This window comes from Pholis gunnellus (assembly GCF_910591455.1).
Source record: "Pholis gunnellus genome assembly, chromosome: 16".
Lineage (NCBI taxonomy): Eukaryota > Metazoa > Chordata > Actinopteri > Perciformes > Pholidae > Pholis > Pholis gunnellus.
This window is the reverse complement of record NC_136543.1, coordinates 18725399-18797487: the sequence shown is the minus strand read 5'-3', so window position 1 is coordinate 18797487 and position 72089 is coordinate 18725399. Positions and strand designations below refer to the sequence as shown.

At 42.7% G+C, this 72089-nt stretch overlaps 5 protein-coding genes across 5 annotated transcripts in view; 1 reads left to right on the top strand and 4 right to left on the bottom strand.

The window, feature by feature from the left end:
• The window catches only part of lpcat1 (lysophosphatidylcholine acyltransferase 1), a 17292-nt gene extending 1894 nt beyond the window's left edge, over window positions 1–15398 (bottom strand). Inside the window, exons 1-13 of the mRNA XM_079175606.1 lie at window positions 15178–15398; window positions 7571–7710; window positions 6965–7179; window positions 5839–5951; window positions 5621–5681; window positions 3682–3740; window positions 2325–2359; window positions 2001–2055; window positions 1755–1837; window positions 1533–1658; window positions 1001–1154; window positions 128–226; window positions 1–51 (exon numbers count right to left, since the gene is read on the bottom strand). The exon at window positions 1–51 is cut by the window's left edge and continues 91 nt beyond it. Of these exons, the coding sequence (XP_079031732.1) occupies window positions 1–51; window positions 128–226; window positions 1001–1154; window positions 1533–1658; window positions 1755–1837; window positions 2001–2055; window positions 2325–2359; window positions 3682–3740; window positions 5621–5681; window positions 5839–5951; window positions 6965–7179; window positions 7571–7710; window positions 15178–15264 (1278 nt within the window). The 5' untranslated portion in view covers window positions 15265–15398. The remainder of the gene's footprint in view (window positions 52–127; window positions 227–1000; window positions 1155–1532; window positions 1659–1754; window positions 1838–2000; window positions 2056–2324; window positions 2360–3681; window positions 3741–5620; window positions 5682–5838; window positions 5952–6964; window positions 7180–7570; window positions 7711–15177) is intronic.
• A 2191-nt stretch (window positions 15399–17589) lies between these two features.
• mrpl36 (mitochondrial ribosomal protein L36) lies at window positions 17590–17967 on the bottom strand (the record flags this gene model as incomplete). The annotated part of the gene is made up of 1 exon (XM_079176316.1): window positions 17590–17967. The coding sequence occupies one exon, from the start codon at window positions 17965–17967 to the stop codon at window positions 17590–17592; it is 378 nt and encodes a 125-aa protein (XP_079032442.1).
• An 829-nt stretch (window positions 17968–18796) lies between these two features.
• On the top strand, window positions 18797–20206 carry ndufs6 (NADH:ubiquinone oxidoreductase subunit S6). Its single transcript, XM_079175543.1, has 4 exons — window positions 18797–18945; window positions 19077–19130; window positions 19555–19677; window positions 20068–20206. The coding sequence occupies exons 1-4, from the start codon at window positions 18802–18804 to the stop codon at window positions 20134–20136; spliced, it is 390 nt and encodes a 129-aa protein (XP_079031669.1). The 5' UTR covers window positions 18797–18801; the 3' UTR covers window positions 20137–20206.
• A 5678-nt stretch (window positions 20207–25884) lies between these two features.
• On the bottom strand, window positions 25885–28479 carry irx4b (iroquois homeobox 4b; the record flags this gene model as incomplete). Its single annotated transcript, XM_079175628.1, has 6 exons — window positions 25885–26462; window positions 26569–26722; window positions 26951–27107; window positions 27473–27579; window positions 27907–28095; window positions 28435–28479. The coding sequence occupies 6 exons, from the start codon at window positions 28477–28479 to the stop codon at window positions 25885–25887; spliced, it is 1230 nt and encodes a 409-aa protein (XP_079031754.1).
• Window positions 28480–45325: 16846 nt separating this feature from the next.
• Window positions 45326–48824, bottom strand: irx1b (iroquois homeobox 1b; the record flags this gene model as incomplete). Its single annotated transcript, XM_079175617.1, has 5 exons — window positions 45326–45452; window positions 46029–46089; window positions 46280–47111; window positions 47488–47730; window positions 48588–48824. 5 exons carry the CDS (start codon window positions 48822–48824, stop codon window positions 45404–45406), a joined length of 1422 nt encoding a protein of 473 aa, XP_079031743.1. The 3' UTR covers window positions 45326–45403.
• Window positions 48825–72089: the final 23265 nt, after the last annotated feature.

Here is a 72089-nt window from a genome sequence, read left to right as displayed (position 1 = left end):
GGCGGCGAGGTCCTCTTGTAGGACGTCCCCGTTCTCCTCGTTCTCATACATCTGCACAACAACATATATACTTAGTGAAATGACTTAAACTCTAGATCGAACCAGATTCAATGGTACATGTGCTCACCGTAAAGGCCAATTTGAGGGTCTCCATTGACTTCAATGGCCGATGAACGGTAGACAGAGCAATAACATAGTGTCTGACGTCTATCTGTCCATCTCCATGCTGGGAACAAAATAATCTTAGTGAGCAGAACAAGCAAAGGAATAACATGATGACAATTTGATATCATCTGGAGCTTAAAATCCTGTAAATTCAACTGGACAAAGAACTTTAAATGAAGCAAAGCTCAAATCACACATATGTAAATGTTTTGGCATTCAGCTGACTTCATATTCTCCACAAGAGGGCGCTGATCAGTCATTGACAAACCAGCACAACACATGAAACCTACAGTATGTCACCTATGAGATAGGAAAGTTATAGCAATAGTTTGATCCTTTGGGTGCTGTGAATCAGTGGATCAGACAGTCTGAAGCTCTGCTCTGTCAGAATGACCACACAAGAGACCTAAAACCGCTCCAGGATGAAAATGCAGCAAACTTCTCCGATCTAATTGGGATTTCAATAAACCTTAAATAACCACCAAACTGTTGTCGCGAGTCATTGATACCATCCACCCAAATATTTGCACAACTATGAATATCTTTTTACTTCTATATTCCCCTCATATTATAACCACGGCACTAACATGTGTTTTTCTTCTGTTTGTGCATGATGTGTTTGGCCAAGTGACTTTTCTTTTTCTATATTAGATCTGAACTTTGGAGCCTCTAGCTCCATATAAACAAACCCAAAGAAAGAAAAAGAAAATTGTAGCTGATGACTAAATATTAAGTATTTCCTATTAGAGCTCCCAAACGCCATCTTTAATCTCTAATATTATACTGTTCCATACATCTCTTTTACCCAAAGAAAATAACTTCTGCCAGTGTCTACCTGGTCAAAGAGGCCGTGGACTTGTGTGAGTGTGTCTGTAACTGGCAGGTTGAGGAACTGGGAAAAGTCGTCCAAACTCAGCCCGTCTCCCTGCAGCTTCCGGGCTCTTCTGGCCTGCTCCTCCAGCACTTTGTCGGTCTTTCCTGCTCTCAGCCTGCCAGAGAAAACACAAAGAAATCACGTCGTGCAACAATGTAATAGTCATGCTGTTAATAAAACCCAATTGCAGGAAACTTAATCTTTAGCGTTTTTTAGAAATAATCTTAAGTCTTATACTCTAAAACTTTTTTTAAGAATTCGCCACATAACTGTATAAGTCGACTCATCCAAAGTTAGCGTAGTTTTTAGGCTATTTCATTAGACGTAAATGACGTAACTTCAATAAAAAGTGAATAAAAGAACAGTGAATGTGACAGAACGTCTGTGCTGTAGAACACCAAACATTTCACATTTGATTTAAAGGATCCAAAGTCTTGGATCACAACCACCTTCCACCCAGTCCGACCAGTCAATCCAGTCTCGCTTCACCCACCTCAAGCGGCACAGCAGCTGGTGGAACTCGAGCAGGCTGCTGTAGTCCTGTATGCGCAGCGGGCCCTGCGATAGGCTAATCTCACGATCATCAAAGGACAGATCGATGAGCGGAACGTCCAGCGCCCTATCAGGACGAAAGGGAAAAAGGTTTAGGAGGACATTCACACGTGTCCGTGTGTTATGAACACCCAAAATCCAGCATTTATGCAATCACACTTACTTGGCCATGAGCTTTCGGACGTTGTTGGCAAACAGGGCAGGGTTCTCCTTCTCCTCGTTTGAAGGAGTGTAAATAGGCAGGTACTAAGGAAAGAGAGAGAATGTCAACTTAATGTCATTGTCCTGTCACAAAACTGTGTTCTGATCCGCTGTATAACATAATAAAATTACACATATTGCATTTATTATGTATTTTAAGCTAATATTTCTCTGTTTGTTCAGATTGAAGACACTATAAACCACTGACCTCTATCTCCATGGGATTATGAGGTTGGCACAGAGTGAGCCACAGGATCTTGAACCTGGAAGACAGAAGAGTTGGCTTTGTCTCTACGTGACGAGATCGTATCAGGAAGAGAAATAGAATATGATGGATGGAGACAAGGCCGGAGATAATGGAGGTTTCCCTGCAGCATCTCACCGTGTTCATTCTTAATGGAAAACGGGTCACTGGTGTTTTAACAACATACAGTACTTAGCTGAGGGCAGTATAAGCTGTGTTTGTGTGTGTGTGTTGTGGTTAGTGGTTTACGTAAGAGAGAAGGTGTGTGAGACAAAGACAAACACTTACGCTCCGGGACCTTGCCACGTCCATGAAACAGTATCCTGTGGAGAGGAAGGAGAAAGAGGAAATGGCTCAGGACAAACGCACAAACAGGCGGTCGATTTCCAACTATAACTTTATTTATTGTTTCTGGCTGAAGACCAACACAATCGTTAGTGGAAAAACCCTCGTACGATTTTGTCATCTAATCGATAAGTTGAAAAAATGAGTTTCTCCACAAAGAAGCGCACAAAAGCACCACTTTAAATCTCGTGTCTACCGGCGATGTGATCATACGTTTTTTGTGGAAATAATTCAGCATGAAAGAGGCATTCAAACAAACAACTATTGGACTAAAGAAACGTTAGTCGAATGAGACAAAAATGACCGAGAGGGCAGCACATATATTTGTACTGATAATATTTTAACATTTTGAGCCAACAACTCAAATTACACTACTGACGCTCTGGGAGTGTGGAGTTAAAAACAAGTGAGCGTAACTCTTTGATCTCTGCTTGAGGCTACATTAGTCCTTATATACATACCGAGGTTAATATACCTGAACCTCCAACCTAACTGTCAGCAGTCGAGTTGCATTGTGGGTAATGTGCACTCCAGGATTTGACAAGGAATAATAATGTGTGGAATAACAATTTTACTTCATTTTTTCGTCCATCGTGAGTCCAACAATATCATGCAAAGCTTTTGATTTGGCTCAGTAACAATCAGTATTTTGTGTGATTTGTTTGTTTAATGTGCGTGGCTGGGTGTATTGGCTGGATTGGTTACAGGTGTTTCCATTTCCAGTTGCAACGTTTCTCCACAGCTAAATGAGCAGTTGGAAACAGATGGAGCGGAAACACTTCTGGCGGTGCAGAAATACAGAGTCTTATTCAGGTTTTCTGTGCCTCACTTAACTGCCTTGTACTGCCTTGTACTGCCACGTTGTCACTGGAGTCGGCGCAGTGACTGAACTCAGCACAAAGGGGAAACGGTGACAAAAGCTTTTAGAGCTAAATGCAAAAAAAAGCAGTAAAAAAATCCAAACTAACGAGGTAATAAGAACTGCATAATTCATGAGAGATGGAGGAGTGGTGGTGAGAGAGAGACATGACACCTGGGTGTGTGTGAGAGCAAGAGAGAGAGAGAAAAAGGGCGATGAAATATCATCCTACTAGAACATGAAGTCATTCAACACAAGAGGAGCACATGCTAACGTGAGGGAGGAAACCATTACATCACAGGCGTGTCAGTATGTGTAGGTCTGTGTACATGTATGGCTGGAGTCTAAACCCTGAACTTAAACTTATGTCCAAGGAAGTTTAAGTTTAGAGCGTCTCTATAGGAGTCGGTATGGAGAAGGATTAAAACAAAGTGTGTTTACCAGTTTGTTTGGGTAGCGCAGCACCACGGGCTGCACTGGGAGTCCTGGTATGAAAGCACCTGAGAAATACAAGTAGAGGAGAGAGGTGGCGAGAAGACAAAAAAAGAGAAAAAATAGAATTTTTAAATCAAATACTACATGCATATATTAGCAAAAAGCTCCAGCCTGGCAGACGAGCTCAGGGTGAGCTTTGAATACATGATAATAGGGTAGAACAGGGCTTAATTGTCTTTTAGCCACTTGGGGGAAGCGCAACAAGCCGTGAAGTCATTATAAGTTCACGACATATAAAAATATGTCGTGAACTTATAAAGTTAATTAAAGTTAATTTAAAAATGTAATTAGAACTTAAGTAAAGTGAATTATAATTTTAACTGCAAAATAGATTTAAACACATAGCTTAAATAAGTGTTAATATGTACATAATTAATAGGCCCTCAAGGCAGCGTGAGGAGAGTCAACGCAACACCTCCGAAGGTGGCGGAGGAATACAAATAAATAAAAAACATGGAAAACTAACATTAACAGCAGATGATCAGAAAGGAACCTACAACATCAAACATGGACGACAACTTATTCTAACGTGTTGGTTTAGCTGAGAGTGTTTAGCTGAGAGTGTGAGAGAACAAACATAAGAGTGATCGCCGTCCTCAGCCTCTGAATAATAATGTGACATATGATATGACAGTAAGGGGACGGACAGGGAGAGGACGGTGAACATGAAAGTGACAAAAAAGGCCTTTTGAAAACAACAAAGGGCCTGGACATGACTGTGGAGCATGTCATGCACAGGTGGCACCAAGCACATTAAAAACACACACACACACACATTGACAATGTTGCTCTGTTGTGCTGGGAGCCAGTGAGGAGACATAACCAGAGGAGACATATCAGAGCCCCACACACACACACACACACACACACACACACACACACACACACACACACACACACACACACACACACACACACACACACACACACACACACACACACACACACACACACACACACACACACACACACACACACACACACACACACACACACACACACACACACACACACACAGCAGGGCAGAGTGAGACCAACTGGGCTTACTGGGAATGATAAAATGAAAGACTGGAAGAAAGGGGATTAGACAGAGCAGGCAGGGAACAACGGCTGACAGCAACTCACACACGGGATGTTAGCAGAAAAACAAGCCCCAGAAATACGGAAACAATCACATAACGAACGTTATGTGTCCTGCTGATGTGTCCCCAAGCAAGACACTGAACCCAAAAGCTGCCGGGCCGACATGAAATGAACTTGCTCAGGCAGCTGCACCTGGAGTTGGCAGCTATGCAGTCAACGGCAGGCACACAGAGTTAAATGACTACAAAGGGATCACACAGCATCTCCCTATTAACACAACGGCACACCCTTGGCTGGATATTACCAAGAACCACAATCCAACTTTGGATCGCTCACAATTGTTATAAAACAGGAAAATGTTAGCCTCTGGACAAAAAAGAAGATGGTTTCCTAACCGAACCATGCAAGAAGTCAAGTGCCTACTTGTGTGATGTATTACCGATAATTGCCAGAATGCCTGAGTGCCTGTTAAAACTGCAAGCGTGTAGGAGTCTACTGCAGACCGCTCTGACTGATTCACAAGAACATCCCATCTCTCACGCGATTACAAATATGTATGGAAGCAAATAAGAGGAATAAGTATATGAATTTGAGCAGCCACTGAATACTTAATATTGAAATTTAAACACCACTGAATTCATATGATTGTACATGACATAGATGTTATTTCAATGTAATAAAAGGTCAATATTTAAGTTACTGTGAGGAACTTCTGTAGTTATTCTTAATGCTTATTATTGGTGCCACCAAGTCCAAACAAAATCAGATGAAATCATGCATGAAGTAAGAACTGAACACATACCAGCCTTGAACAAGATGAGCCCCGACCTGTTGGTGCACGTCCCCTCTGGGAATATCATGATCTGGAACAATAAATACACAGTGAGGCTCAAATACACGCAAACATCTGGCTCTTACTCTTCATTTTAAATTGCTCTTGATCTGTTTGAGCTTAAGTTCAGATCAGTGTTTCTTTGTGTGTACATGTGGATGATTCATGTGCAGTTTACTGTACTTTACCTGAGGCCACTCGCCTCCGGACTGGGCTCTCCGCTTGATCTCCTCGACAGTTTTTCTTCTGGAGTCCTGATCCGACCGAAACACGAACACCGGCCTGATGTAGCTGATCAGAGCTGGGGACGACGGTGGTGTAGAAAAAGATCATGAATGAACGCCAGATCAGGAGAGAAACGGTTTAAAGATCAACCCACAGAGATGCATGTTGAGCAGTTGAAGAGAAAGGGAGGTATTAAGCGCAATTAAGGATTCCTGCTTCCAATGAGAATTTGGTTTATAGATATTCAGGTGCAAATTGGTTCACACAAAAGTTGATGTCTCCTGCTGCAGGAAGAGACAAGGACAGCTCAGATCTCGCTTACAGTGAAGAAGAAATAAATGGTAATATGTGCCACAATAATAAAAATAGAAGAAATATGCTGCAATTTTTTTTTTCTTCAAATTTGATAATATAATTAGCTTTTTCTATCGCAGATCCTTTTAAATATTGTCATATTCAACTTTTATTTAACATTTAAATCTATGACTGTATTATTTAAATGCATGCATGTTAGACAGATCATTTGATTAATAACTTTATTTATTCATATAGGACTCATTTTCTACCGTAGCTAGAGAAGCTAGCTGGTGAAAGTCCTTTAGTAATCTGCAGCACCCTCATGTTTAAATGCAGTAAAATATTAGTGAAACATGTCTGCATCCATACAAGTAATAAACACGGGGAAAGCTAATGATTTTTGTCAGTTTGTCTAATAATAATTTCTACCTAATACCTGTCTGAGAACTGAATTTTAATTTAGGAAACTAGATTTGAAACTGCTTTTCATTATTAAATTCAATACAAATCACAAAATATATGAAGCCAGGAAGTCTAACTTTTGGTCGGGCAAATCTACTGTTTACATAGATTATTGTAATCTAACATATTACAATAATTCAGAAGTTTAACATGAGCACGAAAAATATAAGTGTAGTTCAAAGATTATCTGGCTTTAAATTATTTTCATAACACAGTCTGGTGACTTCCACAGAGCGGTTGGCATTTAATGGAGAATATGTTTAATGTCATTGTGGCGCATAAATGTTTCCCTAAATCTATGAAGAGGCGACGGAAAAGTGTATTACTCACTGCCCCAGATGGGAATGCTCCTACTCTCCAGTTTGGTGACTATGGAGCACATGGTCAGGGTGACTGGGATGGCATCGAAGTAGGAGGAGTGTGGCGCCGCGGTGAGGATGGGAACTTCAGACTGCGCCGCCCGTTCACCTTTCACTTTGATCCAATGGAAACCGCCGCAAAACCACAAGGCTCGCATGATCACACGTAGACACAGGTCAATAAACCTGATAAAAGGACACACAGGCAGTTGATGCAAAGTGTGAATTCACATTACTGTAACGGAGGTTAACAATTTACGAAGTGAATTTCAGCAGGAAAACAAGGTTTTAGGCTCGTCAGTGCCTAAAGATCAACTTCTGTTTCATATCTCAAAAAGCATTAATCTAGTTGATTCAAATATGTTCATATATCTCCTCTTTTGTCCCATGTTTATTCATTAAATGAAATAAGAATACATAGTTTTCAGCAGACACCAATAAACAAGACTGTGCTCATCAAAGTCCTTGTTTGTTTGGATCTGTTTATCTTCATGTTATTTACAGGAAGTCTGTGTAATCCCATATGTTTTGGTACCACTTACACACTACACACACACACACACACACACACACACACCTCATCCACCACGACTGTGGCTCAATGACGAAATCAGATCGCCCCAGGGAGGCTGCGAAGGCGAAGGGCCACCCCAGCAGCATGAAGAAGGACACCAGCAGCAGCCGCACTGGAAACACTGTCACTGACATCAGTCCTATCTGAGGAGAGACGGAGAGATACGAGCGGTCACATTGTCATCATTCCACTGCGCTTTCACAACATATTCACCCTTCAGCCGTTTGACATTCCCATTGCTTGTCAGCCATCTGTCATTTAACATACTGCACATTCCTGCTCAGCGGAAGAATACGCCTGCACACATTCCATCTGTGTCTTCAGAAAACCAGGCTCTGATGGACCCCTGGAGCTCACAGGCTTATACGTCCAATATCTATACAGCAATACTTTCAGCGTCGCCTCTTACAGAGGAGTTTGGGCCGGAGGGGGGGTGATGCTGTACAAGGACTCAAGCGACCCCACGGGGGTCCAAGCAGGGGTCGGAGGTAAAAACCACAGGTGAGCTCTAGTTGAGAAATATCTCTGTACGACGAGAGTCATTATTCAGTCTCCTGAACAGAAACTCCAGTGCTGAGGTATCATTGAGAGGTGGCACTGCCTGTAATACTGGGATCAGACTCCAGGTGGAGAGAACAGCAGAAACACTCTCCCGGTAATGTTTAACTTGCAGGCAGCCCCAACCGTGTGAACAACCGTTCCAATTTAGTTTGTGTATTTACTTTTAAATGTCTGTTTCATGCCCACCCTTGCCATACGTATGATGCTCTTAATTTGCTGTCTTAAAATGCCATCGGAAAGTTAATTTGGTTCATTTACACTTTTAAATGCATTCATTCAATTAAATTACAGAATTACATTTATATACTTTCGCAGCCGTATACCTTAACAGTTGGTGAAATGTAAGGACAATGCATCTATACAAGCTTATCCTGCAATCAATGCAATATGCATTCAGAAATGAGGGGGTTTTGCCGACCGTTTGGCATTATCAGAAAGGGCCTTTTGCTTTTGCATAACACCAGTGAGGTTTTACTGTATAAGTAGTGAGGAAGAAAAAACAGATAAGCGACCATGCAAAACACTGCAAGTTCAAACAAAAGTCACACAGTTTTAGTCCCGTCCCCAAAATGAAGTTCACCGAAGCCTGAGTGCCACAGTGGAGATGTGCGGTGTGTGTGTGTGTGTGTGTGTGTGTGTGTGTGTGTGTGTGTATGTGTGTATGGGTGTGCAGTAACTGGGTCACATAATCACAACCGCCAGTGTAAATTCAGACTGTGTGACATTTTCAGCCCCGTCCTCCCCTCTTTGTCCGACTTCTGCTCGATCTCCCAAACCTTCAGCGCGCTCCTTCATTCCCCTCTCATCAACCTCCCGCCCTGCTTTACAGTAATCACCAGTCCCAGAGGAACTCCTCTCCTTTCATTCATCCATCCATCCATCCATCCATCCATCAGACCATCCATCCATCCATCCATCCATCCATCCATCCATCAGACCATCCATCAGACCATCCATCCATCACTCTCCATGTCTATTTGCTCAGCTTCACCTTCATTTATCATGCTGCTCCCCCTTCAAATGTTTTCCTCCTACTGGGCTTTCTGTGGCCACTCTGGGGAATCATATCTCCCCCTCTCCCTCCCTCCCTCCCTGTCTGTCTGTCTGTCTTTCCTGGTCTGCATTTCTCTCTCCGGAGGAGGAGCACAGGTGCACACTGCAGGGCTGTATTAATAAATAAACAGTATGGGAGAGATTTATGATGCTCTAACGCCTCTTCTTGCCTTCCCACCCCCACGCCTGACGCACAGCGCACTCATCATCAGAGCTTAACGAATCCATCGGGGAGGATCTGCTGACATTTTCTCAGGAGGTGGCATGAGAATGAGCTGGGGCGTGGTAGAAGGGAGCAATTGCCGGTGTTTTATGTGAGCACCGGACCCATCCTCCACTGATGATTTGAAATTTGCTGTAAAAAAAAAAAAAAAAAAAGCTTCTGCACTGTTGGGCTCTCTAACACACATCCTCACTCTCATAAAAAGATATCTTCAAAGTCTTATTCTCTGAGTGTAACCATTTGTTACTGCACTCCTTATATTATTAGCCCTCAAAGGCCTCCTTTTATGTGCAAGATTGAACATAACAGTGTGTTAAAATAACCCATTGATGACAGCTCCTGTCAGAGCCACAGAGGAAATTATAAAACTATTTTTAGAGGCTGAGTGGTACTTTCTATGACAAGTAAAATGATTTCCTATTGTCTACTCCGAACGACTATACATACCAAATAGAGGCAAATGTCTTTTGACCTGAGGGTAAAGTTCAGTGATTTGTGAGGCCATTCTGTTGGATGTTAAATATTCAGGAGACTCTGGGAAGAAACGATGGCCCCATTGTCTCCTGATGCGCACACACACACACAAAATCACACCTTCTGTATGTATGTAGGGCAACACTAAAGCTGTCATGGGCCATTAGAGCATAGAGTCACTCCAACTGTCCTACAGCTGGGCACTTCTATTTTCTAAACACCCTCTTTCTGTACGAAAGGCAACATTATTTTACATGATCTCATTATTTCTTCTACCTTCGACGGACTCTACCGAACAAACAAATGCACCACCTACAAAAATCTGCCCGTAGAACACCACATTGACTGGCAAGCAGGTTAAAAAAACACAAATAATCTCTGTACACCAAAGGCAACGAATGGTACCTTTGTACATTAAAGAGTCAGTGAAACGGAAGAGCGTTAGAGCGTCTTGAGCTGCTGCACTGTGATGTTTTCCCCAGTGAAACTGAATTATTGAGCGGCGTACAGTTACAAGAGGGATTTAAATCAAATCCTTCCGTTCAGTTGCAGATTGATTGATGGATGGATGCCAAGGTCTAATTGGTTGAAACCGGTTTGTACTGTTATGTAAGCACACGTCATATTTTTTACGACGCAATTTATTTTTTGTTATATTTTTTTGCCTATAATGTTAAATAGGTGCACGGTATTACCGGGGATGTGATCGAAGGACATTAATAATTTCATATTGACTTTAAGATACTGAGAAAACAAGACCATGCAAGTGTCTCTGTGATGCTTTAAAGCACAGCAGTGCTTTGAGCTGATATTCACAACAGCCCTCGAACATGCTCACGGTAGTAATGCGAACAAGTTTAGCACGTATATGGTTTATCTCACTATGGCTCTTTACCATGCTAACATTTGCTAATTAGCAGTTAACACAGTTCAACTGAGGTTGATGTTAATGCTACTAGTTCTGCAGGTATTTGGTCATAACACATGATAAAAAAGCCAGGGGTTAAAGGTTTTTACAGTTCATCATCTGGGGACCAAGAATCCAATCAACAAACATACAATAAATGTTGAGCTGTTAAAAAAACAAAAATGTCCATCTCATGGTGTCGCCAAAGGAAAAGTCAGGAGATTATCAAAGTCAGTAGATTAGATTGTCTAGGAAACATGAATATCTGTCCCAAATTTTGGTGCCAATCCATCAGAAAGATGTTGAGATATTTCACTGAATAAGTGAGACTGTTGGAGTTTCTATGCGAAAACCAAAGTCAGTAGGATTCATCCTCTTGGGAACTAGAATATGTGGAACAAATAGGTGTCAAGATATTTCCTTCTGAACCATAAATGTCAACCTCATGATGGTGCTTGAGTGAAGGTCAGGGGATCAGCGAAGTCGTTAGGGTTCATCCTCTGGAAGCCATGAATGCCTGTACACATTTTCATGGCAAAACCATGCAACAGTTGTCGAGATCCAGTATTTCAGTCTGGACAAAACATGGTGGAGCGAACGACAGACTGACATGATGTCATTATTCTGTGGGATGAGTACAGCAGCACTACTTTTTTTTCCCTTTTCAGACTAAAAATGTCACAAAAATACATATGCATCTAATAATATATTGTACTGATTCATGTATTGATCCAAATCAACAACTTTGATTATTACCATTTTTGTTTTTCATATTTATCTGCACTGACACTGACTGACTGACTGACATCTTACATACTTTTCCATTGCCATGATAAATAACACCCAGCTCCCCTGTGCAATGTGGCCCAGCACTCTTGTAAGTGCTCTATACCCTGCAGTGAAGGCTAATTGGCCTTGTTATTTGTTTTCAATTAGCCAAGGGAAGTGTGCTCTGATTCCACTTGGGGGCCAAGGAAGCACTCAAACCACAGTTAGTCATGTTGTTGGTGTACAGATAGTTTTTTCATTACACAAAATACCCTTGAAGGAAATATGTGCTGGTGAAATTACCCAATATCTCTATACTTTACTCTTAGCTGACGCTGAAATAACCAATACATGCATAAGTAGATTAGGTTTTCGATACTGAAATAACCAGAAATATCTGACATTTATAGAGAATTATTTCCTGAGATTTGAGATGGGCCACAATCCAGTCTGTGGACATTGCAGCTCTATTGGATGAAACAGGTATATTGTCCGCAAACTGGAGAGTTGGCATGCGAGGTTCTGTATGATGTTCACTGTTCAACAATGTGTGACTCAGCTGAAAGGAACGCTGCCATCTGTCTGTCAGAAAAACTTGCTGACCTAGTTAGTCCACAGTGCAGCTGATCATGTTTGCTGGAAGTTGGAAAAACAAAGTACCAGGGGAGGGAGGATGGGCTTTATGCATCAAGCAGCACATATTGTCTCAATATGACAGACCCACACACATGCTGTTGTATAGACCTAGAGCCTATGGCACCCATGTAGGAAGAACGTTTTCTTTTGTCCAGGTCAAGCTTGTGTTTGTTTAAACAGGGACTGCGCGTGCATGCACACAAATAAGTTCACACATGTGTGTTAAGTGGAAAAACGCACCTCTCTGCCACGTTAAAAGCAGGCAGTGGAAGGTGTGAACCAGACACATGCTCCAGCTTACAATCACTGGACTGCTGCTGTCATCTGGCACAGACACGCAACTGTTTACAATGAAGTGCAAGCTCCAATAGAAAAAGAAAGACTTTCTTCCAGCAAGAACAACACTGGGGAACCAGGTACAGCATTCAGCTGGCTGAAGTGAAGTGAAGTGGTTAGAGGGTCTTCACAAAGCCAAGCTTAAAAGCATAGCTTACTGCGGTGAAAGCATGGAAAACCAAAAAGGCAGAAGGGGTTTAGCACTTTTCTCAGCGGAGCGTAATTGTTGGGAACCAGCGGTGCCCACATAAAGGCCCGATTTCCTGAGCCTAGTGCTTTGTGTGTTTTGCTCTGAATGAAAGCAGGCATCTCTGAGCCCTGGAGCTACAGGGAAACAGATGAACCTGATGGGCGTGCACTTCCTCCTTTTGTCCGATTGTGTGACTGCAAACAAATACACTGAAACCCATATTGTTACATATTGATACGTGTTTGCAGTGGAATTTGTTTTAGTTGATTTCTCTCGAAGAATTACGAAGAAGAATGACGGCAAAGTGCCCTTCGCTAAGCCACGCCCCCGAAGCTGCTTCTCTGTCAAGCTGTCAAGAGTTACCGTGACGCCCACGCTGTCACTAACTGCACTCACTGAATAGATATGATCTCATTCATGGGAAAAAGCCACTTCAAAGGGAAGACAGTACAAGGGTCTACTATATGCGTTTGAAGGATATTTCCAGGATGTGAAACTGATTCAGCAGAGAAAACAGGTTAAAAAGTCAAAGATAGAAGCTAAAGCTAAAGACAAGTGTGAAGTGAACAACCACCTCACCTGGCAGTTGAGACAGAAGAAAATGAAATTAAGGAACGACACTATTCCTGTTAAGCCGGTTAGGTCTATGTTTAACCATGACTAGCTCCAGATCCACAAAACCAGCCTGAAAATAAGCTGAAATGCTTGTATTAGCGTCTATGAAGCACAGCTGTGTATTTGTCAGACGCCGGTCGTAGCTGGCCGATGCTACAATATGATTGGCCAGTTTGCATTTGAGGACGGGATTTAGTGAAGGATCGTCTGAAAATGCTTTAGAATGAATCTCATCTTCATAGCAAACCCAAGATGAAAGAAATTATCACTTAGGCTCCACGAGAACTCGATGAAATTACTGATTTAGTTGGACTTCATTAGCAGTCATCCCGTCAGCAAGACCTCACCAATCACCAGGCCTGAGAACCCATTGATCCATTGGTTGATTAATGAGAAGGCCCTCCTCCAGCAGTGAGAATCAATCGATTTCAATGGTTGATTTAGGACGCAGCCCCAGCTGTCGATCTGTATCAAAGCAGCAGAGTATCTCACGTTCATGTTTGGCCCGGAGCACATGCCTTCGCTTCAACAAGGTTTTTGCTGTTCTTTAAATGTGCTCCCATTGCATTTAAGTATCGGCCTTAGGATGGAGCAATCGTAACAGGACAGATCCCAACCTAGGCCACAAGTCACACTTTGCTATGCTATCCTGGAAACTGATCCACTCTAATAAGGACTATCTGAGTACACATGAAACTCAGCTGTCAGCTTGTTTAACCCTGTGCTAACAGTGCAGACACGGTGTGCACCGGGAGTCAAAAGAAACTGCAAGAAACAGAGAAGTGTAGACTGACAAAAGGAGATGTGAGAGAAAGTAAAGTAAATATTGACATGCTCTGCATATCAGTATGACAGTTGAACAGTGCAATGATGTAAAAATAAATAAATAAATGGTGCATTGTTTGCTTCCCTTTGCCTAAAGTTGTGTGGATAAAAATCAAATGCAAATGTTTGATGCAAATGTGGTCGATCAACAATAAACTGTGGCTTAGCAGATCCATCCAGGAAAATGTGGGATAGTGGCCGAACCCGTACTGACACCACACTCTCAGATGACACTTATAATGGAGAGTATGGAGCAGCATGGCAGTCACGTAATAGATGACCAGAAAAGTATACTTGTGAAAACTGTTAACTACTTGTTTCTTTTTCCATCTTATCTTTGCAGATACTGCCAACCCTACTGAGGGCTAAACGGTTATTAGTTCACAACTATAAAAGAAAAACCTTTTCCATTAAAAGGTTTCTTCTGACAATAATAAATGAAGTGAGTTTAAGATTTATCATGGATTTAGATGGTAGTTTTCAGCACAATATAAGCCTATATTAAGCCTAGAATACGAAGGTTAATCCTAATGAGCATGCATTACAGTGAGCTATCAAATGCTGCAAAACATATGACGTGATTTTTAAGAAGTGCAAAAATAAAGTGTTTAAATTATTATTATTATTATTATTATTATTATTATTATTATTATTATTATTATTATTATTATTGTTTGTTTTCATCCTTTAAGGACCACTTAAATATGGGAATTTCTCACAAATAACACTCACTACTGCCAGGGCAACATTGGGGAACTGCATGTCCTAGAGAGTCAGCAGATTGCCTCACTGCTCCTGAGTTTGAAGAACTTGTTCTTTAGGTTTTTTTGTCAACTCGCCAGCAAAACAGGAAATACTGAAAGTGTGTGAGAGCCCTAACAAGGTGGGAGAAGTTTAGGTGCAAGTTAGTAAACGTGCACAATAAGGCACTTGACAGTTGCATGCAATGACTGAAGGATGACGTCCTTTTATAAAGTTGAGTTGGATAATAAATGTATCTTTCGTCATCTTAATTGTCTTACCTTTATTGTCTCTGTCAGAGTGAATTTCGGCTCGTGCACGAAGGGGTTTCTGCCCACTCTGGAGGGGCGACTGTTTGATGACTTCATTGCTGAAGCCCTGTGACTCACACCTTTAAGAACAACAAAAAGAAGAGTCGAGTCCGAAATGTTCCGTAACGCTGGTTGAGCTCGTCGTTAAACGCCGTAAGGAGCGCGCGCCTTCTCCTGTTTAGAGTCAGCCCTCCTCAGCCCATAGGAGAGACTGGAGATGGAACGGGGGACATCAAGCTAGCGAGATTAAACGACGTGACTTCCGGTTGTAAGATTCAAAATAAAGCTCCTTTTGGCTGTGGCAGGCAGTAGGACAATGCAGCGTATTTGTAATTCTACAATGAAAACAAAATCTGCTTCGTCGTTTTGTGTGCTCGCCCAAATAGTTACCACCATGCGCTGGAATTAAAAAGGCAAAACATTTGAAAATGTGCATGCTAGTTTAACAGAGTGCCTCAACTTAACACAGTCTATAATGCTCTAAACTATTGACAAGCTGGTTTATAAAATCTAAAATGATCTAATATACATTTAACGCACAGGTACTCAGTAAGCAGCATCGTGTACAAGCTTTTATTTTGTAGGCAATGACCAAATCTGAAAACCTGTTGGCGCATGTACGCACCCACGCTCACGCGTCCATGTCACATAAAGTTCCCTTTTTAATTAAAGCAAGAGCCCAATCTTAGACAATCTTACAATACGATTAAGCATTTTAACTCAAAATACAAAAAAAATACAACTATAAACATGTAAAACGTTATGCACTGAGTGTGCCACTGTAAACTCAGAACAGTGTACCATTAACATAAAAGTCCGGGAAAATGGTGTTATGTTACTTATTGTGTGCAGAATCTGTGCCGGCTGGGTGAACAAATGGGCTCCACCTTTTATGACAACATGAACCTTTTGAATATGGGTGGACATTTGAAACATTTAAGTCACTCAGTGACAAAACACAGACACACAGAAACACACACACACACTGATAAACATAGAAGATGCGGATAACTGACTGTCTGTGGAATGTGTGTTTAGGATTTGATCAGTGAGATTCATTATGCATTTGAAGTCGCGTTTCCTTCTGCATTTGATCCGCCCATCAATGTCTTTTATTTTTAGATAACAGCAACTGCATTTAAACAGACTTTGTTGTTTCTCAAAGCTGCCAGATGGCCTACCTTCATCGTACTGTGGTGCTAACTGGTTCATTATCTCTATTGACACCTACATGCTGACACACTTCATTAGAGTGTTTCACTTGTCCTGCTGCATGCAGGGTAAACTCTCTGGAACCACACAGGAAGCTTTTGTTTGTCCATGTGCTTCAGAGAAATGCCATTGAAATGTTGGCTCAATTCCATCCTGCGGTGCTATCTGGAAATAGACTATACAAACACTCATGCAGTAACATTATGAGTTCACGCAAGCAGGAGTTTGTTGTTCCCTGCTCGTCCATCAGTAAACATTAACCTTTAGAACAACTAAGCGCGGTGTGTCAGTAGCCTCAGTGTTTGTTGCCAAACAACCTTCAGCCCAGTTAGCTTTCCATGCATGCACAGTGTGACTGTTACAACCTGTCGATACTGTTGTGTGCATTAGGCTTTCTCTGTATTTCAGTAATAACACAATGACAGGAAAGGTGGACATAGATATTGGTATAAACAGCTAGTTTCTGACGCAACCTCAAAACCGTGTGAGCCATGTTTGACACAAGAATCTGGACAGTTGTTGTGAGTCAATGTTGTAAAGACTCTTACTTGCAAAAGGTAAGAGTGGTTAGAAAAGGGGAGTCAACGTGATGAAGTGTATTACATGGCAGGATGGATCCTGTGCTCGTGCAGCATAGACTTTAGCGCCCTCATGTGGACGAACGACGGAATGGAATCTTACAGAAAATAGGAAAATGTCTGTGTGATAAAATGTTTCGTCCAAGTTAATCCAAATGCTCTGAGTTTAGATAACCAAGGCTCTAACTCACTGAAAGTCTTTGGCTATAATCAGATGACTGCTGTGTATGAAAAGTAAGATTTTAATGAGTAAAAAATATAACCATGAAATGATCCAAAGAGAAACTGAAAGCTTTGCATTGTATTTCAAGAATAACTCCTAATTATTTGCACATGCACTTGTAATTTAAAAGCAAGACTGACTAGCACCACGATGAGTTTTGATAACTTAATTAAACTTATCTTATAGTTGTGTAGAAGTGTATGATGGTTTAGAGAAATGTTATGTATTTTGGGCCGTTGCTGTCAACGAGGGGAAACCGAGGAGTGAAAAAGCTACGGACATTCTTCAACCAAACAATTTATTTTTAAATCAGAGTTCTTTTCAGTTTCCACGATCTCAATACAGTCTTCTCAATACTCCTTTGTAATTTCAGCCCTGTCTCTGCTTGTGTCTGGGATTTGTCTTGCAGAACACAAACAAACGGCCCCTCCGTCGGACAATGAAACAGTCTTTGCAGCGCCTCTTCAGGGCAGACTTGGTTTTCATCCCTGCAGAGGGCTGGATGCAGGGAAGATGCTGACACTGTCCCAACAGAGATGGTCCACGCTGAGCAGACGAGGGGGGCTGGATGGAGCCGGCTCTGGTTGGCGACAGGAGTAGCGTGTGGGGAGCTGTGCTGAGGGTGCAGAGACATCTGTAGGCGCTCGCTGCTGCTGCTGAGGAGGAGGAGGTCACATTTAACCTGCTCATCTGGGCCACTTGGCGAGTCAGGGAGGCAGCCAGGTGCTTCAAGAGGAGGGATGCCATGGTGCCAAAGGCTGCAGAGGGAGACAAAGAGAGGAAATTCATATGCAAATTACAATTTTGTGATATAGAACTTTTTTTTCTTGGGTTTGATTGTCAGGTTGTGATGCGACTTAATTGTAACAGTAAATAGATAAATGCTGTTTTTAGCCTCTAAAATATGGAGATGTCCTGCAATATCTTGCATTTTTTATTACGTTCAACTAAATATATTTGGGTCTCTGACAAAACAATACATTTAAAGAGTTCGGCTCAAAGCTCAGCTATATATAATTCACCACTGTAGGACAGCGTGAGCTATGCAACATGCCCAAGGAGACGAGCATGTCAGTTGACCTGCTAGCGCCAAAGCTAGACATAAAAAACGGCCCATATATAAGTCTACATATATATATAAAATCAAAGAACACAAACAAACCTTTCAGGAATCCCTAAAAGATTAAAAACAGGGGATACGTCCCTGAATGTTTCGTTTTAATCGCCTCAATGCGACCGTGTTACTGTTCTTGTCTGTTCTTGCTTGTGAGGATAAAACTGCTTCCGGTTTGAGATTATTCTGTGTGTTTTTAGTACCCTCGGTAGGGCCTGTCAGGAAGTTTTTTTGTCCCACTGGCTTTGGCCAAATATCGCCTCCCTCGCCCTTAGCAGAGCCAAAATACAAAGTAGCCGAAGTTTTATATGTTGTATTTTATAACACATACCGAAATACAATGATTTCTCAGGAAAGCTTATCGGAATACGTAGTGTTTTGAACCTGACAGACAAAACATAGGGAATGAAATTGCCCAATAAACGTCTTCTCTGCAAGGCATCTTGGGAAAAGAGTCTGTTGTAAACATGGCGTCCTCGGTGTGTAGAGTCTTGTCCTTCAGTAGAAATGCTAAGGTGCTTGCTTCACCTTTGAGGCTGACCGCGGTACCTGTTTATCGCTACAGCGTAGAAGTATCCAGCACCGGCGAGGCCATCACTCACACCGGCCAGGTGAGCTTAAAAGAGATTCTGTCATATTGCTTTTTTTGGATGCCCTAACGTTAGCTTAGCATTGCTAACGTCAATGTAGCTGCTCGGACCATTAACCTTACATACAGTAACGGTGGTGTTTTTCCTCTCAGGTGTTTGATAAAAGTGATCCAAGGAGAGCCCGATTCGTTGGCAGACAGAAAGAGGTAAGAAGTAACTAACAAACAAGGGCAATAAAGACCAGACAGCAGCTAATTGAAATGTAAATAGTTAACTTAGTTAACTCTGAGCACATCTAGGTTTTTTGTTGGAGGTAAAGTTACAAATATGAAACAACGACACTGCTTATGTGCCTCACTGGTGTTGTGTGCATCTTAAATATTGTCAATCGTGGACATCTTATTCACAAATCAATTTATGCTCAAACTAGAACGTATTACCTCAAATAATCAATACAAACTAATTCAGGATACATTTAAACAAACACTTAGCCATCACAATCAAAACATGCAAGCCAATTGTGCATACACCACTACACTCTCACTGTGTCTCGTGTGGCCTACCTGATTCCCCATATGAAGCTAGTTTTAGTCAGCCGACAATGACAGAAATCACGTTGTTTGTGTCAAGGTGAATAAGAACTTTGCCATCAAACTGGTGGCCGAGGAGTCAGTGACTGACGTTGCGTCAAATGTGGTGTCCTGTGATGGAGGTGGAGGAGCCCTGGGTCACCCCAAAGTCTACATCAACCTGGTAAGAGCCTGCACCTATTAATGTGATGACATACTTTGGTCCATTTTGTCCAGCTTTCATTGGTTATTCTGCATCATGGTGACTATTTATCATTTGTTTAACAGCAGCCAATACTTTGGTTAGTCCTGTGACTCACATTTCAGTGTTCATGTGGTTCATGTGTCACATGTTCCTATGGTTCACTTGTATTTATTTAATTGGGATACTTGAGATCCAGTCATCTCAGTCAGAGGAAACGTAAATCAGATTACTCTGACAGATTAAGGAAACAAGACAATCTATAATATTTTCTGTAGTTTGAGTATCCCTATAATCACCATAATCAGCACATTTTGCAAACGTCCTAAATCATAAATACTAACTGTCATTGGTGTCTCTCTTTTTTTCCAGGATAAAGACACAAAAGTGGGCACATGCGGCTATTGTGGATTACAGTTCAAGCAGAAGCATCATCACTAAACTATTTCCTCTCTCCTTGCTTCTCTGTATAAATTGCCATATTGGTTAATAAATTATATGTTGTCCGTCAGACTGTCTGAGAGTGCATTCTTCTTAATGAAGCCTGTTGAAGTCACCGTTTCAACACATCTGTGGCTACACAGCACTGTATGTACACAGTCAAGGGATTTTCTCCAAATGTTTCTCCAGTCCCCATTTCTATGGGACTGGTTGTGCAGCAGTGTGACTCTGGGATACCGGGTTAGTTATTCCGTTTGAATTGCTGGATGCAGTTCCCTCTGTGACAGGCAGAGGTCAGCAGTGTCCCGCTGAGGTGTTTGGTCTGGTCCTACACAAACAGAGACTGTTGTGCAGCGAGACATAAAAGCCAAGTTTACGACATTATCTTCTATTGTCAAACCAAAGCTATGTGATTGCGTGCAGCACAGCTATATTATCGTTGAACTATAACAAGAGCTGATGAAATGTGCAGCGCACCTTAAAAAAATCTGCTCCACTGTTATCTGCATGAGTAGGATTTTTGTATTTGCTTTCCTACTTCTTGGAACACATGAATATGACTGCATTGCTTTGAACTTTCCTTTATCGATGAGCAGGAAAGACTCATCGCTACTGTTTACTGTAAAGGAGCTCTGACAGAACCTTAGCATTCCTTGTGCATCAGTCCCACACAATCTGCGATGTAGAGTCTCGCTCTGCCAAGCCTGGAGGACATCAGGAGGGAGCCAGCCTGATAAGACACAGTAGCGCGGAACAATACATGTTTGAAGAAGATCATATATATATTTCATCGGACTTATTCTCCATAGACCTCTGCATGCCAAATTGGCCCGCGCTTGGCTCAGGCTCCAGACAGCACTAGCCTGTTCTGTCCCCAGTGATGCAGACAGTGGAACTGCATTTTCCACACCGTAGAGCTCAGGTTGGGAAGAGTAGTCAGGCTGATATAATTGGCCCTGGTGACTCCTGGAAGTGAGGCTTATGCTGTAGTTAACCTCATCTATAGTCAGACCACTTTGGATGATTGAAGGGAGAGAGGTGCATTGTTAAAATGAGGCAGGCGATCCGGGTCAGTGTCAGAGAGCTGACTGGTTGGTCTTGCGGTTGGTAAGTCTGAACGGTTCAGAGGCGGTGGTTGGCGGAGTTGGAGGCATTGCCCGGGGCGAAATCTTCAGATGAAACTGAGCATATGAATTGTGCTGAATTAAACAGCGCTGTGTTTTTGTGCTGGATTTAACCGCACTGTTTAATTATTCACTGCTCTTAAACGCATCAGCCGGCATAATAGAATATTCTTTAACATCAGAAATGTCAAATAACTCCGGATTATGAAGTTGAAATTCAGCCAATTTGCGCGCGGACTCATTCATGGGTTCAACCTTAAACTGTCAAATCACCGCAGGGGTTTTATGGCTACATCCAGTTATCCACTTTCTTTCAGCATAATATTGGATAATAATTGCAAATACAACTCTTACACATAATGTGACCTGCACTGTTGGGTCAGACCACTCAGACAAAGATAAGCTGAAATAAGACTGTAATCGTATTGAGACTCTCCTCGCTGCTGAGCCACAATAGATAATGGCGTTAAATGCCATTGAATTCCTTAACACAGCGCCCCTCCACAACAATCACTCACTCTGCGCAAAACATCCTCCTCGTCGCTGTAATTGCCCTATTAAAATATTTCCCCTTGAAGATGTGTCATAATACAGACCCTCAGGCTCATTATGGAGCTCCCTGCAGCCAATTATCTGAACCTCCGTGTCTCGAAGCCACTGCGACCAAAAGGGGCTCATGGGCAGATCTGGGAGCAGCCCGTCCTCCTCAAATCTAAACCGACTGTATGAGAGGCAAAACAGAAAGCTGACCTTTGGTCATTGTCTCGGGGCGACTCCACTCAGCTCCACTTTAGAGTCAGGTGACAGAGCTTCTGACCTTTACCATGGAAATAATGACTTGTACTTGTGCCAGGGGCTCCGAGGGTTACCGCAGGGAGCGAGACACCTCTGGCGACATGTGACAGTTTTTGGAGGAGAGAGTTTGCACTCACCACTTTGATAGCCCCGGGAAACCAAAGTGTGTGTGACAAGACGCAAGAGACTTAGAACTGTGTGTATATGCATGCCACGGTGTGTGTGTGTGTGTGTGTGTGTGTGTGTGTGTGTGTGTGTGTGTGTGTGTGTGTGTGTGTGTGTGTGTGTGTGTGTGTGTGTGTGTGTGTGTGTGTGTGTGTGTGTGTGTGTGTGTGTGTGTGTGTGTGTGTGTGTGTGTGTGTGTGTGTGTGTGTGTGTGTGTGTGCGACAGAGGGACAGACAGTGTTGAAAGGAAATAGGTGTCAGACGGAGGGTGCAGAGAGGAGTAATTTGAAGTTGTCAATACTTCCTGTGCAGACATTCCATCTTAGAAGAAGAGGTGAATCAGGAAAAAGTCCCACAGAGTATAGAATGAATAGTATGAACAATTAATGGAAGACAAACATTACTTTTCTGAGTGGGGAAAAAAAATGTTTTGTCTATCACCCCTGTGTCAATTCTCTCATAAGACGCTGAAGGCCAGATAACTGCTGGTGGCATGAGCCAGACAAGTAAACAGTGGCTCTAACATTCCCCGACCCGTACAGCAGCACACCGAGGCTTAATCACATTATATGGCCCAGGGAGCAGGCCTTCGTGTCAGACTGGCTGTTGAGTGGCTCGCTTGTGTGTCGGGAGCAGACAGACGTGAGGTGAGACGAGTGGAGGGAGGGAGGGAGGGTGGGAGAGGAGACAAGGGGGTGGGGGGGGGGATGGGAAATGAGATGTGGGGATAGGGAAGGAAACGAGGAAGAAGAGGAGATAGGTGATGGCTGGTGGGGGGGATGTGTGAAAGGGAAACATTTTAATGCCAAAAGAATCTGTCATATTCTTAAGTTTTGACAGTATTTATGCTTCATAATTATACTTTTCAAACATCGTCACTAATTTTAAAGTTCACGCCAGCGAGTTAGCGACTGCTGAACATGGAGGAGCATTATAGCAGCTGAAGAGCTGTGAGTTGCGACCAAAAACAGAGCTTAAAGGAGAGTGATTATTTATATTTTATATACATAAATTTGCCAAGTACCCCCAAAACGTGGCTCTGTCTGCTGGATGTGTACATCTAGTTTATCAAATCATAGTATCAAAGTATGTTAGCGTTGTGGTCGCAGCTTGTTTCAGCTGCCTCGGAGGGGCCAGAAATCTGTTCTAGAAGTTTAAGCAGTGAATTGTTAATGCGCAGCTTTAAAATGGAGTTCTCACTTGATTACGTGAGGAATTCTCTTGAAACAAAGGCCATTCTTTAGAAAAAACAGAAAACGTTTTCCAAATAATTCTTAGAAACTAAAATGTGGAACTTTTAAAAAAACATTTTGAATCAAAAGATTTAAGCTCTACAGTAGATTGCAGTATAATACGTGCATGCACTTTTCCCAATGCTCTGTGCCCAAGAGACAAGTCGTGTCTCAACCAATAGAGGTGAGAACAAGTATAACCTTATATCTCTTAACCCCACTCAGCACTGGGTCGCCCTCAACCTCTTATCCGACTGACACTCTACCTCCTTCATGACGCCACCGCCTCCTCCTTTTGAAGTCAAATCTACCTCAAGATTTGTGCAAGAAGTGCAATCGTATAATTTCTAGTACATTAAACTTAGGGAAAAAAATTCTGAGCAAAAACATGGAAAATATATTTGCAGCCGACCACAATGAGATCCTGTCGGACAGCGAGTGGAAGAAAGAAAACTTTACAGGAAAGAGAAGTCAGATGTCATTATTTATCATCCTAAATCTTACTTATTTATGAAGCAGAAACAGAATGAAATTCTCGGTTGAATTCATCCTGAATAATTTAATCTGAAATGGTTAATTCCATACAAAGCCCAGGAAGATCCCTCCTCTGTTCTGATAAATACTTTATCACTGTTCCTAAATCGAAAACAGGAGGAGAAAGGTGGGGGTGAAAAAGAAAAAAAAAAAAACTTCTCACTGTTTCTTGTTTTGCTTTGTTTTAGAATGTGTTGTGTAAAATGTTTTACGGTGCTCAATTTGTGAACTTTTCTTTAATAATTGAAGTTGATGGAAATCCATTTTTTATAAAACGTTTAGGCCTCGTGATGCCAGCCTTATTTCTCTGTTTATTCCGATGACGTTTCTTATTATTGGTTATATGAAATACTCACCGAAGTGGATAAAGATGTGACACTTACTTAAAATTACTTAAGAGGTTTTATGAAGCATTTTGCGCGTGGTGGATTTTCTTACAGTCCCAGGTTGACAAAGTCAAAAGCCGCCTAATGAAAAGGGACGCATCGCTGATTGCGGCTATATCTGGAGCCGAGGTGGAAGTGGCATCGATTTAACAATTTAACAGCACCCTCCTCTGTGTGTTTCCATTAGTCACGGCTGAATACCACCCACTTCCCCCCTTTCACTCCCTCAAAACACACACACAAGCACACAAACACTCTCTCACACACACACACAGACATATCCAAAGCTGCAGCGGTATATTCCACTATTCCAGAACAGGATTTACATTTTCTAAACTTGATACCGCTAGTGGTTCCAACCAAGGGCACACTCAGAGAACATTGCCATTCTACAGAATACACCTTTTATTTTTGTGACTCAGTGCATGTGCAGGCTATAGTGCAAGTGTACAATATCGTATATTTTTTTTCATGTGTGAGAACCGTACAACCTTGCTGCAGGAACGTGTGTGGTGACACTTGTTTGCTCGAAGACATCGGACCATTGATGGGGCCCAGTTGAGAGAGAGTACGGGCCTGTCAAAATGCCAGAATACGATCACATTGTTAATTGACCGTTCGCAAAACCCCTACCCCGAATGACAACTGTCCAATCTTAGCTTAGCAACTGCAACTTGGCACACCAGGTCTGTCAAACTTTGGATTTCTCCACATGTACATTGGGCCTTAGTTTAGATTTAAACAATGTTTGTCTGCTCTAAATTAAGATGCAATCATTAAAATGTCTGGCTTTACTACCTACAGTAAACAAGCATTACTTCCAAGGCCAAGAAGCACATCATTAACTCGCGTTAACATCATTATTCATGGGGTTACAGTGTTTTCGTTACACGACTAGCACGTCCATCCATTTTGGCTAACGTTAGCAACTTTCTAATGGATTGAGGGAGGTTTTCACCCCAGCCAATGTTACCTGAGATAACATTACATTTGTTCAGATGCATGTGTTCTACATGGTCTTTTAGCACAATATAGCGTATGCCGCCAACAAGTACGTATTTAAGATACAGCGGGACACATTAGAAAGTCATCCGGAGTCAGATTTCCTAATATAATCACAGAGGTAACGTTTGGGAGCTTGCTAAAGCTTACAAAATCTGTCGCCAACAGTTGTCATTTCAGACGGCAAACTCAGTGGTTGTTGGCTAGAATTGAGAAGCCTTCTTTTGTCTACCGCTGCCTTGAATCTGGGATCCACTGTTTACATTTTTTTTTTTTTTTTACAATTACAAAAAACAATTACAAACATGTTTCAGTGCCACTGTTATCAGCGTAAACTGCATACGTGCTGCGCGAGAATGGAGGATGAAAAGCTTGACAGACGTAGCAACAGTAAGGGGGGGGGGGGGGCTTAGCGAACAGCCAATCGGTCAAGTCACAACAACAAAATATTGACTTTTTGTTTCAAGTCCAGCAGTCTTTTTATATTCCGTTGACGATGTGTCGGTTGGACTACAAAGATGACGTAGACCTAACAAGTTCAAAGGGCTGTCCGGGTGTTCTGCTGTCTATTACGGCATCAGTTAGGCCTTTCCACACCTCAACTGGTTTGAGCTGTTGGAAAGGGGGACCGTGGAAAACTCCGTCCACCCATTCTCTGAGCGTGGTGACCGGTGACTCCTGTTCCCTGTCTGCCTTGGTCAGCGCCATATTTGATGGATACCCAGGGGAGGGGGACCCCGTCAACGACAGCATGCAGGGAGGGTATTCTGGCTGCAAGCTGCCGTCCAAAGAAGCAGCAGTGTGAGCGATGGACCAAATTTTGGGCTTGGTGTCTGTACTTCGCGGGTCTGGATTAGGATAGAAGGCGTTGTTTTGCTGTTTGACCGGTGTGAGTTTGGGGCAGTCCGGAGACAATCTCTCTTTTCCATGCAGCGGGTCTGGGTTGTGCGTGAGATGCCCATGTGGGAGGTCTGTGTTTGCGTCGCTGTCCACCGGTAGAAACCGTTGCTTCGGTTCACAGTCAGAACCGTCTGAATCCAGCAGATCGAAGTCCTCGAGGTCACTCTGCAGGTCTGCACACTGTTGACCTGCAAGAACGAATCGAACAGATAACACCAAGTCTGTGCATGCTAACTAAATTTGGGCAAATCCTGAAACCAGCTTAATGTGCTAATTGATTGAGGCACCGCTTACCGGGAAGGTCTTTGTCGTTTTTAAGGGGCTTCTCAGCTTCGTCACTGTCATCATCGCAGCCCCGATCGTCAGAGCTTTTGCAAGCCCGCGGTGACCACGTCACCTTGTTCTCCTTCTTTAGCCTCCTGCGTGCATTAGCAAACCATGTAGACACCTGAGGGGGGGGGGGGGAATGCAGGTCAGAGGGGAATATAAAATCATACGTATAGGACATTAGTGAAGAGAAGACAGAGAGGGAAAGGGCAAAAGTAAGAGCTAGTGAAGCAAACACAAAGAAGGACAAATCATTTAACGCTACCAGAAATGGATTGAATAATGGACAAGAATATTAGGAAACTAAACTCTGAAATGCCCTTAAATCCAACATTTGAATAAAAGCTACCTGTGTGAGGGTCATCCTGGTGATGATGGCAAGCATTATCTTCTCTCCTTTTGTGGGGTAGGGGTTCTTCTGGTGTTCCTGCAGCCAAGCCTTCAGGGTGCTGGTGGTCTCTCGGGTGGCATTTTTACGACGTGAAGCGCCGTCAGCGCAGGAATACCTGAGCCAAATGGTGACAATCCAAATCATATTTAACTATGTCATACCTAAAATAAGTGAATTTCTTTTGCTATAATGAAAGGCCTCCCTTGTTTATGGATAACAACTGACTTTGAATCATATATTAATGATAGCGTGAGGGGGACCATACCGTGAAGCACAATTACAACCTTGCACTAGTGTAATACGTGCAATGATGCCAAGACATAAACAAATATGAGGTCACTGCAAACAAGCTTCAGACACTAGAAATATTTTTCATTAAGAGTCTGCAGTTCTGAGTGAATATATTACAGTTTTGAATTGACAAAATGTGGTTTAATTTAAGAATAAAAGAACTCGGCCAATATGCAGGCTTTGACTTACCCATATCTGTCATACGGATATTGTCCAAATGTATAGTCATAGGGATAGTAGGCAGGAGTCTGAGAGGTCCCCACAGATGCAGCTCCGTCTTTGTGATCTAGTGGCCCCTGAAAATATTGAATAATAACTGATCAGAATCCAGAATACATTACAAAACGTTTTCACTGCATGGACTCTGATACAAATGATTGATTGGCTTCAGCCTGAAATTACCTTTCTTTCTTTAGACTTTTTTTCTCCATCACATGTAAGTATAATATTTACAAATCATTCTAAAAAAATCTGCAGTCTTAAAAAAACTACAAGGTCACTTTTTCAGCCCCCTTTCTCCTCACGTGACTCCCAAAATTAGAGACGATGTGAAACATCAAGCATTTTTAGATAAAGGCAAAAATGATACTAATAAAGAACTGTAAGTGCAAAGTGAAACTCACTCTGGGATAGAGAGCGGTGGCGTCGCTGCCGCAGGTGTTGTAGTAACCTTGGCTCTTTGGATAAGTTCCGCTGTAGACTCCAATGCCGGTGGTGGAGGTGAGCTGGTGGCCCGGGGAGCGCAGCACCGGGTGTGACGGTGGCGTTCCCGGCTCCAAACAACCGGCCAGAGAGCCGGAGGTCATCAGAAACTTTGGCAGAAAAAAAATTTAATTAAGCTCATTTGTCCTATTACATTATCAGTGATAACGTTATGAAAAGGTATGTCCCTCACACGAAAACCACTCAAAATGTAACAAGTTCTTCGAGTTGTGTTTTATGTTTTATTTTGTATGTTTACTTTTATTGTAATGTTTTTCCCATAAAAGTAAAAAAGAAGTTGTTCTGAGTCCAGTTATTTCTCGAAGAAAAGTAGAACATGCGCATAAAACAAATAGTGCTGATCTACTGACTTTGTCACATTTTGTGATGGAATCAAGTGCCTTATTTGACAGTGTCGTAGTATATCTAGTTAATTACAGTAACTGTACCTGCGGTGTGGTGGAGTAGGAGTATCCCAGCTGAGAGTAAGCCATAACTCAAATGAGATCAGAGAGACAGAAAGCAGGACTCGGGGCGACATCCAACAGCATCCGTGCCAAGGGTAGACGTTTTGCCTCTGTTACTAGTTCACAGCTGGTTTTCCATTCAACTTTTCAGGGTTTAAAAATGTGGATATCATCTACCGCGAAAACATTTACGCACCAGTCTCATTTTACGCACCACGACCAAAAGTCTTTAAAAGTCACTTCCTGGCTTCCGTTCCCGCTCCGCCTCATTCACCAAGCTGCTGCTGCAGCTCCTACAGTATCACCGCTATCTTACAATCCAAAGCGAGTGTGTGTTGCGTTTGATCAAACCATGCATCTCCCTGTGATGCGCTCTTTGGTTTTAAGGCGCGTCTCTCTGACGTCACTCAGCCCGGACTCTCTGTCTGTGTGTGTGTGTGTGTGTGTGTGTGTGTGTGTGTGTGTGTGTGTGTGTGTGTGTGTGTGTGTGTGTGTGTGTGTGTGTGTGTGTGTGTGTGTGTGTGTGTGTGTGTAGCCCGGTGTTCATATCAAGATGAAGAAACTCACCTAATTAATTCCTTCCCAGGTTTCCTTCAGCTCTTTTCGAAGAGAACAGCTTCACGCAAGCGCAAGAGCAACCCCACCAACAATCCCCAGGCGTAATGAGAATGTGATCAATTCTCCTTTCCAAATAAGCACACACACAGCTGCACACACAGTCCCACACACACACACGCACACACACGGTACTATGGCCAGAGGGGGGATCAGGAACGTTATGCCTTGACACCACATTGACACAAGATGATTGATGACTACAAGCTGATATTAGCATAATCGTTTTGCCCTGTAGTTTAGATAAGTTGTCACCACGGAGAAATCTCCCTGTCATCCACATATTCATGAGTGGGGAAATTTCAGGTCTCCTCCAAGCAAATTAATCAAAGAATAAACACTCTCAGCATTCCCTCGAGTAAGCACCTTTACCAACTGAATGGCTTGTCATGTTTTTAATGACAAAGTCTTAAGCCGTCCTAGTGAGGTGGAAACATTTCTCTCATTTCTCCTCAATCCACCTTAAGATCGTTATTCATTTTTTATAGGTAGGGGAGGATGACGAGTAGGGCAAGAGCAAAAGGGATGAAGGGAAGTGTTAGAGGAGTTTGCGGTGTTAAAAATAATTGGATACTTTTGTGCAAAAGGGACTGACGTGAAGGATGTTAGGGGTTTATTGATAGACAGAGGAAAGATCTTAGGGTCTGCGTGACAGTTATTAGAGGGGAGAGGGTCAGAGAGGTGAGAGGCTCTTTTGGTGGAGAGAACTAAGTCTGAGATTTTTTTTAAAGAGAGCTTTTATTTGTTTATTTATTTTTTCCCACATTCTTGCTACTTTGTTGAGATTTATTGTATTTATCAAATCGTCACATCACAAACATGGCTTTCATAGAAACGTCTCCAACACACCGGCCATGCGACTCAAACTTCATGCGATTGAATCGACCGACAGTCAGACATCTGATCTCGTACTAAACATTGGGATGATAGTTGTAATCGTTGGCTGGATAATGTTCAGAGTGAACATTTCAGCAAAGGACTTTGACACCATGTGTGTGGAGTAACATCCGATCTTCTGTATGTGGCTTGGTGAAGTCAGCTGCAGCAGATTTTGCCTGATGAAGGGTCAGACAGAACTAAAACATCTAAAAAAACAAAACGATTTTTGTAATTTAGACAGTGTGATGGAGTTTATTTGCAGCATTTGATCCACTCGTCCTTCTCCTACACATGAGATGTATCTGCATTTTAGTTACCGTTAGGGAAAGATTATGGTTTCTCTTAAATGTTAAGTCTCTATAAACTTTTTCTGTATTCCACCAGACGACAATCACATCCGAACCTTAAGGATTTTCCCATGTTTTTGTGTCTAAGTGACACAAATCTTTCTCTTATTGGTCCAGTATTGAGGGAGAATGCTGCAGCAAATGGTCTGTAATGTAACAGCGCGGGACAACTCCTCACCGTTGTGTGGTTGAATGAATACAACCCCCCTTCTACACACCAATGGTCTGAAAGATGTCATAAAACACACTCCATCCAAACTCCAAAACAAGCGACGACGTATGCAGGCAATCAGCTCGAAGTTGTCGTATAAGACACCACATACAATCTTGCAAAGAAAAAAAAATGAAACTCACCAAGCTGTCTGCGTGGGTGGGAATGGAAGTAAAATATTGTATTTGTCTGTCTTTCCATTATGTTGTCAGACACTTATGATAACAATCTGAGGCTGTCGGTGGCAAAAAACCAGCACTTTTAGTGTACTTTTAGTGAAATCCAATTGACAGTGAGGAGTTGTCCCGAGCTAATTTACATTACAGCTCATTTAGTGGCTGCCGTCTGCAGCGTACTCCCTTAAAACTGGACCAATTAAAAAAATGATGATCCCCATTCGTCACTTAGGACGAAAACAGGTCCAACTGTGAGCGCGGCATCATAACTACAAAGAAGTTAAATGATGCTTTAGTTACTAAAAGTGTATATTTGATCATAGCAACCTTGGATGCTTTTGCAGAAAACAAATGAAATACCTTGTCAGTGAACATTTTACTGATAAGTTGATTTTTTTCGACTTGCCCGATAGTTAATAAGAAATATTTCATTATGTTAATAGAACACATTTCCTCCTGGTTGGGAACGATCTGGTGCCTTTTCCCGGTTAAGTCAGCAGCTCTTTGTTATGTTTTCCATAAATATATTATTTTAAGATCTTTGGGGGGGGGGGGGGGGGGGGGAGTATTGTGTTTTTTTTTTCTAGGTCAAGGGGAGGTTCCAAAGCAAATGTTGATAATGTTAATGCTTTCTTTTGTATGAAAAATGAAATATGAGAATCCTCCCAGCTCACTACCCTAATCCTTTTTGTACAGTCCCTTTTATAGCGGAAAGGTACGGGGAGAGTGAAAATGGTAAATCCATGAGAGGTTATGGGGAGAAAGAAGAAATAAGGACAGCCGGGTAAGAAACTTTCCGTGCGAGAAACCCAACAAGAAGACATGAATGTGGAAACGAGGGGAAGCCTAAAAAGGGCAAACTTGGGGAGCAGAAGGAATCGTTAATAGTCAAGGGATCTGAAATGGAGCGAGGGGACGTGGAGGGGTAAAAGGACAAAATATTCCCAGTGCACCCAGAGTAGTGCTGGAACAACAGAGCTGCATCACCAGAAAGCATCGTGGGCGCCACCGGGGAGAAGGCATCTGTGTACCGGCGCTTGATTGGCATTCCATTTGTCCCGTGAAAGGTGCTCATATACTGAACACGGGCTAACTGTCTCTCCCTCATCTGTGCTCAAAGATTGGAAATGAAGTTATCTCCCCGCGCTGGCGTTGCACGTCTTCCCACAAAAACACATGTCACTCACAGAGAATGGCAATTTGTTTAGCCACTGACAACGAACATGACGGTGTTTAATCGTGGTTCCATATAGTTCATGGGGAAAATGACTTGTGAGGAGGCCGGGTTTAACTTCCAAGCTTTTGTTACCTTCTTTCTGGGTGCATCGGAGGGGCATACATTATGTTATTTCCCTCCATTTGAATATTAAATGCACTACTTATATATTAATATATGGTGTGTTTATAAATTTATAGCATTCCTCCAGTATATATTTCTTAAGGCTCTGCGTTCGTTAGACCGTGATTATATCTTTCTGATCTTGCTCCCCAAACATCAATCATTCATTCAAGATGCTCCTCAAGAAAAGAAAAAAAAAAAAAAAAGAGAAAGGGAACACATTCTTATCCTCTGCTTCCTGCATTAGGCTCTAGCTTTTATGCAGTAGGTGGGGCATGGGGGTTAATGATAGAAGCATGTTAATGTGAGAGGAGGAGGAGGGCTGGGTGGTGCACAAAGTGTTTGGAAGAGGGAGCCAAACAACTCCAATCACAAGTTCTTTCAATCACACTGCGCCGCATTTGAATATTTTCTACTTTTAAGTCGGAAATCTATGCAATTTTAATCACTGTTTAACATGTAGATGCTTTTTGAGCCTTCCTCTTGGTCTAAGCTATTTCACCTTGAAACGTATCTCAGTGGGTAGTGCTGAAGGGAACACATTGAAGTGAGAATGCTCCTAGCAACCCGAGTGAAAACATGACTTTTTGTTTCTTGAGTCTTTTTTTTTTTGGGTTGAGGCATGCTCTTCGAGAGGAAATGGTTCTATGTGTTCTACTGGTTACAAAAAAAATTAGAGGTTGAGTAAATAAGCTCGGACACTTTCTGCTTCACTCATATATCTGTTAGCAGCAGGTTAGCTTAGCTTAGCATACAGACAGGAAACAGGGGAAACAGCTAGCCTATTTGGAGCAGCGGGTCATCAATTGAAACAAACAGCGTGTACGTCCTTTTTAAATGAGCTGAATTCATTGCATTTGTGTCAGTATTGGGCTTCTTTGCAGCCATTTTTCCATCCGTTTGCCACCAGTTTGCCTGTGATGTTCTCCCCAAGTGGGAGATATCAGAATTTCCTTTTGTCAGGAATTTAGGATATCTCCAACTGGGAACAGTCAGAGGCTAATGTCAACACTTTCCCCCGCTTGGCTGCTGGTAATTACAGTTTGAATGAAATGACATGAATGGGGCGTTAAGTGCCGAACATTTGCTTGGTTCACAGTGACTTCCTGGAGTCGTCACTGGCTGCCTGGCAACCTCAGAGACACTACTCCTGTTAAACTTTCACAGATCAAACATTTCCACCGTTTCCAGTTTTTGTGCGACGCTTAGCTCACCAGCTGCTGGCTGATATTAATTGGACAAACAAAAGTGGTATAAATCTTCTCATCTTACACAGACATGACAACAAGAAAAGATAAGAAAGTTATTCAGGTGGTAGAGATGTTATCGGATCTACATTCTGAAACTTTGTTGAAACAGCTGTCTTAATTAAAGCTACTATGAGGAACTTCATTTTGTGTTGATTTTGGCGGTCCCTGTGGACACAAGTGGTGGTGTTTCAGTACGCCAGACTCCCAGATAATCTCTAATTTTCTGCAGCAGGGTCTGACAGTCTACTCTGGTCCTCCTGTTACCTTCCTTCCCTCCAGCAGGCCTAGCAGTAGGGTCTGGGCCTCCAGCATCGTGGTGTCGGCTCCCATAACCTCAAAACAGGTTGAACTTTGTGTGAAGCACTTGCTGAGCGGCACAAAAAAAGCCGTCGTGGTGCAGCACAAGCCATTTGAAATAATGGGTTTCAGAGAGTGGTGGTGCCGTTGTCGCGTTTTCTGTCTGAAAGGGCCTCCAAGGTGTTCTGAAGTGAAGTGACACAACATGGGGAGAAAAGCAGTTTCCATGCAAGCCTTCCTCAACCGTCAGATACATGAACACAGGGGTAACGCGAGGTAACTTTTCCACCTTTTTTTCAAAAAGCCTCTGCTGAGAAAGAGGAGGGATATGCAGAGAGAAAGAAGACGACAGGCAATAAATGGATCATGAGGAGAGAAAATAGACCTTTTCTTTTCACCACATGACACCGGCCGACAGCGGCGGCTGCCTCTTGTTAAGCACAATAGCACCAACTGAGTACAAGTGCAAACCAGACTCGATCCGATCCACAAACAAGGCTGCCAACACCGAGTGCCTGTCTGACCACCGAGCTTGCAGCCATGCTATCTGCCGTGTCCTCTGCTCCTGTCTAATGACAGCCTCTTGGAAGATCTGGAGCCTGCTGAACTCTGAATGGGATCCTATAAATGTCCTGGTCTTCCTCATCAATGATGTAGGCTACGGGAACAGAGACAAGCTAACCCTCTTAGCCGCTGTGCAGCGCGTGTGTGCAAGTGTGTGCGTGAAAGAAGTGGACGGAGACAGACAGAGGCAGAGAGGGAGACAGGTTTAGGCTACCGGCAGCTCTTAAGAGTGTGTACAGTTTGTGTTGAGCCCTGGGAGGCCAGCCGTATTCCTCCCTATTACTTCCACTTCATTACTCCGGGAGCGGACATACATTATTCAGCTCTTCAAGCCTCAGTCCGCAGGGACCGATAGAGCCTTTAACAAACACTCTTAACCTATCTTAACTCTCTCACTGATCTTCTGCCCGTCAACTCATCTCTTTATATGTCTTTATATTCTCTTCTGCCTTGATTTCTGTTTAGTTATATTCTTGCTCTGCTCCATGCAACTCATCTCGTACCTCTTCTTTAAGAATAAGAACTGCAAAATCATATGTTTTCTCTTTTAAAGCCCTCAATAGCAGGTCACTTGGGGGCAGTGTGAACAAGTTATGAACACAACGTTGACTTATTATCACCTTTAAAGTGATACGGCAAACATCCAACAGTCACAGTGCAACATTGTCATTCATATGTTGTGTTTCATGGCCACATGGAGAATATGAGTCTGATATTTACTCTCTTATTTGGTTTCTACCAACCCATAAAGGAATTATCTGGCTATTTGGCTTCCAAAGTGTTCCACTATGTTCCAGTCACTTACTGGGTCTGTCCTCTTTGGTGCAGGTAGTGTACAGCTGGATTGTAGAGCTTTTTGGGGTGATGTGAGCGGGGAGAGTGACCCAGAACAGTAAAGTTGCAGACCGGCAGCTAAACAATGAGATGAAACTCACTATAAAACTCTGTAAATGATAATTCTCTGTAGTTTCATCACTACGAGCGCCCATTTTCACATTGTTTTCACGTCGTTATTTGATACATTAACTATTGATTATAGCTTTTATTAATCCATTAGTCTATAGTTTACTTTTTTACTTCTTCTCTGACCTCATAATACAGAGCGCCGGAAGGGACGTACATTGAGGGTTGTAAAAGAATAGATGTACTTTTGTAGATCTGGTAAAATGTTTGCAACCTTTGTGTTAATATTAATATAAAAATCCAATATGTCAAAAGATATTACGGTGGTAATTCCTGCCAAACTGGGCTTGCACATTTGAAAAGGAAGACACAATACATAAATGAACCATAAAGAATAGTTTTCACATTCTATTTGTTCTTCAACAAAAGAAACTCATTTGGGTTTTAATGAGGGAAACCGATCACAGATAAAGGCTAAATGGGTTTGAGAACTTTAGTTAGTAACTTTAGTAATAATACAACAATTAATTGACAATAAATAAAGTAAGTAACATTACAGGTTAATATGCACTTTATTGTTCTTCGGAGGGAAATTAACAACCTACCTTGCAGCATATAAAGTAATTTAAAGGATCCTCAGCTTTAGCTGCAACATTAGTATTTGTATACAATATTCTAAAATGGATAATTCTGCACAGTGACTAAATATATCTTAATGCCAATACTAGTACTTTTGTTTAGGCTGCATGCTTGACTTTTACTGCAAAAGAGCATTTCTCCACTGCTGTTTGAAATATGGCGTCAAGATGTTTATGAGGAAATCTCAAGTATCAAGGTTTTAAAGTCTTAAGAATGTTTCTTTTTTAAAGAGTGTCCATAAAGAACATAAAGGTTGAGTCATACTTACATCTTTGGTCTTTGAGTTGTGTCTAAAAACACCAAAGACAACCAACAATTGTTTTTATTCCCTCATCAAGGAATTTCAATGAGTAAAAAAATGTAACTTACAAAGTGAATATTTCTGAAATCCTAGAAAACTGGGGACCTTTTAATCTCAGCTCATCACACCAGTGTCCACTTTAGATTGTTAGATCGGGGAAGACCGTGAAAAGTGTTTCACGTGACCACTTCAGCACCACTGCTTAGACCTCAGCTGCCATCCTCTGGTGGTTTAGGGAACTACGTCCTCATTGGTGCTGATGTTAGCCTGAGGGCGCCGTGGGCTCAACTTGCAGTTGTTATTGACCGGGGTGAAAAGGTCGCCCACAATTTTGTGACCGACCAAAGACAGTACAGCAGGGCTGCTTGTCTTGCACGCACACACTTGAGTGTGGTTGTCATGTTACATCTCTGAGTGGACCTCCCAGGACTTTTGGCCACCAGCAGCGTCCGTCCGTCCATCCTACCCTAACACCTTTTGTTTCAATGTTTTCTGCTACGTCAGCATACTTGTCACATTCCTGCAGCATTTGCATCAAGACGGACAACCTAGATTAAATACGTTAATGCTCTTTGTAGATGACAGAAGGATTTTCTCCTTGTACCACACAGAAAATGGCATAAAGACAGACTGAAGATCTGCCCCATTGTATCAATCTTCATCCTCCAGTGATCATCTCTCTGTTACGTCGCCAGTAAACGCCGCTGAGTGTTCTGATCTCCTGATTCCACATCTAGAGATCCCGCGTGCCTCTTACTGTGTGCCGTGACTGATCACATATCATCACACGCTTTATTTCACAAAAGTGTTAATCCACGGCAAACGCTCAAAAACTCAGAGTTGCATGTGATAGCAGTCGACTAAGTGCTTCTCGCTGGAGCGCTGACATTCCCCGGAGAGGAGCGGGGCAATAATTTCCTCAGATTGCCCCTGTGGGAACGGAGCTGCTGGTTTTCTATGTCCACTCCAATCACATCACTAATGGAGAGGCGGGTAAGCATCTGTGACAGTGGGAAACCAGATCTCTGCTCCTCCAGTGTGTGTGTGTGTGTGTGTGTCCCTTGCAGATAAACAGTTGGCACAGGTTTCCCCTTTTCTCTGTGCATGTGCATGACCACATGCACACACACACACACACACACACACACACACACACACACACACACACATCTATGGGGGGAGGGGGGGACGCAAGCTGGACAGGGTTAATATACTCCATTAAGCTCTATTACCCTAAACGACTTGGGCAGATGAATGAGGACTCACATTACTCTGCAACTGTGTGCGTAGGATGATAGTGTGTGTGTGTGTGTGTGTGTGTGTGTGTGTGTGTGTGTGCTTGCGACTCATGTGTAATTACACTGTGAAGATATGTGACCCATGAGTCATCTATCATTATCAACAGAGTGAAAGACAGCAGAGGGAGGTTTTTTGCGCTCTGGGTTACTGTACACCGACAAAACCTCGTCTTATCTTGTAATACGTATTCATCATTATCTCTCAGTCTGAAGTTTGTTTTAAAAATACAGTACGGTGAGATAATTTCTGCCTGTTTTTAATATAAAATCAATTTATTTTAAGAATTTTCTGCAATTATTCCAACAATTATTTCCATGATTTCCGTGCAGCATTAAAAAGGAAAAGAAAATCACAATTGATTTGTTTTGGAAACAGGATTCCAATATTTTCCTGCACTGGCTGATTTGTTTTTACTTATTTTAACCCTCATTTTAACAGCTGGGGTTCCCACAAACCCCAGAGGTATACTTTTTTTTTTTTTGTCATATCAAAGAGGCCCTTTATTCTAACATTTCAATTTTTCATGACTCTGTCAATCAATCTGCTCATAATGAATTCATATCATTGTTTTCTGTTTTTGTTTTAATTAATTAATAGTTTTAAATACCAATGTATTGAGCTCCTGGGAGACCCCATTCAAAAGCCTGTGCAGGTTTAATAGATAAAATAGAATAGATAGATGGAATGTTTGCCATGGGTTCTAATTTAAAGTCTCACACACTATTGGGGGGGGGAGAGAGACTCTGTCATTGTGAATGAGACAGACACTGATGCAGCAGACGCATGCATTTCCTCATGTGTCTATTTTTATTTTACACTTTCCTAAAATAGTAATAATCTGTTAATTTCCAATAACATTAATTATAGAATTAGTACTGGTTATGATAATTTAAAAATAATTCTAAGAAAAAATAACATTTTGCTGTGATGTTTTCTTTCTGTGGTTAGAGCAGTTTATTACATTTATTACAGTCGATACTCGTTTGTTAAATATGTGAGAGTCTGCAGCCATGCAAGGAGCTCAGTGGTGCTTTGAGCTCAATGCATGCTGATGCTTTAGCAGCTATAATGTTCGTTACTGAGATCTAACCTAAAAAATATTGTCTTGAAGATATGGGGCATCCGATCAGATCAAATGCTTTTATGTGATGTTCTGGAAGGCGTGGACAAATTACCTATTTTGTTGCTTAATTCGGAGGCCTTGTAGTACGACAATGCTAACGTGCTGATTCTTAGCAGGTAAAATGTTTACCACGTTTAGTTTAGCGTGCTAGCATGCTAACATTTGCTAATTAGCACTACCATCAATTTCTGTACGTCGTGTTTTACCGACAGTGATGTGCCGAGGTTTGATCCCGAGAGCAATGCTTATTTTTTTTATTTGTTAAATAAACAAATAGAAAATAAAAAAACAGAGTGAATAGAATCATTTTAACCGGTTTCAATACAAATCAATTTATTTCAAGAGCTTCCTGGAGTCAGGAGACTTGTTTCATGATTGTAATGTTGCCTTCTCTCTTTTGTCAACTTTAAACCTGAAATAACTGATATTTTTTGGCCACTCGGGGGCAGCAGAAACAAGTGGAGGACACAACTCTGACTTATTATGACCTTATTAAGTTGATTTGGTGAACTGGTTCACGTACAGCTTATTTACGCATCCAGCAGTTACGCAGCAACATTCTCCACATGCTCCACTGTTCACCAGCTAGTCTCTAACTGTGTCTGCCTGCTGTTTGGTGCGGAGCAGGTAGTGTACCGTGGGTTTTTAGAGCTTGTTTGCTGAAAACAGTGCCATGAGAACGGTGGAAGTGAACCAAAACAGTTAAGTTGTGGACAGACATCCTAACAATGAGCTGAAACTCTGTCCAGTCGAGGGGAGCTGCAGATTCAAATGATGATTTTCTTCAGGTTCATCACTACGAGCGGGTCGCTTTCACAGAGTCACATTGCTTTCACATTGTCATTTGATAGATGATTAGTAAAGAAAATATAAATTGTGGCCACTTTGAAGTTACTGACACACATTTTTGAAAGGTCGAAATAATCTCCCTGCACTCGCAGATAATAAAGAAAAAATATCGATCGTGACAGAGATTTTTCTGCAGTCCAAATGTCACAAAGTAGATTTTTTTTGTCACTGAAAAAGTCAAGCTGATGGCTGATTTTCTTCCTCTTGTGTAATCATCGGCTGTATGAACCCTCAAAATGAGCACATTCCACGGAACATTTCCCAGGTATTTAAAAAAACGGAGGCACAAATTACAGAAAATCGCCGAGATCACATATGAATTAATTTTGTGCAGCTTCTCCGCCCCGCTCTAACACGCCAGTGTGTCTCAATGGATGCTGAACAAAGACGCAGCGAGTCCTCAGCCCCCTCAGGACTCTCACTAAGCTAAGTTGCTTCGCTATAACAAACCAGTGGATAAACATTGTTTCAAAATGGCTGAAAGGAGCCAGCGATGCGAACAGTCAGACCACGAACCCTCCCTCTGTCCTAATCTGCTTCTTCCCTCAGATTATTGCCATGAATGAGCAGGCAACAAGAGAGAAGACTTATCACTCCCACCCTTTCATAGCATTTGTTGTGTGTATTTTCCCTGTATATTAAATTTGTCTCCTTTTAAAAGGCGCTGACAATGTTTGCTATTTGTCTGTACGGTACTCGCAGCTGCAACGCGACAATAAACGCGGGCTAAGAAGCAGCACTCGGTAAACTCGGAATTGTGGAGCTTGTTGAATTACTCATGAGTTTTGATACTTTGCTTTTGTGTAAACGCTTAATTCCACTAATCCCTATGGAGAGACAGTGAATGGCGTAAATTCCCTATGATATCTTGTCTAGGCTAAACATTTGCTCACTTACGTATACATTGGGTACAGAAAATTATTCTTTTGACAACATTACAACAGATTTAACCCAGTGCCCCGTTTATCCTGCAATGACACGTATTAGCTTCATTGCGTTGGGAGGTACATTTCCATTTCAAATTGAAACTCGGCAACTAGCCTGCCCGCACACACACACATGGATCAAACGTTCTTTTATTTTGTTGTTGGCAGTTTGCGCTTCAGTTCCAGCGGTGTGATATTAATATTGATTGCAAAAAAATTAATTTAGACATTTTAAGTGCAGAAAAGCCATTAGAAATTCAAGAAATATTAACTCGCTTGTTCATTATTTCTTTACAGTGTGTCAGGCCTATTCTTCCCCGAGCCCCTCGAGGTCAAGCTCTGCAAAGCCTATTTGGCAATCAAACACTGTCCCTCGCTAACCCTCTTTTTCCTCCTTTCTCCACCACACACCTCTCTTGCCCTCTTTCTCTTCCCTTGGCCCTTTCTCTCCCTCATCATCCCCCCTTCTCTCTCCTCCCCTGCTCACGTTTCTTTCTGTCCGACTGGCCCTCTCAGCGGGGCTATAGAGCCCTAACTTGTCTACATTTACCCCCTGCGTTGGCTGACCAATGAGGCCGTTGCGCGGCGAGTCCCTCTTTTAGCGCCCCGCCATTCTCCCCGAGTCAGCTCATGCTCTCTGTTTTCCCAACCTCTGACCTCAGGCCATGGCAACAGGGGCAGGAATGTCAGGAGTGATTGGCAGGATAAAGAGCGCAGCCCCTCTCTCCTGCACAAGCGGATTTGAGACACTTTGAGGGCGAACAATGGCGGATTTGGGCTTGATTGGATCACTGATGAGCTGATGACTGTCAAAAGAGCACGTCGTCTTTACATAAGCCTGATTATCTCTGCATGGCGGAGGAGCGGAGAAGAGTAGGAGGGGTAACCACTGTGGTGGGAGGGAGGGGAGGACTGGCAGGGAGCTCACCCCCATGCAGAGTGCCTCGAAAAGGGGATAGATCTGCACACGAGGGCCAGGCTACGGGGGCCCGGGCCTCTCTCATCCGCTGGGGGCCTTTAACAAATCCATTCAGGCGACCGGGGGCCCTCACACATGTGGCCTTAATCACAGGAGGGTGGCTGAGGGTGGGAGTGTGAGGGGGATGACACATGGAGGCAATCATTGTTCAATCCCTCACCATCCCATGAAGACAGACAGAGAAAAAGAACGAGGGAAGGATACATAGAGAGAGAGAGAGGTGCTGACAGAAAAGAGCAGTGGGACAGGCAAATCAAAGACAAATCCCTTCCATAATCTACCTCTTTAATAGGGATTAGAACTCACCAAAGGGCCTATATCAGAATACCAAAGCGCCAATGAAGACTCTATTCACAGTGAGAGTTTGAGGGGCTGATGGGACTCTGAAAACTCAGAAGTGTCTCGGTGGATGTTTTCCTCACTCGCAGCTTTTTACAGTGTGTCCCAGTTCTATTTTTTGAAAAGTTTTGGGGCAGCTTGGGTGACAAACAACCAACATGAAGCATAAACTTTGAAACTCTGAAGAAGTTTTCCGGCGGCACCCGCCAGAAAGCACTAATCATATTTTGGATCTGCTCACTTTTTCCGCTCCTTTCATAACAAAACATGTTTTGGACACGCTGTGTAACTGATTAAACAGCCATTTGATGTCATTTTCAGCCCCATCATGCTAAGCTCACTGATATCCAACTTTGAAAGAATAACATATTGTTTGGGTACTTGGAAGAACAGTAGCGTGATCTGGCTGGGATGAAGTGTGGAAAAAGTAAAGTGTGTAAGAGAGAGAGCGGCTGATATTCTCCTCAGCGGTGCGGATGGCAGTCTGTCAGAGTTGGCAGAGGAAGTGAAAATGGCCTCAAGTGTCTGGCTTCCCTCCATGCTGTTCTCACATCAATGACAACTCTCACTGCATCATCTCTCTCTCTCTCTCTCTCTCTCTCTCTCATTTGCGCTCTTTAGACTTGAGTTTGCTCTTTCCATCTCTTGTTTTTTTGTACTCTCTCTCCGTCTGTGAAGGGATGGATGGCTGGAAGAATTAAGAAAAACAGATTTTTTTGGAGTGTGGAGGAAACACCAAACCAAAGTCAAGACTGTTATTATTTCTCCACACCTCGTACACACGTGTCAGGCGGTTCAGCATTTTATGATGTACATGCTTATTTGTTTTCTTGCTGAGAGTTACATCAGAAGATTGAGTGCAGTGCACATGAAGCTCCAGCCAGCAGACTGCTAGCTTTGCTTAACACTGGAGACTGGGAACCAACACATTCTCACTCCCAACTCGTCAAATAGGCTACAGACGCTCGGTCAGTGGCCCTAAACTTCAAACTATGACGCTAGGTAACAGGGACGGCTTTTAGTTTCCAAAGTAAAATAAACTTGTCTTCAATGGAAGTTAGATTTAGGCAACACTTAGTTATGTTTAGGAAATGAACGCGTTTGACGTTAACGTGACTGATGTGACAAAACCTCAAGATTTACTTTTCGTTTTGCACGGGGATGAGAACAGCGGCCTCCTGGATGAGAGTCCTGTGTTTGTGTGACCCACCTGTCCTGTGTGGACTTTCTGGCTCTTTATACTATGTCAGTCACTTTGACGCGGTTGGGGGGGTGTTTACATCAGAGTTAGTTCAAAGCGCTGTATGCTGGTATCAGACGCCAAGGTGCACTGACCAAGCGTCGCTGATTCGCGAGTTGGGACTGAGACCTGTTTGGGTAAACAGCTAGACTTGTGCCAGCACTTCTAAAGATCACTGGTTAACGCTTTATATTCCTTTTGTTTAATCCATGCCAAAATTAAAGTGTAAAAATTACAGGGAGGTATACCATTTTTTTAAACAATTATTCAACAAATGATGTGGCCAAATGTTGGGCCTATTTGTAGCTATTCTTTAGGTTTAGAGTTATAAGAGGAGCTTTTTTTTGTCAAGTAAATTGTTGATACACGCTTCTAGTTTTTGATACGTGCAACACTGTACTAATAAAGCTGAACTAGATGTACAATAAAGCATCGAGTGAGAATTGTTGTATGTAGCACTGCGTCCAATTTTGGTCATTTGAGTCAAAAAGAAGAGTAGAATTAATCACTTGTTGCCGTCCCATTAAAACCATATATCTCAAAAACGTTGTTATGGAAGGATCAGTTTTCAGCTTTTTGACAATGCATTTTTCAAATAATCCATTGTGATTTTAAAGATTTTATATAATTAACCAATCAATTTCAGCAAATTTTGAGGCACGTGGTTCTTTTAAGAATTCAGCAACAACATGCAAAATTAGCAACATTATGAGGGTGGTGTCGGTGTTTGTCTGCTGATGGGAACTGTATAAAGTACACACCAATAAATGTCTTAAAATGTTTTACACTGACAACTGTTGGGAATTTACAAATTGACTTGCAGAAAGCTTTAGTGATCCTCAGCGTGGACACAGACACAGTGACATGTTTTTGCTCCACGAAGTAAAATTCTGCTTTACTCTTTCTGAGAGTGAGGTGGCAGCATTGAGTTAATCTGCAGGTCCATGAACCTGCTGGCTGTGATTCTGTCAGTGTGTATCACGCCTGCTCAAATCACCATTTGACTGTGTACTTTACTGACCGTCCATCTGCCCAAACAAGTCTGCAATATATTTATGCAAATTGTAATAAAGTAAGTAACGAAGTGCCGGTTCATTTCACTAGTCAACTTGCTATTCAACACATTGCCATATACTTATTTGTTACACCTTTGTAACCACGTAACCGTACCCAACCTAAATCTAACCGTTTCACGAATCTAATCCAAATACTGAACATCTGCAGCACTTGACTTCGACTAAGAGGCCAAAGCCACTTGACAATAATGGAAGTTGGCTATCAGCGTTTTGACTTTCAAACTGAAGTGTGAACCTAAAAGCAGTTGCTTCATATGCAACTTTTAAAGATGTCAAGCCTTATCTGCATAGCGAGTTTAAATATGCAATTAAATCTAAAATAGGTGCGTGCACCTGAACCTGAGACGGTCCAAGCCCCCTTGAGAGGCCAGAGGACTCAAATCATGTGGCATGCATGACCTGCTGCTAATCCAAGCATGCGTGTGGGACCACAGCTTTGAGAAACACTCACTATTAACAGCCCTGAGACCCCCCACCGTCCTCTCTCCCCCTTTACCCTGATGTCTTTGGGCCTGTGAACGTCAAGGATGGCTCAGAGTGACACACACACCCACCCAACTCCCCTCCCATCAACCTCCCCCTGAGCTGCCGACCCCATACTGGCTGCTGGCCTTTCCTGCCGTCTGATCCATATTTCAGAGGCGGCAGTGGTGGCACTGAGGGGGTATAATCCAACATTAAAGCAAGGAGGTCTGGGCTGAAAGCACAGACGCAGGTTCATAAGGTCCTGGAAATCTTCAATTTCAATTTCCGCAGCGTTTGCAGTGGCTTCCAAGGCGCTGGCATAAGTCTCCGAGTTTTGGCGGGAGTGCAGATTCCAATAAGGGTGAGACTTTTCGTGCTAAAAGGGGCTGACTCTGCACGGTTTAGTTGGCAAGGAGAGTGTGAAACAAGACACAGTGAAGAAGGGGTCAAATAAAAGGTGGGGACACTGTGATCATCATTAAACAAGTGGAAATCAATAATATTTGACCTGTGTATTATTGTATATTCATGTCAATTTAGGATTTCCCATTAAAGTAACAAATCCTCTGACTTTACACTTCATTTCTTAGAGGAATGAAATTAAAAAGAGAATTTCAATGATGGAATGAATTCCAATGTGCACATTAAGACTGATATCTGTCATATAAAATAACATCCTATGAATTAACATTTTATAGATCTCGATCAACCTTAAAAAGATAAACATTTAAGAGTAGGGCACTGGTTTTAGGAGGTTTAAGTCACCCGTTGCACCCTTGATTTTCTCGAAATTTTTGACAGAACATGAACAATTTCTAATTAGGGAAGAAAACTCCAATAATAAATGACTATAATGACATTTATTTAGTTCCCAAAAAAATATATTCTTTAAAGACAAATTCATATCCTGTATTTACAATTTTTAAAGGTTTCCATTCACAACAGAAGAGGCGAAGAAGAAACATATAGGACATACAAGAGAGATACAAGCAAATCTGTGACAAAAACAACCATCTCTTTTGCATGTAGAAGCTAAACGGTAATACTATGACAGGTAGCACTGTCAAAAAAATAGCCTTCATTAAACTGTTCTCCGTTAAATAAAATTATTCCTTTCTCTTTCTCTTTGTCTTCTCATAATGTCATTGTCACAACTCGCTGTGGTGCTGTCCCATGGTGAGGTCTGAGGAGAGGAAAGAGGACAAAAAGAAAAGGTCAGCGGTGAAATAAGTGCAACAGTGGGATGAATTACAAATATTAGGGAAAAATGTGTGTGTATACACCCGTATCATAAATACATCAAATAATGCACTACTTTAAATACTATGAGTTCCATTTTTTAAACGCTATCTAAAACAATGTTAAACTCTATTTATGCAAATTAAAGAAAACACTAAATTGCTTTGTGTCTTTTCACCCTCCACTACCTCCCTGATGTTGCTATCAGCGTTTTCTTTGACATACATTAGCTGCATTCACTGAGGGGGCGTGAATAAATGGCGGCAGATTATTTAAATGACATCGGTGGTGATAACCTCGGTTGGGGGGGGGGGGGGGGCAGGGTATATTACTGCTGCCTGACGAGGCGTTAAAGTGGGGACTCAATCACATGATTTATGTGCTGAGGTCTTTCCTTCCGTCCAGTCAGGTGTAACAGTGTTTACCTCTGCTTTAAGGTTCATTTAGCAGAGGACATGTGGAGAGGAATTGAGTTTGATAATGTCGCGATGCCAAATTGATTTCAAATGCACGAGGTTACCTGTCAGTGATCAGCTGGAATGGGGACTTCCGGGAATCAGGCCTGTGGTCGCTCTCCTCGTCTGTGAAACGAAAAACGAGACCAAATAAATAATTTATTAGTGAGAATTATCTTCAAAATTCCCCTTTGTACTGTCATATAGATAATTATTTTTTGGGATCAGTTCTTGGTGACATATGCGACACAGTCCTGACGCTCATTCAGTAAACATATTAATTACACAGGGTTGAACAATCTAATGTTGTTCATACCATCTCTTTTTGGACTGAAGCTTCCCGACGACTCCACATCACTGTCATCCTCCGTCCCCGATGTTCCGGGCCCCGCCGCCGCCGGTCGTGCGTCATGACGCGCAACCGGCACCGCCCCGTGGAGAGGCAGGTGTCCGGCAGGCGCCCCTCCGAGGAGCGACCTCATGTTCAAAAGAGAGTTGGCGTTCAGAAAAGCCGCATTGGCCCAGTTGTGCAGTTTGCCAATCTGGCATGTGTAAATCCCATGACCCGGGAGTAAGGCCGGGTGGCCGGCGGAGGCCAAAGCCGGGTGGTGCGTGTGGGCCGTGGGGGAAGGTCTGTGAGAGCTGTCCGGAGCCGTGGCGGTCTCAGCCAGGGACCAGATTTTGGGTTTGCTCTGCGGTGGTCTCTGGCACTCCTGTCTGCTGGGAGAATGATCCACTGCGAGTTTGACAACAGGCGATCGGTTGAGAGAAATAGCCGCCTCCACTGCTCGCAGGCCCTCCACAGAAAGCGTCCTGCTGCTCTCTGAGCTCTTCGGCTCCGAGGCCTGCTCTCTGTCGGCCAGGCCTGCCTCTCCCTCTCCTTCTCCCTCACTCTCTCCCTCCCCTTCTCCTTCTCCCTCTTCCTTCCCGGAGCCCTGCTCCCTTGCGTGCTGCTCCTCGGGTCTCTCGATATCGACAGTTTCCAAATCGATCTCCTCTTCGTCTTCGTCGTCGCTGCCGTTCTTGCCTGGCTCGTCCTCGTTGTCGCTGCTGAAGATGCGGCCGTCCCGGTCCTCGGCGCTGCGGCCCCAGGTCACCTTGTTCTCCTTCTTCAGGCGTCTGCGGGCGTTCGCGAACCACGTCGACACCTGGGAGAAGGAAACGTTTTATTTAACTTATTATAAAACAGAATAAAATCACGGTTCCTTTGAAAACACTGGGCTGCCGACTAGAAATATGAAATGATTAAATATGTAAAAATCCTCATTATTATTCCTCATAATTCTTCGTTATCATTAAAGGAGCTTTGAAATCAGAAATATCTGGAGACTTGTCTCTCTCGGGGAGGAAGTGTGACTTTATTCAAGTGGGCTATCAGTCAGTCACACAGCTGGATTATCATATTAAATAATGTAACAATTAGATTATCTATTGCTCTTACAGGAAGAGATAAGTACTTCACTTTTGAAAAAACAAGCAAATGTGTTATCCTAATCCACAGCTGAAGCATTAAGCACTGCCCACCTGTGTGAGTGTCATCCGAGTTATGATAGCAAGCATGATCTTCTCTCCTTTGGTGGGGTAGGGGTTCTTCTGGTGCTCCTGCAGCCAGGCCTTCAGGGTGCTGGTGGTCTCCCGGGTGGCCGTCTTTGCCCTCGACGGGTCCCCGTACGGGTACTGGCCGTATGAGTAGAAGCCTTGAGCGGCGTGGACTGGCAGAGAGGCAGGGTGGGACCCCGGGCTGTCCTTCAGCTCATACTGGGAGCCCTGAAATGATATTGGGGGAAGAGAGAGAGAGAGATAGAGGGATAGAGAGAGAGAGAGAGGGGACAACTTGTTGAGCTACTTGTCTTGTCTTGAAAATGAGTTCCTCACCAAGTTCAGAGACAAAAATAAACAACATTTGAATTATTATTTGTGCAGCAAAAAAGTTTTGAAAAGTTCCAACGTCCTGTTAGTTTGACAAATAAGCAGGAAATTTAGGAATTATGTGATGAATTTAGAAAACAACCAATAACAATTATTTGTTTGACAATCATTTTTTTTCTAAAGTGGTTGTCTTTTATTAATTACATCTAAACATTTTTATCATTATTTCGATTTATTTGAAATTAGAAATATGATTTATTTCCAAACGTTCTCTGAACATGACGTTTCATTATTCATAATTAATTGTGTTTTTTCCTAAATAATAAACGCTGTTTTACATACACAGTAGATTACGTCTAAATTAGATTGTTCCTTCAAATATCCGTAATTTACACCCAAAAAATCTGAACTGACAATTACGAAATTTAATTTTCACCTAAAAGATGTGTTATCTTAAGTGTGTTGATTCAATAATTTGCCATTCAGAACCTATATACATATATTAAACATTTAAGTATAAAGATAATGAAATATGAACTGACAATGGACGGTTTGGACTTAATGTAATTCATATTTATTAACAATTGTTTAGCCACAAACATCCCAGAAAAAAGAACGATCTGTATTTGAATATCTTAATGACTGCACACTATTGGAAACTAGCGCATTAGTTTGCAATTTACAGCTCTCAGCAAGACAACAAAAAGTGTATTAACACCTGAACTGCTTGAGTCTGAACAAGTATCAACTCCTACCATCTGGGATATGAGGGCGAGGTCTGCGGCTCCGCTGTACGGCAGAAAGGCACTGTAGTTGTGAGCCGCCCATGGGCTCCCGTACATCCCCAGCATGGAGCCGACAGCCGCGGCGGTAGCGGACGAGCTCACGCCGCATTCAGTGCCTCCTTCCCGGGCAGAGGCCGGCCGCTCGCCCCCGTACACCTCGTGGGAGGCACTGAGGAACTGGGGGTACCCCAGCTGAGGGAAAGACATGTCCGGAAAAACGCGTACTGTAAATCTCTCTCAAAGCCAAAGTCACACAACAGCAAGAGGAGGCAGGAATGAAGAAGAAAAAAAAAAGAGAAAGTAGCAATTCCCAGAAAGAAGTAGAGGATGAAGGGGGTGTCTAAATCACCAGAGTCCCCCTTTAAGTAACTGTCAAGCTTCCCCACTTCCACCGACCCGGAGTTGTGTCAGAGCCGCAGTTTGGCACCTCGAGTGCGGAGTGATGCGTGTATCTGGCCGCGGGAGCTTCTGGATGTGGAGCTGACTGACTGATTGGCAGCCTACTTAAGCACCAAGCTCCTCCTATGCCCGGGGCAGGCGATTAGTGCATTGGTTAGCCTAGGTCGTGTGTGTGTGTGTATGTGTGTGAGTGTGTGTGTGTGTGCTGGTGTGTGTGATCTAATTTCTGCAGCCTTCACTGTGTCTATACACAACAGAAAACCTGTGAAGTGTGTGCAAGTGTGTAGGTGTGTGTGCGCAGTGTATATTTGCTTTTTTTCTGTGGCCAGTATGACTTTATTTAACAAACACTCCGTCCCTGTGCACACACAGTTTCGTATTCTTGTGCACATTGTTATATTATTAGTAACTATATAATGATAATAATAATAATGATAATAATATATCGGTTTAAACAACTGTTGCAATTTTGCCAACTAACTATTTTCGCTATTTCAACAACTAGCATATTTTAGGTGTCATTCTTCCTCTACGCTTTGACAGCGGATCCGCAGGGTATGCCAGGACATTCTGTCCAGCAGATGGGCCGGGAGGCATCGATATGGTCGGCCAGATTCGAGAGGAATGTCCGTGATTATCGACGGAAGTCAGTGGAGCATATTTTCAGAGTGAAGATAAAGGAGTCTGGAGGTAATGACAGAGATTGACGAGGATAAGAGATAGCAGAGATATGGAGCACACAGGAGCTGTGGAGTGGAAAATGACAGATGTTTGTTGAGAAGAATGGACTACTGTACTCTGCTGGGCCTTTAGGTATAAAGTCACCGATGTTGTAGTCCATTTGGTAATTTAAAAAGAGGGGTGAAATAATTAATTTGACATATAAAATGCAAGAAAATCGATTATTTTAATGTGGAAAAGTGTATAAATTGGAAGCATGCAGATTGATGGTTCCTCAGGTTCCTTCCTTGACAGGCTTAACTATCAAAACAACTCTGTTTCAATCTGCTCCTTTGAACACACACACACACACACACACACACACACACACACACTCACTCACGCACGCACACATCGGGCAGTGCTAATGAGGTTGAGCACCCTGCGCCCTGCTCGGTGGCCCTGTGGCCCTCCTGGGTTCCCTCAGAGGTTAGCTGTGTAATTACTCCATCCCCATAAATACAGATTCATCATTTCACACTGGAGCCCCTGATGAGCTTGGCTGAGCTGTGAGAGAGAGAGAGAGAGATGGGGGGGAGGAGGAGGAGAGGGGTGGTGGGGGGGGGGGGGAGGGAGGAGGGGAGGATCTAATGATTTAATTACAGTGCTTAAAGCCCACTCTGGCTAAGTGATGGTCCTCTCTGTCTCTTTCTCCCGTTCTCTTCCCTCCTCAGCGCTGGCACCTAAAGGGCTTTACTCATGAATCTCAAAGCTGTTTTCCTAAACACATATTATGACGAGCACCGCCGCCGCCACCGCCACTGCTGCTGCTGATGCTGCTGATGTGTGTGTGTGTGTGTGTGTGTGTGTGTGTGTGTGTGTGAGAAACAGAGAGAGAGAGAGAGAGAGAGCGAGAGAGAGAGAGGATGCTTAATCTCCATGGCATTTTAAATGGCATTCATGGAGAGCGACTCTATCCTCATTGCCAAGGTAAATGGAGCCAGGGGACTCTCCATTTCAGCTCGATAAAAGAGCAATGTTAAAGACCCTCACCATTTCTCCCTCTCCCTCTCTCTCTCCCTCTCCCTCCCTCTCTCCTTCTCCCTCCCTCTGTCTCATTTCTCACTTAAAATTAATGTTTTTCTCATGACAGGGAAGGGAAACGAGACATATCCACCATCTAATAGGATAATATAGCCCCATTCACCACCACCACCACCACCACCCCTCCCTCTTCTCTCTCTCTCTCTCTCTCCCTCTCTCTCCCTCTCTCTCTGCCTTTGTAGCTGCCTGATTTCCATAGTGTCTCTGTGGAGAGGCAGTTAATGAATTCCTCTGAGCTGGAGAAAGGGGGAGAATGGTTTGGCGGTTTAGAGAGAGAAAGAGGCAGGGATAGGGGGAGGAAAGCTTTGAGCTATGCCATTCAACTTCACAGCCTCGGCCTGCTTGTGCATTCACCATGTGTGTGTGTGTGTGTGTGAGCTGTGTGTGTGTGTGTGTGTGTGTGTGTGTTTCTTTTAACATGAACCTGCTAAGACTACCAAATATTTAGACTGGCCTCAGACCTCTTTTTATGGCGACGGTGGATTGAGGGATCTCAGGAGGCAGCTTGACTCTATTTGAATCCCATTCCCTGCTATTAGCTCGGCCCAGACAAAGGAATAACTTACCGCAGGAAACATTCAAATAAAGTCCCACAATCCACTTGCACTGGCCATTTCCTCTTGGGTAATTTGCAGTGAGGTAAATGAAGTAACAAAAATCATCACAAGGCCGATTTTTATTCTTTGTTTGCTAACTCTTCATCAAAGGAAGGATGATAGCAGTAATGCAATTAAATAATTGCCATTCACAGTTGCAATATCTCAGTTATTCTTTATGTAAAAACTTGAATTTGCAGAGTGTTAAACCTAAATCATCTATAGATTATGGCCCTAGCAGTGTTGGGCAGTATTATTGATGATCACTTTTTCTTTAACGACTAGTAAACTGGATTACAATTTGCAAATTAGTAATTCAATTATAGTCACTAATCCCTGTAACGATCCGTTGCATTGAGAGTTTGTTGGGTCGGCTTGTTCGCTGTTTTACCAGAAGTTTGTGATAGTTTCGTCTCAGTGTGTTCACTGGACAGTCTGCTGAGATTCGCGTTAGCTTAGTACAGGAGCTGAAGGGTCGGCAAAAACAAAATGGGAGGAATGAAACTCCGGATAATTTCAAAGTTGTCTTTGGCTGAGTCCAAATTAATCAGTTTATTCTAGGGCACTACGTTTACTCTCTGCCATTTTTGAAAGAGTAAATCTACTTTCTGCAAACAATCTCACAATGCAATGGGTTTAGATAGGAAAATCCCTCTTCTCCTGTAAATGAACACAAAAAAAAACACTTTTACGGGTCCGAAATGTGAATATACGGTTCATTGGAAACGCTAGCGTGGCCACAAATATTATGGTAAATGGTGTTAGCATGTTATCAATTTAACTTACTGGAACACTATTTACACTATTTGAGCTTTAACATTAGGCAATCCATTGGATAACACTGCATACACCAAAAAAAAGTTTTCTTCCCGGGCATGCGGCCCATGCAGTGGTGTTTCTCACGCTGCTAGTCCACCCTCGGCCTGTCGACTTTACATCGGGCTGACGTCATAGATTTCTGGCTTGAGGAAAGTTTTACAAATATAAATCTATAATAATTCATAATAGAAAGAGTCATAATTGACCTTGTTTGCAGTTGGAGGGGTCCTGTCAGTAGTATTACAGACGTTTCTTTTGTAATGATGGTCTATAGGGAAAATTCTTAGTTTACATCCATGGTGCCTCCTGAAAACAAGGATATCGTTGTATTAATGACATGCTGTTACCATCAGAATATTTCAGCAGGATATACGGTAAACATGGAAAGAGGAGTGATCTCAACCACAGCTTTATTTACATCATGTGTCTCTTTAGCTTTCTTGCTAACATTAGCCACAGGTAAGTCCGGTTCAGCACAGAGTTGGAGGTCAGCTTCATTCTGACGACGGCAAACGTCACGCTAGCTGTTGGTGGTCAGTAAATACCGTCAATGCTTTCTGTTTCTACATGTGTTTGATTTGAGTGTTCATGAGGAAGTAACCTTTGCTGATAAGTAATTAGGAATTAACAATTACTTTTTGAATGAGTGATATGTTATCGATTGCATTTTTCAAGTACCTGCTCTGTGGTCACGTAAACTCTCTGTGAACTCAATGAGAAATCTTGACAATAAGGGGAAAATACTCTGTTGTTTCTACTGTTGTTTTCCCAAAACAAATGTTAATTTCCTGAAAAACAAAGCAGATAAAGTCAGGCCCCTCCACCACCAAAGTCATGAAAATGACACTTGATAAGAGCTGACACGCTTTGCAAAGAGCCACAAACGCTCTCACTTAATTGTCACTTTCCTTCCGCTGTTGTTTCATTTCGCTAAATAAATTATCTTCTGCGCGCTTTGTGCTCAGTTTCCAGGATATCAGAGATTGCGGAGAGAGCAGCGGCAGGGGAAGGAAGGGCAAGCGGCAGAGATAAAAAAAACAACAACCTATCATCACCTCCTTGACAGCAAAGATAAGCAGTGATAGATTCAGCTCTGACCTGATGTTAAAACAGATGGATCGCTCTGACGCTTAACAGATAAGCCTGCCGGCCTGAGGTGACACATCCAGCCACCCAACGTTTTTATGGGCCCTCACACTGAGCTCGTACTTGCTTTATCACTCCTTAACCCTTTTTCAATCACTATGATATCTGACATACAGCACGGGAGATGTCATTCGTAGTCTTAATGGCTTATATCACCAATTATATCGGTGGCGGTGTGACCTGACAGCCACTCGCATGGAGATGGATCCTGTAGGTTGACCCAGAGGGGAAACACTAGACAAAGAGCCTATCATTAGCAATTAACGGGCGTGCCAGTGTTTGTTTGTTAAATGCTGCTTTAGAAGTCCAGCGGGACTCATTTACAGTGGATGGGGTGCTGATAAAAATAAATCCTGACCTCACTTTGACTTGCTCAAAATGGTCGCCCGCTTGTTAATCTCGACCGCGTTGTCTTTTTTTTGTTTTGTTTTCATTTGCCGACCGCGGCTGAAAGCTGCCGTTATAAACAGTTCCATCATTCCCCGTAGAGAGAGCGAAGAAAACAAGCGATGTTAAACAAGATTGCTGACTAAAAAAAAAAAAAAAAGGTGAATTCCCACCTCCTCCTCTTTACAGAAAGACTTAGCGGGGGGGCTTTTCTCATGGCCAGGGATCTGATTGTTTTCTAAACGGATTATTAACTCTTTTGTTACAGTAGGGGTCACTTTAATGCTTCTTAGGGCCCATTAGCATTGCTTTAAAGAGCACACACACACACACACACACACACACACAGATTGCTGCGTTCTAGGACTTGGCGTTTCTTGTCTTTGTTGTTCACAGTGGGAGCGGAATGATACCGTTATAATGCTGTCAAAGACAATACCTCAACTTAAAAGGAGGAGTGTGAGGGAAGGCATGTGTGTGATTGGCTGTGTGTGTGTGTGTGTGTGGGTTGTGATGAAAAGGTGCCCTTAGGAAGACCAGTAAGCTTAATGCAATAGTGCTGACTTCAATGGATACCTCAAAGAGAAGTGGCATTACACAGTCCTCTCCGCTGAAAATCCCCTACAAGTCCTTGACTGAGAGAAGGATCAGCTCAGTCTTCACTTCAGGGCTGACAGAGATCATCGAGCCCGAGGAGTTTTGGATCGGATCGAAACCTCTCACCTATGATTTTGTGAAGTTGTGTTTTTGTATGCAAGTTCTGCTTCCTGCTCATCTATTCAGGCTAAAGTTACAGCTTCAGATACCCTTGGGAAAATGAAAGAGACCCAGGTCAAAGCATCACGGGGTCTCTGAGGTGTTTGCTGTTCGGCTCATATTGACCATATGAATGCGATGCTGCTGCTGGTGGTGGGGGGCCCCTGGAGACCATTGGAACCTGGCTGGGTGCCTCTCCCAGCTTTGAGCTCCTGTTCTGGGGGAAGGATAGAGAAGGTATCCCTTACAGGCCTGACCTGCAGCCACCCCCTCCGCCGCAGTGAGGGTTCAGAGGTCAGATCAATTGGCTCCCCGTGGCCTCCTGTCTGCAACAGGGCTTAATCACCTATTAACTGCTGGTGAGAAGGAGATGGCGAGAGGCTGTGTGCCTTTCATCCAGCTGAGGGTGAACCTCCTCCTGGATTATATAATCATACTGTTAGTGTGTGTTTTAAAAGCCTTCATGCCAGGTCTGATGTTAAAGTAGATATTGGGGTGTTGACTAATTTAAAAGCAAGACAGCAGTAACAGCGGAAAAAAAACAAATGATTTTGCCAAACACACCCATTGTTGTCTTTCTGTTCATGTCTTTATCGTCACATAATTGTTTAAATCGTAATGTGGAGACTTTTCAGAAGAGGTCAAATGAAGTACGATGTGGTTTACGTTTCCTTTTCATGTGCAAGTCGTCCTTTCAAGAAAATCTGAAACGATTAAAAACACATCACTCCATGTTACTCATTGAAGAAAGTAATCACATTATTTCAGCAGCTAAATAATTTGATGTATTGCATGTTACATTATTTTATTTTACTGAGACTACTTTAAACAACTCCTAAACCTACACCAACGTGTCACACTTTCTGGATGTAGAAATAGAAAATTAAACATTGCAGTTCAAAAGCAGCCAGTTTACAATTTGTTTACTGAATATTAATAAACATAAGATGAGCCCCTGAGACTGCGACGCTCTAGGAGTCTCGTCCTCACAGTGAAGCTGCTTTCATTCACGTACACAAAATATAAATGAAACAACTTCAAAGTTACCGCTGCGTTTCCCCTCTTTTGGTAGAAACTAGCCGTCTCTCCGCTCCTCCAGAGCAGACATCTTTGTCCAATGAACTCAGAGAGACCAGACTGATACCAGCTCTCCATCAAACTCCGACTAAGACAGCAAACTAGCCCGGTCCCCAATTTGTGGAAGTAACACCATGCTGCTAGCAACGGTAATGTATTTACTGAGAACGTCAAATGAATTGCAAATAGATAAATAAATCAATCAAATTAAGTCACGGGGCAGAATATAAATATGGAGCATTGAACCTGGCTTTCACCCCTTTATTATTTTGCGCTGGGAAAATGTTTGGTGAAAAGTAAACCTCATTTACTCAAGTCAAGTCTATTTTATTTACCCAAAAATCACAAGGGTGCTGTGCACATCACACGACACCCTTCATCCTTCACTCTTGATTCAGATAAGGAGGAAAAAAAACCTTTGATGGGAAAAAAGGAAGAAAGCTCTTGAAGATCAACTGGGGAGATAAAATAATAATAATAATGAAACCACGCTATGGAGAAACAGAATGACGTGGATTGGTAAATGCAAACATATAAGAAGCAACTTACGACCTAAAAAGAGGTCAGACTACACACACAGTTGAGTAGTTAATGGGAACTACTTTTATACACTCTGCATTCTGTTCCATGACATGGTGCACCTTGCTTGTCATTGTAATAATGGTTCAGGTTGGTGGAGTGATATGATGAGGTGATGTATCACGTTTGTTGTCACTTGTCCGACCGTGGAGACGAACATTCAAATTCATCATCAAAAAAACCCGTAAACTTTAATCTCCATAAATTCGATTTTAGAAAGTGTAACTATCTTCACTAGTGAAATCCGCCCTCAATATCCATATCATTCATATCCTTGTCACAAATATTTGCACACTCCTTTAAAAAAACACAAGGTACAGGAAAGCAAACAGATACAGGAACTTTACCGAACTGCAGAGATGTGCCGTTTGGGTGTGCTTCCTGCGCTTAAACTCTATCAACTTCCTCTTAAACCCCACACTCGTTGGAAACATCTCCACCCTCCGACAAGGCTGGCCTGACCTGCAGGAGAACCCTATGGATGAATTGTTGGATGCACAAGAAGCCTGAAATACTTCCATGTGTACGTCATACGATTATGAAAACCCAAAAGCTCTATATAATTGCATTTTTTAAATAACAAAGATAAGATGGAACTTTAATGATCCATGTGGGGAAACTGAGATGGTGCAGCAGCAAAAATTAATTGGAAATAACAACAGACAAGAATGTAAATAAATGGTGGGGAAGAAATATCTGCAACATTTCATATAAATAAATTCTTGTTTGAAAATAATATAATTCAGCTTACACCCAGTTTATGAATCTTTGCATTCCCTAATCTAAACACCTGGTGTCTGGTCGGGCTTTCCTGGGCGAAATCCCCCGGCACACAGGAAGTGATGGGCTGTATTTGTTTGTTGGAAATAAACAGAAGAAGAAGAACTGGGTAGCATCAGCTGTGATAGCCACCACAGCTAAACAGATGAAGAAAAGAGCAAGCTTTCCTGCAGAAACTCACTCTTTGTCAGCTGGTAATCCAAGACGTGACACTGGCTGCAGTGTTTGATTGACAAGTGCTTTTGAGGAAAAGGCGTGCAATAAACAAACTTTCACCTCAAACTGTGTTTCAGCAATTAAATCAGTGTAAAGTGGAAAATGTGAAAAAAAAACAACACATCAATACCAATTAAAGTGGAATGGAGCACAAGACGGTGACTCAGTGCATGTATGTATGCACACAGTCAAACCCAACAGAAGGCCAGACTGTCACATATCTGTGCAAAATACTCAATAACAGAGAGTCTGTCTTGCTGCTGTCTGTCAAGCCTTTGAGAAGCAACAGTGGAGGTGGGGAGCGTACATTCCTCACAGCGGCTCCATGCAGCTCGGCCAATTAGCAGCTGAGTGGTTTGTTTAAGTCCAAGTGATGATGAGATGTTGTGCTGGGAGGCAGCCCAGTTCATTAAGCACACTGTTGTCTCTGGTTTACCCAGCTTGCCGGCTTTAACAGCCTCTCAGCGCTTGTTTACCAGCCGCAAATATGACAGACTGTATGTCTATTTGACCGTCTGTTTGTGAGAGTGTGCATGTGGGGAGGTGACGGAGAGGGTGGGGAGTTTTTGTGTTTAAGTGTGCGTATGTGGGGGTGCGTCTGCAATTTTAGGTACTGTATTTAAGGAGGTGGACACTAACACCTGTACAATATATGCAATTTAATATAAAACCTCTGCTAACTCCTGTAAAATTACCATAAAGATGAATCAACACCTGTCTGACTTTAAACACATATTTAGCATTTACTTCAGGGCTGTTATGCTGGTTATTGAATTGCATTTGATTGTATAGGAAATCATTTTAAAGTCTATGCCATTGTGAAGAGTGATACTGATGCGTCTTGACTGAAGATGGATCTTTGAATTGGATCATTTTGATGCTAAATAAATAAAAAGTGTTTTCCCCAGCATGCTATTCTCGAGGATGCCTTTGAAACAGAACATCCTCATCAGTACTGCCAGAAAAGAATATTATTGGGAAATTTTGCCAACCTTGGATTATGTCCAATGTTGACGTTCAACCTGTTTTCATTCCCAGGGCGTCAAACACCGACACTTTGCCACGTCCCTTGGCTTCTGAGACGGATCACAACGCACCCTTTGGCGTCTGTACGAGACGCACCGGGCTTTCAAGTAACTATAATGTAAACTTGTCATTAATACACGACCAAACATAGTATTTTTAAACCCAAAACACAATTGTTTTTTCTAAACCTAGGCAAGTCTTTTTGTTTGAATTAACAACGTTAACCATGTGTTTACTGCGCCCGTAGTGAAGCATTACAGTTGGATGCGCTGGGCTACCGAGGGCGTTAGAAAGTGACGCCAAGGGTCCTGACCGAGCGTCAGTATGTGAGTTGGGATGAGACTGACCTGTGATGTTTTAGAGTTACTACCTTCATAACGAGGGACAGGTGACGGCAGAGCTAATGAGGGACAGGTGAAAACAATCAGGGCCGGGCTGACAATCACTCAGGCCGGAAAATGAAGTTGTCTAGAACGAAAGAGGAGGTGAGTATCAATATAGAACAGAAAACATTAAGCATGAATGAAACAAAACAGAAGCAGAAACCCCAGAACACAAAATCCTCTGACATCTGATCATCTTCTAAAGATGCAACACTAAACGGCAGAGCCAGACCATAACAAGCCTTTATGCTAAGCAAAGCTGACAATGCCCTGACTCCAGCTTCATATGACCAGATAGATACGAGAGTTATATCAATCTTCTCTTCTAACTTTTGGCAAGAAAGCAACTAAGAATATTTCAAGCTATGTTGAACTTTAAGGGATGTTCAAGGTAAGGCAATTAATAAAGGAAAAAACTTCCCTTTTCGATAAGCAACTTGAGATGCGAGATTGGAGTGGGAGTTACGAGACAACATGTATGACTGGATTGTTTCACAAGTAGCCAGTTTACAAGTTCATTTTAAACCGATAAAAAGATGAATCATCGTCAGACAATAACCCGTGGGTAGCAAGATTGCATTTCGGCTAATGCGTTCTACCCCTTTTTTCTCTATTTTTGTCTACCTGCATTCAACCAAAGCCTGCTCAAACATGATTGGTCAATATTAAATCGGAGTACAAACAGAAACCAGAGCGCTTCCGAGATCCAAATCTTGGCCCGCTGCCTACAGATTCTAAATATCAATGCAATACATGCCTATCCACCACCCAGACCTCCACACCTTTGAGGGCAATACAGACCAGCAGCATAAGATGTGCGTAAAAACATCCTCAGCCACGAGCTTCTATGTACATAAGCCAACACAAGGCACGGCCTCGATGGATGTAATTGTGGGTTGATATAACGTTGACGTGATAACCAGGCGGTAAACTCCTGGTCTGAAAAGTGAAGCCAATGTGGAAGTGCCTCAATCTTGCATTCTTTTAAATGGGGCGACTCCTCTAGTTGAAAAAAGAAGTCAGATTGTACAGAAGTCTATATACAAAACATGAGTTTATGGTCTCAATCTCTAGTTTCAAGTATTCTTCCAGACAGCATGATGTTCATTTAGTAAATCATGGTCCCATTTAGAGTAAGACAGACCATAAAGCAGGGTATGCTGTAAGGCGCGGCTACCTTGTGATTCAACGTTTGGTTTTACTTTGCTCCATCTTCTCACGGCCAAAAACAAAGATGGTGACGGGAAGAAATGACAAACTCAAGGCTTCAAAACCGTACTCCACAAACCAATGAGTGACGTCACTACTTAGATACAGTCCGGCGTTAACTCATCAGGTTGTGCTACAGTTCTATTTCCCAGCGTTGACCTGCGTCACGTCTGCCAGAAAGCAGCAATCTGCACATTCCGACAACTGTATCTCGACAACTTTATGTCGGTCTGTGCAAAGCGAGGTGATACTACCAAATGGTTTTGCACTTTGCGTTCCACTTCATTAGATATTGGGCACACTACTTTCTGTACTGACACTTAATATTGGCACTTAACTTCAATCATGCATGATAATTCCGAGGACAGGATATTAGCATGCGGATGAACCCACGTGGAATCGGATCAAAATGACTCATTTCAATTAGTTCGAGGTGAGAATCTTTCAAACAAAAAGCCATAAAAATAAATAAATGCATTGAATTATCACACTGTAAAGCTGATGCAGGTTAAGAAACATCAATGTCTTTTCCAACATAATATTGTTAGAAATGCTTCTCGGTGGTTCCAAACATACATCTAAAAGCGTCCAACACCCATATGTATTTAGTGAAAGGGGTTTTAACCTGCTGTATAAATGTACAAGATCAAATTCACAAAGCTGCAAAAAGAAGCAGACAATGTAATAATAGACATTGCATACAATCTCATGTAAAATACTTCATCTGATGGAAGAGAGAAACAGGATGATGAAGAATCAAATTGAACAGTTGTTTTGTCCTTTAGCAGGCTGAGGGATAGATGCTTTGGGCACAGCCAACAATGACATGAAAGAAATCTGTGGTATTTTCTTTGAAACACCAAATATCAATATTGGCCCAAAGCAAAAAAATATTATTTCTTTGATGCTCGTGGCAGGAACTGCCTTTGTAATGTCCTCCCGCTTCAGTGGAGATAGCTGCCAAGAAACGTAGAGCTGATTTTTGATCCATGGCAAAGAAAAAAAGTGTGACGCAAAAGTTGCCATCAGTAACCAAATGACTCTGACTGAACCAATTCACAGCTGATGAAGTGCTCTGAGGCTTCATCAGTGTTTGGAATAAGACCGACTAATATAGTGTCATCTGCAAACTGATTGAGTTTCACCGACCGCAAACATCATTTATATGCAAAGCATGTATACATATAGTGTATATTAGTATTTTTGAAATATTTTTATTTTCATTTTACATAATCATATTTATAACATAAAGTAAACCAATATTAGTGAGATTATTTTTCCATATATCGCCTGCCATTCCTCATTAATGCTCAACGTTCATCCGACGTGTGCAGCCATCCAGCCCAGCTCATGCACCACCCGCCAGTCCAATAATGACTCCTAATCAATGTGACTAATGTCTCTTTTCACCACTTGGACCAATATTAGTCCAATAGCAGCAGTTAAAGTGCAATTATACCTCCCCTTGCCCCTTTTGTTTTCTCACTCAACACAGTGTGTCAACCATGCCAAATAAGCAACAATATAAGACCAGAGGATGTTGACCTAATGAGACCCAAGCCCACTCTACTCTTACTGATAAAACAGAGCCAGAATCACCCACTTCACACCCCGCAACACTCGCACTCCTTCTCTGCGGAGACAAAGAGTGATTATGAAGGACGGAGCTAGAAGAGAGACTTCCTGTGTGTCCTTTTTCCTTTTTTTTTTTTTCCTCCACCTCCCCCGAAAAATTTTGAAGGGCGGTTTATTCAAGATGTCACAGCTGCATGCGTCTTAGCTGGAGCGTTCAGGAGGGTCACGGCTTTGTAACCGTGAGTGTGCGTGTGTGCGTGTGTGTGTGTGTGTGTGTGTGTGTGTGTGTGTGTCAGTGCAATTCTTAAGGCAGTAATGCAGTGGGCGATGACAGATCACTTCATTCACGCAAGACGAGGGCAATTACTTCAACCATGACAGATTGCCTCAGCAGAACTGAGTTTAGGATAAAACCTCCCTCTTTCTCTCTTTTTTTCCCCTCCCTCTCTTTATATTTCCCTCACCCCTCTTCTTCCCCCGTTCAATAAGGAATCTTATGGTTTTCCCAGCTAATGACTTCCTCCTCACTGTTACACCATTGTGTGAGTGTGTGTGTGTGTGTGTGTGTGTGTGTGTGTGTGTAAGCAGGGGGTGACAGTACCATCTGTCTGGCTGCTGTAGCCCTTGCCCCTGCCCAGCTGGTGGGCACTGAGTAATGGGAGAGGACTTCCTCATCTCGCCCCCCTGAGAAACACACACATTAGTATGCAACACCTACTGTCAGAGCGAGAGAGAGAGAGAGAGACAGAGAGACAGAGACAGAGAGAATAAGAGATAGAGAGAGATTTTCGTTTGAGCATTGAAACCTGAGCAACTCCGGGTGTCAAGTGATGAGCACTGAATGCTCCGAGTCTTGAAAAATTGGCACATACAGCAACAATTCCTGTGTGTGTATGTGTGTGTGTGGCTGCTTGTGAGTGACAGTTTGAGGAATGTAAATAAGCTTTCCCTAAACCGCTGGATTGCTTATTGAATGGGGAGGTGGAGAACAGGTGAGAGAAGTGGAGAAAGAAGCATTGTATGAAATAAAATACAAAAAATAAATGTGTGATTTGATATATTTCACATCACATGAATGTGAACTTCTTCATCTGTGTCATGTCCAAAAACCTCATATGTCTAACTAATTATTTGTCACACGTGAAATGCTATTGTTTGCATGACGTCCCCTCAATTCCTGTCGTCTCTTTACTGTCACTGTCCGATTCCCGCAAAAATTATAAAAAAAAAAAAGAATGTGCCTTTATTTTGTTAATTCACATGTGAAATGTTCCACTGTTTAACTAAATACTTGTTATGTGCAATTTGAAGTACCACAATTCCATAAAACCTTCTCAATTTTGCATAAACATTTTTACGCTCTTGAGTGGTTTTTGCCTTTGTCGGCGTCTACTCGATATTTATTTATATTGTCTTCGTCTCCAGACAGCATAATAGCTGACGTGAAGGAACAAATAAAACTTGCCCAATTGAAGCAAATTCCTGAAGACCTCTCTCCATTTTTCTAACGAACATGGAATAGATGGCCAAGCTGACTTGTTCTGTTTCCGGTTCATAGGCAACTTCTTCTACTCTAGTGGATTACAGCCATATGTAGCATATAGCGCTAACGTCTGATGAAACTTCACTGTAGCCTTGTTTATCTGTTCAAAACCAGTTGATGGAAACACGTCGAATCCACCTTTCTTTTTTGTGACATTTCAAAAGTTCACATGACACTTGAGTGGAAAAACGGCTGCTGACACATTTCAGTGGTTTCCCTCCTTCTGTAATAAAATATGTATTTATAGCAACTGAAGCATGATCCGCCTGTCATGGTTATGTTCAGCACGAGGTTAATAGAAAGATGGTGGACATCATCAGGGTTGTCTTGGTTTGGGCTTGGAGACTACACATTTTCTAATAATAGCCTGCGTTACAATCTGCTGGCATGGAGTTACTGTAGCTTTACCGGGTCTAATGACAGAGACTCTACAGAGCTGCATTATGGGAAATGTAGGATTTATTATTTCCAGAGCTTGATGCCAAACCAGGGGCTAAAAGTCAGGATATATCTGCCTCTGCTTCTTTGATTTTGACCCTTAATTTTTAAATCTGACTCTCAAATGTCCCCCAACTTTCTGAACACAAACCATTTGCATACCCCTTTAATTTCATTATGTTAATCGACTAATCAGCACTACAAAAAAACACTGAGGTTCCACTTAGATGAAGTTGTCCTTTAAATAACCAAACTTCGATTACATTTAGTTCTGTTTCAGTCTAACGGTCTGCATGTTTGAATTAAATTAAATTAAAGGTAAAGTGATAATAAAAGTAACCGAGTAAGACTCTCCACTCTCTCAACAATGGGTGCCATGCAGCACTGAACCAGCTGCTCCACAGAATATAGTTTTATCTCCAAGTCTAACTTCCAGGTATTGCTGTTGATTTGAAGCGTCATGCTGCAGAACAAGACAGCAGAAATAAAAGGTAGAAGAAAAACTGGAGTTGGAATTAGATGTGTTCCGTTGGCATTTGACAGGAACCATCCTGAATTAGACTCCCCCAACATGGCTGATTAACGATGTTTCTTTATCGCCACGCTGGCTGCGGGCACTGGGCTGGAACCGCAGTGTGTTGGCCCACAGAGTGTGATACCATCCCACACTGTGGCAAAAACCTCCTCTTTGTAAAGCTATCTCTCTCTGTTTCTCTTTCCCTTCCTCACACTCTGTACAGCCCCCCCCCCCTCTCTCTCTCTCTCCCTCTCTCTCTCCTCCTCCATCCCTTTTCGTCTCTGTATCTCTCCCCCCCTCTCCCTCTCTCTCTGTCTCTGTTTCTCTCTCCTTTCAAGCGTGGAATCATTTAATTATCGCCTATAGCTTTTTTGGCAGGCTGTTGAATGCCCACCTCTCAAAGCCTAGAGGAAACAATTTACCCTGGGATATCACACACACACACACACACACACACACACACACACACACACACACACACACACACATACGTGCACACACACGTGCACTCTCACTCACACACACTTCAAGGAGAGGATTTATTACAGCAGGTCCATCCGCAGTTCACAGAAATCCATCACCAATTCCAGATTGACGAAATATTTTCAGGGAATAAAAATAAGATATTAGCCAGACCAAAAAAAAAAATGTTTGGCTCGGATCCTGTAATATTTTTGCATATGTCCTGAAAATATATATTTTTGCAGATAAGGGTTGTGTTTGAGGCAACAGTTTGTGTGTTTGTGTGTGTTTGTGTGTGTGTGTGTGTGTGTGGGACTGAGCCTGTGTGAGGTAATGATTAAATGTCGTAAAGCATTTAGAGCGTTTAACTCCCCGTTATAGGAACAGTAGGAGGTGATTCATTTAGTACTCTTGCCTACTCGTGCATGTGTGTAGGTGTGTGTGTGTGTGTGTCGATTGGACCCCTATGGGATGGAGAAACCCATCCCTATAGAGCTGGAGAGGGCGAACAAAACAGAGTAAGCAAAAGAAAGGAGGGAAGACAGGGGAAGAGCTGAAAACAACTTGGATCCATTGAGAGGAAATTAATGGCCCATCTCATATTGTCAGCATTGTTATTGTATAAGGGGCTCTAGAGGGAGGGCAACCCTTTAAAATGATGTCCGTTGAGAAAAAGAGCACTAAAAATGAAGACAAGGCAAAGAGGGGGATGAAAGGCGAAAGGCTGTAAATTTTCGACAGAGCTCTCAGTTCATTACAGGGTGATCAGAGACGAGGCAGGGCCAGACAAAGGGCCTCAGTGTTGTAAGCCAGCTACGTCAGTGTTACACCGGGGTCAGCTCTTTAACTCACGGGCAATGAATAACTGGGCTTTCAGCTGGGACAATGGCGGGCCAGCTCTCCCCAGCTCCGGGTAGGACCTGCCTATTGTTGAGGAGTTGAACCGGGGAAGTCACCAATCTGTAGGAACGCTGAGAAGTTAAAAGACACGACGAATGACTCGACGAAAGGGAGCTGCAGAGATTTAAGATGTGGGTGTGTGTGTGGGGTATGTGTGTGTGTGTGTGTGTGTGTGTAAACCTTGAGGTCAAGAGTACTCCATCATCACCATGCCATTAAAGATTAAAGTGTGCAGTGCACATGGGGCCCACAAGAATTCAGTGGCCTCCCTTGTGTCTGCGGTGGTTTCTTTTACAGGTAGCTGCTCAAAATCTGGACTGAAGCGATCCAAGAAAAAAACCCATAAACGAGTCAGCCCCTCTTTGAGCCAGTCAGTTACAACCTTTTAAGATGCACCTGCCTCACAGTAGCGGTGGTCCGATGTCAGGCTAGTGAAGCAGGAGACGCACATTGAATTACTCAAACGGCATCAACTCTACAATAAAGTGTAGGATTTTGAATGTGTGGGTCGCACAGTAAGTTACTGTCTGTAAGATGTTTGGACAGTGAGAGCTCTGAGAGGGACAGATGATGTCAGAAATTAAAGGAGCACTCTACTGTTTTTGCATGTTTACTTTACATGCTATGAGCAGTGATAACTTTGGCACCTTACTTGGATTTTGTTTTAGTCTTTTGGCAGAAATATATGAAGTCAAATAAATGGAAATATTTTTATATTTAGTCAACAAAAGCTCATTTCTGTCAGTGAAATGTTTCAGTTTTAAAGTCAGGGACAGTTACCATGCAGGCAAAGTCTAATGAAAAGCACTATTGAGTTGCATCATGGGAAATGTAGGAAACCAAATTTTACAGTAATGTAAGTCTATGGGGAAAAGTATTTTTGGGCCACGTGGCATCCACCGTTTGGCCACTATGTAAGAAATGCTTCGCAGCCCGGCGTCTTCCTGGTTGTTTGAAGTGAACGGGAGACTAATGTGGATTTTGCACATTTGTGACAGCGCCCTTGAGGAAGAATATATGCATTCATCACATTTCTTAGACCTCGAGGATGAAAACAATACGTTTCGATGAGCATCGCCGCTGAACATTTAGTTCAGTTCAGTCGGCAAAAAGGTTCTTTCAGCTCCTGGTCCATCAATTTAGTGCCAACCTGGTTGAAAACATACAACCATTTTACCTTCATTTGTCTTCAAGGAAATAATCTACAGTATATAACAAAGAAGGTATGAGACAGTGTGAAGATGCAAGCCCAATAGGTTAAGAGAAAAGAGAGCGTGAAGAGAATCAATGACAGACTAGTAGTATAATTAAATTATTAATGACAATTTCAACATTTCGTGAAAACACTAAAAAGGCCAAAAGAGCGCATCAAAAAAATTCTATTGAATAACCTTTTTCTTCTCTAAAGTTTTGTCAATATGTAAATCCCAAATGTCCACACCAGCTCTGTCCTTGTTATACTTTAATTGCTTGTATTTTATATTTTATTTATCTCACATATTTTCTCTCATGTCACCAGTTTCAGGCTGGTTCTATTCTCTGCAGGTCGTCAGATAAAACTAGTCTGGCTGCTTGCTTCTGTTGAAAACTCATTCAAATATGTAAATGAACGTAACAGACCAGTCACAGTTGAGCCGCTTTTGAACCGGCAGCGTCCCTCAGCCCATATTATGTCCTCCGTGCTGATGGACACCTGCCTGCTGATGATTACCTGTCATGCACATGATTGTCATTACAGTATATCAGCATCATCCCACACACACTTCAAATACATTAAGTAAAAAAAAAGGTCCTTTCATACACTCCGACTGATTGACTGCACACTGCAGTATTACCTTTTTAACACCTGATTTAATCCAGCGTCCTAAACCCAAAGTCTTGAAATCTATTATTTTTTGCCAACAGCTGTGAGATCATTTAATTTGTTTCCTATGCAAATCAAGTCATGTGTGGGATACCACCTGAAAACTGATGCCTGAAAGGCTTGACGGACGGGTGGTTGCACACACACAATTACCACACCCTCACTGGCGGAGGAATAAAAAATGATTTCTTAAGCTGGGTATTGCTCACAGTGAGTGCACACACACACACACACACACACACACACACACAGACACACACACACAGACAGAGCAGCTGTCTGAGGCAGGCAGGGTCAAACGGTGGTTAATTAGTCCCGTCACCTGCTCAGGTCATCACACCTTCAGCTCTGCTCGGCTGAATAATAATCCTGCAATATTAACACTGTCACGTTGGCTGGGGTGTTGGAGTGAACCTGTTGTTGATATAATACATTACATCCCGCTGTCTCTCCTCCCTGACACACACACACACACACACACACATACACACACACACATAAACACACACTCTCCTGCTTCCCCAGCTGACTGAAGGGCCACCAGAAACTGTCACTTTGCACTAATGACTGCTACAGCGATGTGTGTGTGTGTGTGTGTGTGTGTGTGTGTGTGTGTGTGTGTGTGTGTGTGTGTGTGACAGGTCTCCTCTCCGTCTCTATCCTCGCAGCAGCAGCATCACATGTGATTACTCAGCCTCTCGCTTCCTATCTGTTGCTGCTCTCTGTAAATTATATCAAATGTGAACCACATCCGCCGTGGTCTGTCAAACTGCGAACCGTTTTTTGAAATTTTACTCTCTGAAATGTGTCTCATTAGCTCGATCCGTCTGCAAATTCCAGGCAATGGGAGTTAATGATGCATTGAGAATATTCTCAGGTTGTGAAAAGGTAGATTTCAGCTTCAAAGCGTGTGCCGGGAGGCTGTTTAGTGTTTGTTTTCTCGGGGAGAGTCCCTCTGTATGGAAAACAGGCAGGTGCTTCACGGACAGCAGGGAAAAGCGGGAATGATTTCCCATCTGTCTGTTCCGTGGAGAGATAACGGGACCATCTTATCCGAGGTGGAGCGCATCTCCCTGCACTGGGAACCTTTTAATGGGGCGGAAAACCTGCCTTCCGCCCCTGAAAATCCACCTTGGAATTCCCATTTCCAACCTCCCGTGACTACCTGTCTTTCCAGAGCAGTTTTCCCATCGCCTTCTGCTCCTTCTTTCAGATTCTCCAAATCCTTATAGCCGCATTAATTTGCCTATAGATGCTATTTATGTTAATATTTACTTTGATGCAGACAAATATCACAATAAATCCAACCTGGAGATGCTAAAATTGCTTCCACACGAACACACACACGCACACACACACACACACACACACACACACACACACACACTCACTCACTCACACACACACACACACACACACACACAGGGGGATAGAGGGCTGGATAAACGCCAGCCAAGCCTCATTAGCTTCTTGCTGCTCTTCTGGAGAGACAGGCAGAGCGAGACAGGAGGGGGAGAGAGAAAGGGGGAGGTTAGATAAGCAGGGGGGAGTTGAAAGAGAGTGAGAGGAGGCAGAAGGAGAGGAAAACCAGGTTTATGAGGGGCGGCAGCGAGGCAGAGCCCAGCACGGTGACCTGTTGGATTAAGACTATTAGAAACCCATCTGGGGCTGCTTGACCACTTCACTGGCGGATCCTCCCCCAGCAGCCGCTCAGCTGACCCCCACTGACACAATGCACCCCCTGGGAGACGCACACTAACACACACACACACACTAACACACACACACACATACACGCCTTCTCCGTTGGAACAGATGAAATGCTTCATGTCAGTCCCAAATTGCTGCATGCGACCATATCTATAACAGATGGAGAGCTGACCCGTAGGTCAAATATGGCTCAATTTACCGTTAATATACTAAACCCACAATACCTTCTCATATGAACTGCTTAACACTGCTTATCTTGGTAATCAGACTGAATTTTCATTTAGTTTTACTTCAGTCATTCGTAGGTATAGGAGTGAAAATAGCAGGTATAAACAGGCTCAAATGTCATAGAATATGTGTTGTTTGCGTGTCAGATGTTGTATGGCAATTGCAACCGTAATCCATACACCTAAAGCAGTTGAAGTGGCGATTGAAATTGATGAAGTGAAAGGGATTGAAGTGTAAGTTGAAGAGCTGAAAGAAATCGGAAATTGTATTTTCAATTTTAAGCCCGATAGGCAGGTGAATTATCAGCTTGAGCACTGAAAGTATTTGAACAGTTGTTTAGCGATGCTGTCGTCACACACACACACAGACACAAAGTAGTCGACCGACTCCGGCCGCTCATGGAGCTGCAGCTCTGCAGCTACGTTGCATTGAGAGTTAACATCATCTACATGCTCCGCTTAGTTTGCGCAACAATTTTCAGGTTGAGTTCATCTGTGATGAACTTTGACACATAGATTTGCTTCATTAAACAATAGCAAGCTGTCTTAACAGTGCTGACCTTTGAGGTGGTAGGGAGCCGGAGAGTGCAACATAAAGAAAGCTATTTTGAGCTGAGCGCTAGGAACTATTGAAAGAAAATAGTTGCGAAATGAAACCGCTCACAGCAAGGTCGGTGGATATTCTTGAGTAACCAGGTCATGATTTCTGGAAAGAGACATATTTTTGTCTCTTTGAGCATCAAAAGCCGAGTGCCATATAGTCCCATTATATTTTAAAGAAGGCAGACATCTCTACCACACAACTGAAACCAAACAATCTAGATTGATAAACAGCACTACAGGTGTTTGTATTTTTGATTCTGGAGTGAACCGTCCATTTAAAGGTGCTCACAAACTAGTGCCGGAAAAAATGACCTCAAAATAATAAAACCACAAATTGTCACAATTAGTTTGATAGTGATAATATAACAGTATTATTTTCATACATCAGTGCTATTTAATTTATTGGGCTATTTGTTTGTCCTAATTAATATGGAGTCTTTATAGAATGATTGATTGTTTCTTGTGTCGTCTTATTTTGCTGTATGTATTATTTAGTTGTTTCAGGTCTCAGTTATTGTTAGTTAGGATGCAGAAAATGTATTCAGTGAAAATGTATACTTAAAGATTCAGTGTTGGTAATTCAATAAATCAGTTTCATTGCACACAAACTATTAGAGATAAAGACACCTAAATATCAGTCTAGTGGGTGCACTCCTTCTGAAATGAAATATTTAAACATTCCCCGTCTCAGAAGATTTCTCTGCAATCTTTCTTTTCTAAAAAGCAGCGAGAAATTCAATATGGACTCACAACTCCTCGCTGTTTTCTCTCTGTTCATCACTCCCTCCTATAACTCTCATCTCATTAGCCCATTTTACGGCGCTGTAGATGGGTACCATCCCTTTCGGGAAACTTTGGTGGGTGGTTTCTTTGGTTTGAGTTCATCTGCGGCGGCTGTAAAATATTTCAGCCGGTTTCAGTTTCCGAGTCGTGAAGAGCCTCGCTACATGAGATTATGAGCTGTGGGGCTCAATGCAGACAGACGAGCTCCCAGCTGAATCACTCCACATCAAACCCTTCAATCACTTACCATTTACTGGGCTAAGCACAGATGAGAGGGCTCCCCACTGGTCCACGCACACACTCTCACACACACACACACACACACACACTTGTGTACACACAAACCTGCTGCACAAATGCTCACGCACGAGAGAACAAAAAAAAATCTGGGATGCAGAAATACACTTGCACACACAGAGAGGCACAGGCAAACACATGCACGCACACACACACACACACACACACACACACACACACACACACACACACACACACAGAACTAGATCAAATGCAACCACACACACAAATGAGCAGCCTTTTAAATATGCACTACGTCTTTGAAAAAAAAAAGGGAATCAAATGCAAAAGAGAAATATTTATTAGGTTGATATGGATGTGTCTGTGTGAAAGTATAGCCTGAATTAGTGAAAGTGCATGTGCACGAGTGTGTGTCCCAATGGTGTCACCATAGGGACGAGGTGATTAGCGATATCTATTCGGCAAATCATGTGCAAGCACATCATTACCATGCCTCCCTCCCCACCTCGCTCTCCCTCCTCTCCTCTCATCTCTCCGTCTCTCTCTGGGGTGCGTTCGCTCCCAGCGCTCCTTAAGTGTTTTAACGTGTTAATAATCATTAGGCACTGTGCAGTCAAGTGGGAGAGGAACGGGCGGTTTGCGGTGTGGTGGCGGGGTGCATTGGGGGGGTGTAATGATCGGCTGACCTCCGACCTGTGACCCCCGACTCTCCTCCTCCCGTCTCCCCCCTCTGTGTTGAGTGGCTGGCCTCTCATCTTGGGGGTCCATCAGGGACCTATTAAGGGCTGTCTCACACTCCGCCACCTCACTTAACTCTGCCTTGTCAATATGCTACAGCATGTGTGTGAGGGACAGAGAGACAGGGAGTTTGTGTTTATATTCACCTCCCTGTCTAGGAAGCCAGTCTCCTCTCCCCCATCTCCCCCCCCTTCCTCTGTCGATCACACTTATTTTTCGCCTCATTTCTCTCTCCCTCTCCCTCTTTCTCTCTGTGTATTTCTCTGTGGCTCTCCCTCTCTCTTTCTCTCCCTCCCTCCCTCCCTCCGTCCCTCTCGCTGCGTCTGTCTTTGGAGATGCTAATTCCTGGTCCAGGGAGACTAGATGAAACAGAGCTGAGTTTCTCTCATTAGCTGACACAGATGCCGAGGCGTGTGGACCTGAATAACAACACTCTGGCAGGCTGCTGCCTCCTCTTCGCTTCCACATGCTCTGTTGACGATCTCACATTCCAGCCATATTCGCCACAAAGCTCAGAGTGTGTGTCTGTTAGTGTGTGTGTGTCTGTTTGCTTATCTGTATTGCAAGTTTTCTTGAAAAGTTGCGTGTGCTGTAATAGCATTTTTTTTTTTAAAGATCTGCGAGATGTCTTTGGGGAGCCTGACTAATTTTTAAAGCACCTTCTGTCTCTATTTAACTTCAACAAGTATTTTCTTTTCTTTTTTATGACAAACGATC

What these genes read in the sequence shown, in the direction of transcription:
- ndufs6 (XM_079175543.1), top strand. Translation starts at nt 18,802, where the DNA reads ATGGCGTCCTCGGTGTGTAGAGTCTTGTCCTTCAGTAGAAATGCTAAG. An exon ending in CCATCACTCACACCGGCCAG is followed by an intron (nt 18,946 to 19,076) that starts GTGAGCTTAAAA and finishes TTTTCCTCTCAG; the next exon opens with GTGTTTGATAAAAGTGATCC. An exon ending in CCAAAGTCTACATCAACCTG is followed by an intron (nt 19,678 to 20,067) that starts GTAAGAGCCTGC and finishes CTTTTTTTCCAG; the next exon opens with GATAAAGACACAAAAGTGGG.